At 42.2% G+C, this 67,929-nt stretch overlaps 8 non-coding genes and 1 pseudogene across 8 annotated transcripts; 5 read left to right on the top strand and 4 right to left on the bottom strand.

Annotated features, from left to right (window-relative positions):
- The first annotated feature begins 11,824 nt into the window (after positions 1-11,824).
- On the top strand, positions 11,825-11,938 carry LOC140280741 (U5 spliceosomal RNA). The gene has a single exon (XR_011909671.1). It is a non-coding gene; the product is annotated as a U5 spliceosomal RNA (small nuclear RNA).
- A 242-nt stretch (positions 11,939-12,180) lies between these two features.
- On the top strand, positions 12,181-12,364 carry LOC140280524 (U2 spliceosomal RNA). The gene has a single exon (XR_011909483.1). It is a non-coding gene; the product is annotated as a U2 spliceosomal RNA (small nuclear RNA).
- Positions 12,365-13,328: 964 nt separating this feature from the next.
- LOC140280601 (U5 spliceosomal RNA) lies at positions 13,329-13,442 on the bottom strand. The gene has a single exon (XR_011909541.1). It is a non-coding gene; the product is annotated as a U5 spliceosomal RNA (small nuclear RNA).
- A 26,345-nt stretch (positions 13,443-39,787) lies between these two features.
- On the top strand, positions 39,788-39,901 carry LOC140280612 (U5 spliceosomal RNA). The gene has a single exon (XR_011909552.1). It is a non-coding gene; the product is annotated as a U5 spliceosomal RNA (small nuclear RNA).
- Positions 39,902-40,209: 308 nt separating this feature from the next.
- Positions 40,210-40,393, top strand: LOC140280505 (U2 spliceosomal RNA). The gene has a single exon (XR_011909466.1). It is a non-coding gene; the product is annotated as a U2 spliceosomal RNA (small nuclear RNA).
- Positions 40,394-43,641: 3,248 nt separating this feature from the next.
- Positions 43,642-43,755, bottom strand: LOC140280632 (U5 spliceosomal RNA). Its single transcript, XR_011909571.1, has one exon. It is a non-coding gene; the product is annotated as a U5 spliceosomal RNA (small nuclear RNA).
- A 16,947-nt stretch (positions 43,756-60,702) lies between these two features.
- LOC140280707 (U5 spliceosomal RNA) lies at positions 60,703-60,816 on the top strand. The gene has a single exon (XR_011909639.1). It is a non-coding gene; the product is annotated as a U5 spliceosomal RNA (small nuclear RNA).
- Positions 60,817-61,837: 1,021 nt separating this feature from the next.
- On the bottom strand, positions 61,838-62,021 carry LOC140280520 (U2 spliceosomal RNA). The gene has a single exon (XR_011909480.1). It is a non-coding gene; the product is annotated as a U2 spliceosomal RNA (small nuclear RNA).
- A 308-nt stretch (positions 62,022-62,329) lies between these two features.
- Positions 62,330-62,454, bottom strand: LOC140280778 (U5 spliceosomal RNA; annotated as a pseudogene).
- Between the last annotated feature and the right edge of the window lie 5,475 nt (positions 62,455-67,929).

Here is a 67,929-nt window from a genome sequence, read left to right as displayed (position 1 = left end):
ATTCTCGGATTCCTGATCCTTCAGGTTTGCTCTTTCTTCTACTGCAAAATACAATGTTGTTCTTTGTTGAAGTCGATCTAGACATTGATAAATATCTTGGTTAACTTGGTTTGAGTGAATGAATTCATTTTATACATAAAATCCGAAATCGTGCAGAACTCATGAAAATAAGCTTATTCTCGGATTCCTAAAACTTTTGATTGGCTCTTTCTTTTACTACAAAGTACAACGTTGTTTTTTTGTTTAAATCTATCGAGACATTGATAAATATGAAGGTAAAAGCCGTTTTAACATAGTTTGAGTGAAGGAATTGATTTTATAGATAAAATCCCAAATCATGCAGAACTCCTCAAAAGGGGCGTATGGCTTAATCACAAGTGTGGCTCTTTCTCATTCAGGGTAGTATGAGGAAGTTTATGCTTGAAATATATGTAGAAATGGGTACATATGAAGGACAAAGCAGTGTTAACTTAGTTTGAGTGAAGGAATTCATTTTATACATAAAATCCGAAATCGTGCAGAACGTATGAAAAGAAGCTTATTCTCGGATTCCTGATCCTTCAGTTTTGCTCTTTCTTCTACTGCAAAATACAATGTTGTTCTTTGTTGAAGTCGATCTAGACATTGATAAATATGAAGGAAAAAGCAGTTTTAACTTGGTTTGAGTGAATGAATTCATTTTATACATAAAATCCGAAATCGTGCAGAACTCATGAAAATAAGCTTATTCTCGGATTCCTAAAACTTTTGATTTGCTCTTTCTTTTATTGCAAAGTACAACGTTGTTTTTTGTTTAAATCTATCGAGACATTGATAAATATGAAGGTAAAAGCCGTTTTAACATAGTTTGAGTGAAGGAATTAATTTTATAGATAAAATCCCAAACCATGCAGAACTCCTCAAAAGGGGCGTATGGCTTAATCACAAGTGTGGCTCTTTCTCATTCAGGGTAGTATGAGGAAGTTTATGCTTGAAATATATGTAGAAATGGGTACATATGAAGGACAAAGCAGTGTTAACTTAGTTTGCGTGAAGGAATTCATTTTATACATAAAATCCGAAATCGTGCAGAACTCATGAAAATAAGCTTATTCTCGGATTCCTAAAACTTTTGATTTGCACTTTCTTTTACTGCAAAGTACAACGTTGTTTTTTGTTGAAATCTATCTAGACATTGATAAATACCAGCCGAAACTCTGCTGCCGCTTTTGATAATTTATGGTTGGGCATTCTTACCTTTTCTTACCCGCTTTTTACAAATTATGATCTTACATTCACATCTACTTGCAGTCGAACACCTTCTCATCCACTTATGATCATGTGCGGTTGGGCTTTCGCACCTTTTCTTACCCATTTTTCAGTAATTATGGGTGGACATTCAGACCTTCTTGCAGCCGAAAACCTCCGCTCCTCTTTTGATCATACATTGTCGGGCATTCACAACTTGTCATACCCGCTTTTTACAAACTCTAGTCGGACATTCAAACCGTCTTGCAGCTGAACCACCTCCGCTCCCTGTTTTGATCATATATGGTCTGGCAATAGTACCTTTTCTTACCCGTTTGTGAGTAATTATGGCTGGACATTCACACCTACTTGCAGCCGAACACAACCTCTCCCGCTTTTGATGATATATGGTCCGGCATTCTTACCTTTTCTAACACATTTTTCAGCAATTATGGTCGGACATTCACACCTACTCACAGACGAACACCTCCGCCCACACATTTGATAGTGTATAGTCGGGCATTCTCACCCTTTCTCAACAGCTTTTTGCAAATTATGATCTGATATTCACACCTACTTGCAGTCGAACAGCTCTGCTCCCGCTTTTGATTATGTTTGGTTGGATATTCGAACATTTTCTTAACTGCTTTTTACAAATTTTGGTCGGACGTTCACACCGTCTTGCAGCCGAACACCTCCGCTTCCGCTTTTGATGGTATATAGTCGGGCATTCGAGCCTTTTCTTACCCGCCTATTACTTACTATGGTTGGACATTCAAACCTTCTTGTAGCTGAACACATCCGCTCCTGCTTTTGATGATGTATGATTTGGCATTCGCACCTTTTCTTGCACATTTTTCAGTAATTTTTGGTTTGACATTCAGACCTTCTTGCACCTGAACACCTCTGCTCCCGCTTTTGATGGTGTATAGTCGGACTTTCGAGCCTTTTCTTCCCCGATTTTTATAAATTGTGGTTGGACATTCAGACCTTGCAGCCGAAAACCTCCGCTCCCTCTTTTGATCATACATTGTCGGGCATTCGCCCCTTGTCTTACACGGTTTTTACAAACTTTAGTCAGACATTCACACCTTGCAGCTGAACCACCTCCATTCCCTGTTTTGATCATGTGTGGTCTGGAAATACTACCTTTTCTTCCCCCGTTTGTGAGTAATTATGGCTGGACATTCACACCTACTTGCAGCCGAAAAACCACCTCTCCCGCTTTTGATGATGTATGGTCCGGCATTCTAGTCTTTTCTATCACATTTTTCAGCAATTATGATCTGACATTCACACCTACTTGCAGTCGAACAGCTCTGCTCCCGCTTTTGATTATGTTCGGTTGGATATTCAAACCTTTTCTTAACTGCTTTTTACAAACTTTGGTCGGACGTTCACACCTTGCAGCCGAACACCTCCGCTTCCGCTTTTGATGGTATATATTCGGGTATTCGAACCTTCTCTTACCCGCTTTTTACAAACCATGGTTGGACTTTCATACCTTCTTGTAGCTGAACAACTCCACTCCTGCTTTTGATGATTTATGGTTGGACATTCGCATCTTTTCCTACCCATTTTTCAGTAATTATGGGTGGATATTCACACCTTCTTGCAGCTGAACACCTCCTCTCCCGCTAATGATCATGTAAGGTTTGATATTCGAAAATTTTCTTTCATGTTTTAAAGCAATTATTAATGGACATTCACACCTACTTGCAGTCGAACAGCTCTGCTCCCGCTTTTGATTATGTTTGGTTAGATATTCGAACCTTTTCTTAACTGCTTTTTCACAAACTTTGGTCGGACGTTCACACCTTCTTGCAGCCGAACACCTACGCTTCCGGTTTTGATAGTGTATATTCGGGCATACGAACCTTTTCTTACCCGCTTTTTACAAACCATGGTCGGACTTTCACACCTTCTCTTAGCTGAACAACTCCGCTCCCTCTTTTGATTGTGTACAGTCGGGTATTTTAACCTTTTCTTACCCGCTTTTTACCAACTATGATCGGACATTCACACCGTCTTACAGCGGAACACCTACGCTACCTCTTTTGATGGTGTATGTTCGGGCATTCGAACCTTTTCTTACCCGCTTTTTAAAACCAGGGTCGGACTTTCACACCTTTTAGTAGCCGAACAACTCCGCTCCCGCTATTGATTGTGTACAGTCGGGTATTTTAACCTTTTCTTACCCGCTTTTTACCAACTATGGTCGGACATTCACACCTTCTTACAGCGGAACACCTCCGCTCCCTCTTTTGATGGTGTATGTTTGGGCATTCGAACCTTTTCTTACCCGCTTTTTACAAACTATGGTCGGACATTCAAACCTTCTTGTAGCCGAACACATCCATTCGTGCATTTGATGATGTATGGTTGGGAATTCGCACCTTTTCTTACCCATTTTTCAGTAATTATGGGTGGACATTCACACCTTCTTGCAGCTGAACACCTCCTCTCCCGCTTATTATCATGTGCGGTTTGATATTCGAAAATTCTCTTTCATGTTTTCTAGCAATTATTGATGGACATTCAGACCTTCTTGCAGCTGAACACCTCCGCTCCAGCTTTTGATGGTGTATAGTCGGGCTTTCGAGCCTTTTCTTCCCCGGTTTTTACAAATTATGGTTGGACATTCAGACCTTCTTTCAGCCGAAAACCTCCGCTCCCTCTTTTGATCATACATTGTCGGGCATTCGCACCTTTTCTTACCCGCTTTTTACAAACTTTAGTCGGACATTAACACCTTCTTGCAGCTTAACCACCTCCGCTCCCTGTTTTGATCATGTATGGTCTGGCAATACTACCTTTTCTTACCCATTTGTGAGTAATTATGGCTGGACATTCATACCTACTTGCAGCCGAACACCACCTCTCCCGCTTTTGATGATGTATGGACCGGCATTCTTACCTTTTCTAACACATTTTTCAGCAATTATGGGTGGAGATTCACACCTACTCACAGCCGAACACCTCCGCTCCCGCATTTGATGGTGTATATTCGGGCATACGAACCTGTTCTTACCCGCTTTTTACAAACCATGGTCGGACTTTCACACCTACTCACAGCCGAACACCTCCGCTCCCGCATTTGATGGTGTATATTCGGGCATACGAACCTGTTCTTACCCGCTTTTTACAAACCATGGTCGGACTTTCACATCTTCTTGTAGCCGAACACATCCGCTCCCGCTATTGATTGTGTACAGTCGGGTATTTTAACCTTTTCTTACCCGCTTTTTACCAAGTATGGTCGGACATTCACACCTTCGTACAGCAGAACACCTCCGCTCCCTCTTTTGATGGTGTATGTTTGGGCATTCAAACCTTTTCTTACCCGCTTTTTCCAAACTATGGTCGGCTATTCACAGCTTCCTCTCCACCATAGTTGTATGGTGGGATATTCACACCCACTTGCATCCGAAGACCTCCGCCCCAAATTTTGTTGATATTTAGTCGGACATTCGCACCTTACCCGCTTTTGGCAAACTATGGCCTTCTTGCAGCCAAACACCTCTGATCTCGCTTTTGATGATGTAAGGTTGGGCATTTAGACCTTGCTTCACCTGCTTTTCACCAAATATAGTCGGACATTCACACCTTCTTGCAGCCGAACACTTCCGCTCCACCTTTTAGTGTTCTATCACACCTTTTTTTCACCGCATTTTATAGATTATGGTCGGAAATTTTCAACCACTCTCATCCGAAGACCTCTCCTCCCGCTTTTGTTAATATATTTGAACTTTAGTCGGACATTCAAACCTTCTTGCAGCTGAACCACCTCCGCTCCCTGTTTTGATCATATATGGTCTGGCAATACTACCTTTTCTTACCCGTTTGTGAGTAATTATGGCTGGACATTCACACCTACTTGCAGCCGAACACAACCTCTCTCGCTTTTGATGATGTATGGACCGGCATTCTTACCTTTTCTAACACATTTTTCAGCAATTATGGTTGGAGAATCACACCTACTCACAGCAGAACAACTCCGCTACCGCATTTGATGGTGTGTAGTCGGGATTTCTCACCCTTTCTCATCAGCTTTTTGCAAATTATTCTCTGACATTCACACCTACTTGCAGTCGAACAGCTCTGCTCCCGCTTTTGATTATGTTTGGTTAGATATTCGAACCTTTTCTTAACTGCTTTTTCACAAACTTTGGTCGGACGTTCACACCTTCTTGCAGCCGAACACCTACGCTTCCGGTTTTGATAGTGTATATTCGGGCATACGAACCTTTTCTTACCCGCTTTTTACAAACCATGGTGTGACTTTCACACCTTCTCTTAGCTGAACAACTCCACTCCCTCTTTTGATTGTGTACAGTCGGGTATTTTAACCTTTTCTTACCCGCTTTTTACTAACTATGATCGGACATTCACACCGTCTTACAGCGGAACACCTCCGCTACCTCTTTTGATAGTGTATATTCGGGCATACGAACCTTTTCTTACCCGCTTTTTACAAACCATGGTGTGACTTTCACACCTTCTCTTAGCTGAACAACTCCGCTCCCGCTATTGATTGTGTACAGTCGGGTATTTTAACCTTTTCTTACTCGCTTTTTACCAACTATGGTCGGACATTCACACCTTCTTGTAGCCGAACACATCCACTCGTTAATTTGATGATGTATGGTTGGGAATTCGCACCTTTTCTTACCCATTTTTCAGTAATTATGGGTGGACATTCACACCTTGCAGCTGAACACCTCCTCTCCCGCTTATTATCATGTGCGGTTTGATATTCGAAAATTCTCTTTCATGTTTTCTAGCAATTATTGATGGACATTCAGACCTTCTTGCAGCTGAACACCTCCGCTCCAGCTTTTGATGGTGTATAGTCGGGCTTTCGAGCCTTTTCTTCCCCGGTTTTTACAAATTATGGTTGGACATTCAGACCTTCTTTCAGCCGAAAACCTCCGCTCCCTCTTTTGATCATACATTGTCGGGCATTCGCACCTTTTCTTACCCGCTTTTTACAAACTTTAGTCGGACATTAACACCTTCTTGCAGCTTAACCACCTCCGCTCCCTGTTTTGATCATGTATGGTCTGGCAATACTACCTATTCTTACCCATTTGTGAGTAATTATGGCTGGACATTCACACCTACTTGCAGCCGAACACCACCTCTCCCGCTTTTGATGATGTATGGACCGGCATTCTTACCTTTTCTAACACATTTTTCAGCAATTATGGTTGGAGATTCACACCTACTCACAGCCGAACACCTCCGCTCCCGCATTTGATGGTGTATATTCGGGCATACGAACCTGTTCTTACCCGCTTTTTACAAACCATGGTCGGACTTTCACACCTTCTTGTAGCTGAACAACTCCGCTCCCTCTTTTGATTGTGTACAGTCGGGCATACAAACCTGTTCTTACCCGCTTTTTACAAACTATGGTCGGACATTCAAACCTTCTTGTAGCCGAACACATCCACTCCTGCTTTTGATGATGTATGGTTGGGCATTCGCACCTTTTCTTACCCATTTTTCAGTAATTATGGGTGGATATTCACACCTTCTTGCAGCGGAACACCTCCTCTCCCGCTTATGATTATGTGCGGTTTGATATTCGAAAATTTTCTTTCATGTTTTATAGCAATTATTGATGGACATTCATACCTTCTTGAAGCCGAACACATCCACTCCTGCTTTTGATGATGTATGGTTGGGCATTCGAACCTACTTGTTGCCCGTTTTTCATTAATTATGGGTGGACATTCACACCTTGTCGCAGCCAAACACCTCCGCTCCCTGTTTTGATCATGTATGTTTTGACATTCGCACCTTTTCTCACCTGCTTTTTACTATTGTCGGCCAATCACAGCTTCCTCTCCACCATACTTGTATGGTAGGAAATTCTCACCCACTCTCATCCGAAGACCTCTCCTCCCGCTTTTGTTAATATTTAGTCGGGCATTCGAACCTTTTCTTACCCACTTTTTACAAATTATGGTCGAACATTCACACCTACTTGCAGCTGAATACTTCCGCTCCACCTTTTGTTGATATTTAGTCGGACATTCGCACCTTACCCGCTTTTGGCAAACTATGGCCTTCTTGCAGCCAAACACCTCTGATCTCGCTTTTGATGATGTAAGGTTGGGCATTTAGACCTTGCTTCACCTGCTTTTCACCAAATATAGTCGGACATTCACACCTTCTTGCAGCCGAACACTTCCGCTCCACCTTTTAGTGTTCTATCACACCTTTTTTTCACCGCATTTTATAGATTATGGTCGGAAATTTTCAACCACTCTCATCCGAAGACCTCTCCTCCCGCTTTTGTTAATATATTTGAACTTTAGTCGGACATTCAAACCTTCTTGCAGCTGAACCACCTCCGCTCCCTGTTTTGATCATATATGGTCTGGCAATACTACCTTTTCTTACCCGTTTGTGAGTAATTATGGCTGGACATTCACACCTACTTGCAGCCGAACACAACCTCTCTCGCTTTTGATGATGTATGGACCGGCATTCTTACCTTTTCTAACACATTTTTCAGCAATTATGGTTGGAGAATCACACCTACTCACAGCAGAACAACTCCGCTACCGCATTTGATGGTGTGTAGTCGGGATTTCTCACCCTTTCTCATCAGCTTTTTGCAAATTATTCTCTGACATTCACACCTACTTGCAGTCGAACAGCTCTGCTCCCGCTTTTGATTATGTTTGGTTAGATATTCGAACCTTTTCTTAACTGCTTTTTCACAAACTTTGGTCGGACGTTCACACCTTCTTGCAGCCGAACACCTACGCTTCCGGTTTTGATAGTGTATATTCGGGCATACGAACCTTTTCTTACCCGCTTTTTACAAACCATGGTGTGACTTTCACACCTTCTCTTAGCTGAACAACTCCACTCCCTCTTTTGATTGTGTACAGTCGGGTATTTTAACCTTTTCTTACCCGCTTTTTACTAACTATGATCGGACATTCACACCGTCTTACAGCGGAACACCTCCGCTACCTCTTTTGATAGTGTATATTCGGGCATACGAACCTTTTCTTACCCGCTTTTTACAAACCATGGTGTGACTTTCACACCTTCTCTTAGCTGAACAACTCCGCTCCCGCTATTGATTGTGTACAGTCGGGTATTTTAACCTTTTCTTACTCGCTTTTTACCAACTATGGTCGGACATTCACACCTTCTTGTAGCCGAACACATCCACTCGTTAATTTGATGATGTATGGTTGGGAATTCGCACCTTTTCTTACCCATTTTTCAGTAATTATGGGTGGACATTCACACCTTGCAGCTGAACACCTCCTCTCCCGCTTATTATCATGTGCGGTTTGATATTCGAAAATTCTCTTTCATGTTTTCTAGCAATTATTGATGGACATTCAGACCTTCTTGCAGCTGAACACCTCCGCTCCAGCTTTTGATGGTGTATAGTCGGGCTTTCGAGCCTTTTCTTCCCCGGTTTTTACAAATTATGGTTGGACATTCAGACCTTCTTTCAGCCGAAAACCTCCGCTCCCTCTTTTGATCATACATTGTCGGGCATTCGCACCTTTTCTTACCCGCTTTTTACAAACTTTAGTCGGACATTAACACCTTCTTGCAGCTTAACCACCTCCGCTCCCTGTTTTGATCATGTATGGTCTGGCAATACTACCTATTCTTACCCATTTGTGAGTAATTATGGCTGGACATTCACACCTACTTGCAGCCGAACACCACCTCTCCCGCTTTTGATGATGTATGGACCGGCATTCTTACCTTTTCTAACACATTTTTCAGCAATTATGGTTGGAGATTCACACCTACTCACAGCCGAACACCTCCGCTCCCGCATTTGATGGTGTATATTCGGGCATACGAACCTGTTCTTACCCGCTTTTTACAAACCATGGTCGGACTTTCACACCTTCTTGTAGCTGAACAACTCCGCTCCCTCTTTTGATTGTGTACAGTCGGGCATACAAACCTGTTCTTACCCGCTTTTTACAAACTATGGTCGGACATTCAAACCTTCTTGTAGCCGAACACATCCACTCCTGCTTTTGATGATGTATGGTTGGGCATTCGCACCTTTTCTTACCCATTTTTCAGTAATTATGGGTGGATATTCACACCTTCTTGCAGCGGAACACCTCCTCTCCCGCTTATGATTATGTGCGGTTTGATATTCGAAAATTTTCTTTCATGTTTTATAGCAATTATTGATGGACATTCATACCTTCTTGAAGCCGAACACATCCACTCCTGCTTTTGATGATGTATGGTTGGGCATTCGAACCTACTTGTTGCCCGTTTTTCATTAATTATGGGTGGACATTCACACCTTGTCGCAGCCAAACACCTCCGCTCCCTGTTTTGATCATGTATGTTTTGACATTCGCACCTTTTCTCACCTGCTTTTTACTATTGTCGGCCAATCACAGCTTCCTCTCCACCATACTTGTATGGTAGGAAATTCTCACCCACTCTCATCCGAAGACCTCTCCTCCCGCTTTTGTTAATATTTAGTCGGGCATTCGAACCTTTTCTTACCCACTTTTTACAAATTATGGTCGAACATTCACACCTACTTGCAGCTGAATACTTCCGCTCCACCTTTTAGTGATGTATGGTTGGCATTTGCACCTTTTGTTACCCTCTTTTTATACTGATTGCTGAAGATTAAGTTGTTCTTTCTCAAACTACAATTTTTTTTTAATTGTTGAAACTTGATTTGAAGTGGATAAATAAGGAGGACAAACAGTTTTAAGTCACGCTGATAGAAGAAATTAATTTTATAGCAAAATCTGTATTTCGTCATATGTCGAGAGATGCTTATTGCTGAAGAAGTTCTTTCTCATTCTACAAAGTACAACGTTGTTTATCGTTGAAACTTGATTAGACATGAATAAATATGAAGGACAAAGCAGTCTTAACTTGGTTTGAGTTAATTAATTCGTTTTATAGGAGAATCCGAATTCGTGCTTATTTTCGGATTCCTGAAGAATGAGTCTGGTTCTTTCTCATAATACAAAGTTTGTTGTTTATTGTTGAAACTTCATCAGAAGTGAAGAAATAAATGAATGACTATCAACAAATGTGGGATCTAAACTCTACTGCTTCCTCTAAAATAATTTCTTTTCTCAATTCAGAAATGTGTGTGTGTAAGTCACAACACCCGTGACACCAAAACGGCTTTCTTTTCTCTCTTTTCTCTACACTCTGCACTATGAGCACACACACAAAATCAGAAAGGCTTTTTTCTCTCTTTTCTACATTATGGACTGTGGGGACACAAAACCGCTCTCTCTTTTTTTTTTTGATTGTGTGCCAGGGCGTTGTCTCACGTATTAGATTATGCTTAAGATACGAATGGGTTTATCAGTCACATCAGAATCCATACATACTGATCCTCCCGTAATAAAATGGTCGGATCTTATCAAACACACTTTGTTTCTTGTGACAATCAAGTCAGCGAAACAGCGTATACACGTCAAGACACTGAATCAAGTTTGCCACAAGAACTCATAAGTTTGGCAGTATTGCTCTGCCGTCAGCAATCATACACCCATTTTATTTTCGTGAGACGTGCAGGCACCTGTTCATCTACTGTTCTATCACTATGAATTAGTTTATCTATTATCAATAAGGATACTTCTACAACTACTATCAAAGTATGTCCAGACTTCTTATGTTGTCAGTTGCTATATATGAATAAGTGGGTAGCTACTGACAAGCATTAAGCATGTCACACAGCCCAAACATATAACATTTCAGGACACACCACACAGTTAACAACCACAGTGAAGTGTCAAAGCCCAAACATTCAACAGGACACTTACACAACACATTCAAATCAAACAGTCAGACAACATACAAGAACATATACCCCAGCCGGCATTGCTCCCTGCCTATTTTCCTACAGCTCACTATGTGTGCGCACACCTTTATTCACAAACTCTTCAACTTATACTCTTTTACCGAAGCTGCTGAATTTGTGAATTTGACATCTGCCTTACATGTAACAGATTAGCGGTTTAGCAGTTTTAATTTAGTTTGAGTAAAGGAATTCATTTTATAGCAAAATCCAAAATCGTGAAGCACTCATGAAAGTAAGCTTATTCTCGGATTCCTGAAACTTTAGATTTGCTCTTTCTTTTACTGCAAAGTACAACGTTGTTTTTTTTGTTTAAATCTTTCTAGACATGGTAAATATGAACGACAAAGCAGTTTTAACATAGTTTGAGTGAAGGAATTCATTTTATAGATAAAATCCCAAGAGTCTGCAGAGAAAAGAGAGTGAATGCGAAGTAGACTTTAACACGGCTATGGGAGCGAGCCGAGTGTCGGCTAACCGGGAGAATTGCTTGAAAGAAACGCGACACCGAATGAGCGATCAGAACAAAGCCTCAATACGGGATTCTCATGGTGTTTTTGTTGCTGCCTTGTCTTTTGCATAGAGTAAAAGACAAGGCAGCCATCGAATAGGGCCCGAATGTTCCTACTTGGTCAGCCGAGGAGCAAGGGGGGGGGGGAGCAAGCGTCTCAACCAAGCAAAGCTCACCATGGGGAAGGTGGCTATACCAACTAGCCTGATGCCCTGCTCCCGCAGTGACGGATAATCGTACTCTGGTTTCTCTTCATAACATACAAGTCTTTCGCCTTTTACTAAAGTCTTCCGTGGAGAGCAGCACTAATGAGTTGTTTCTATTATTGGCAGGCTTTACCTTTGCGGGTGAAGCCCTTTCTGTCTGTGCAAAAGAAATCTTGCTACTTTGCAGAGTGACTTCTCTGAGTAGAGTCGCCTTACTTGTTGCGACTGTGCCGATGTTCGAAGCTGGAGTGCAAAGTTGTTGCTTGAATGGTGCTTGCTGGAGCGTGCGGGAGTGACACTCTGGCCACCTATGGCCATAAAAAGAACACTGCTACAAGTGCGCATTGTGCCAGCAAGGGCCCTCGGACCTGAAACAGTGGACAGTTATCGCTTCTCGGCCTTTTGGCTAAGATCAAGTGTAGTATCTGTTCTTATCAGTTTAATATGTCCTCTATACGAGGACTACATATTAAATGGATTTTTAAGAATAGGAGTTGATAAAGAAGCTTGCTCCGTTCACTCCAAGCCTCGACCCGGTACTGCAGTGCCGCTGGGAACGGTGCGCTCTCCTCTGCTCTTGTGAAAAAGCAAACAGCGGTGCAGGATGGAAGTTTCAGGGAGCCCAAGATGAAACTTTCTTTTAATCTGCTGAGAAAAGAGAGTGAATGCGAAGTGGACTTTAACACGGCTCTGGGAGCGAGCCGAGTGCGGGTTAACCGGGAGAATTGCTTGAAAGAAACGCGACACCGAATGAGTGGTCAGAACAAAGCCTCAATACGGTGTTCCCGTGGTGTTTGTGGCTGACTTGTCTTTTGCACAGAGTAAAAGACAAGGCAGCCATCGAAGCGTCTCAACCAAGCAAAGCTCACCAAGTAGGAACAATCGGGCCCTTTTCGATGGCTGCAACACCTGAAAGAGATATTGATGCGAGACCCGATCAAATGCTTTTTCAAAGTCTAAATTTAAGATGACAAGCCGGGTGTTTCTGTCTCTAGCGTAATCAATGATGTCTCGAATCAGTACGAGGCTGTCGGTGAGTTGTCTCCCTGAGTTGTCTCCTTCTCTTTGTTGGCTTGACTGTGGCTTTACCGTCTTTAATTTGTTGGCAAAAGATTTAGGGCAATCTCTGAAGAGGTGATTTAATTCTCCACAGAGATTACATTTCCTGCCATTTGGACACTCTCGAAAAGTTTGCCCAATTTCTCTGCTCTTCCCACATAACACCTTGGTACAAGCCTCAACCAGGTGCCCATGCTCACCACACTTGCGGCAGAACTTGGGCTGCCCCTGGTAGTGGATGTAACCTCGGTTTTCAAGGTGGCCAGAGTGTCGCCCACCCGCTGCACTGAGCACTCTTCAGCCCTTTTAAATGGTATAACTTTGCACTCCCGCACGCTCCAGCAAGCACCATTCAAGCAACAACTTTGCACTCCAGCTTCGAACATCGGCACAGTCGCAACAAGTAAGGCGACTCTACTCAGAGAAGTCACTCTGCACAGTAAGAAGATTTCTTTTGCACAGACAGAAAGGGCTTCACCTGCAAAGGTAAAGCCTGCCAAAAATAGAAACAACTCATTAGTGCTGCTCTCCACAGAAATCTTTAGTAAAAGGCGAAAGACTTGTACGTTATGAAGAGAAACCAGAGTACGATTATCCGTCACTGCGGGAGCAGGGCATCAGGCCAGTTGGCATAGCCACCTTCCCCATGGTGAGCTTTGCTTGGTTGAGACGCTTGCTCCCCCCCCCCCTTGCTCCTCGGCTGACCAACTAGGAACAATCGGGCCCTATTCGATGGCTGCCTTGTCTTTTACTCTGTGCAAAAGACAAGGCAGCAACAAAAACACCACGAGAATCCCGTATTGAGGCTTTGTTCTGATCGCTCATTCGGTGTCGCGTTTCTTTCAAGCAATTCTCCCGGTTAGCCCACACTCGGCTCGCTCCCATAGCCGTGTTAAAGTCTACTTCGCATTCACTCTCTTTTCTCAGCAGACTCTTGGGATTTTATCTATAAAATGAATTCCTTCACTCAAACTATGTTAAAACTGCTTTGTCCTTAATATTGACCATGTCTAGAAAGATTTAAACAAAAAAAACAACGTTGTACTTTGCAGTAAAAGAAAGAGCAAATCTAAAGTTTCAGGAATCCGAGAATAAGCTTACTTTCATGAGTTCTTCATGATTTCGGATTTTGCTATAAAATGAATTCCTTCACTCATACTAAATTAAAACTGCTAAACCGCTAATCTGTTATATGTAAGGCAGATGTCAAATTCACCGAAATAGGATCAAAGGGTATTCGGCCAATCGAGCTGTAGTAGCTTCGGTAAAAGAGTATAAGTTGAAGAGTTTGTGAATAAAGGTGTGCGCACACATAGTGTGCTGTACGAAAATAGGCAGGGAGCAATGCCGGCTGGGGTATATGTTCTTGTATGTTGTCTGACTGTTTGATTTGAATGTGTTGTGTAAGTGTCCTGTTGAATGTTACATGGGCTTTGACACGCTTCACTGTGGTTGTTAACTGTGTGGTGTGTCCTGAAATGTTATATGTTTGGGCTGTGTGACATGCTTAATGCTTGTCAGTAGCTACCCACTTATTCATATATAGCAACTGACAACATAAGAAGTACGGACATACTTTGATAGTAGTTGTAGAAGTATCCTTATTGATAATAGATCACTAATTCATAGTGATAGAACAGTAGATGAACAGGTGCTTGCACATGTCTCACGAAAATAAAATGGGTGTATGATTGCTGACGGCAGAGCAATACTGCCAAACTTATGAGTTCTTGTGGCAAACTTGATTCAGTGTCTTGACGTGTATACGCTGTTTCGCTGACTTGATTGTCACAAGAAACAAAGTGTGTTTGATAAGATCCGACCATTTTATTACGGGAGGATCAGTATGTATGGATTCTGATGTGACTGATAAACCCATTCGTATCTTAAGCATAATCTAATACGTGAGACAACGCCCTGGCACACGATAAAAAAAAAAAAAAGAGAGAGAGCGGTTTTGTGTCCCCACAGTCCATAATGTAGAAAAGAGAGAAAAAAGCCTTTCTGATTTGGTGTGTGTGCTCATAGTGCAGAGTGTAGAGAAAAGAAAGCCGTTTTGGTGTCACGGGTGTTGTGACTTACACACACACATTTCTGAATTGAGAAAAGAAATTATTTTAGAGGAAGCAGTAGAGTTTAGATCCCACATTTGTTGATAGGCATTCATTTATTTCTTCACTTCTGATGAAGTTTCAACAATAAACAACAAACTTTGTATTATGAGAAAGAACCAGACTCATTCTTCAGGAATCCGAAAATAAGCTCTATTTTATGAGTTATGCACGAATTCGGATTCTCCTATAAAACGAATTCATTAACTCAAACCAAGTTAAGACTGCTTTGTCCTTCATATTTATTCATGTCTAATCAAGTTTCAACGATAAACAACGTTGTACTTTGTAGAATGAGAAAGAACTTCTTCAGCAATAAGCATCTCTCGACATATGACGAAATACAGATTTTGCTATAAAATTAATTCCTTCTATCAGCCTGACTTAAAACTGTTTGTCCTCCTTATTTATCCACTTCAAATCAAGTTTCAACAATTAAAAAAAATTTGTAGTTTGAGAAAGAACAACTTAATCTTCAGCAATAAGTATAAAAAGAGGTGCAAATGCCAACCATACATACCTAAAAGGTGGAGCGGAAGTATTCAGCTGCAAGTAGGTGTGAATGTTCGACCATAATTTGTAAAAAGCGGGTAAGAAAAGGTTCGAATGCCCGACTATATATTAACAAAAGCGGGAGGAGAGGTCTTCGGATGAGAGTGGGTGAGAATTTCCAACCATAATCTATAAAATACGGTGAAAAAAAATATGTGAATGCCTCATAGAACACTAAAAGCGGAAGTGTTCGGCTGCAAGAAGGTGTGAATGTCCGACTATATTTGGTGAAAAGCAGGTGAAGCAAGGTCTGAATGCCCAACCTTACATCATCAAAAGCGAGATCAGAGGTGTTTGGCTGCAAGAAGGCCATAGTTTGCCAAAAGCGGGTAAGGTGCGAATGTCCGACTAAATATCAACAAAAGTGGGGGCGGAGGTCTTCGGATGCAAGTGGGTGTGAATATCCCACCATACAAGTATGGTGGAGAGGAAGCTGTGAATGGCCGACCATAGTAAAAGGCGGGTGAGAGAAGGTGCGAATGTCAAACCATACATAATCAAAACAGGGAGCGGAGGTGTTCTGCTGTAAGAAGGTGTGAATGTCCAACCATAGTTGGTAAAAAGCGGGTAAGAAAAGGTTAAAATACCCGACTGTACACAATCAATAGCGGGAGCGGAGTTGTTCGGCTACTAAAAGGTGTGAAAGTCCGACCATGGTTTGTAAAAAGCGGGTAAGAAAAGGTGCGAAAGCCCGACTATACACCATCAAAAGTGGGAGCGGAGGTGTTCAGCTGCAAGACGGTCTGAATGTCCATCAATAATTGCTAGAAAACATGAAAGAAAATTTTCGAATATCAAACTGCACATGATCATAAGCGGGAGAGGAGGTGTTCAGCTGCAAGAAGGTGTGAATGTCTACCCATAATTACTGAAAAATGGGTAAGAAAAGGTGCGAATGCCGAACCATACATCATCAAAAGAGGGAGCGGAGGTGTTCCGCTGTAAGACGGTGTGAATGTCCGACCATAGATGGTAAAAAGCGGGTAAGAAAAGGTTAAATTACCCGACTGTACACAATCAAAAGAGGGAGCGGAGTTGTTCAGCTAAGAGAAGGTGTGAAAGTCCGACCTTGGTTTGTAAAAAGCGGGTAAGAAAAGGTTCGTATGCCCGAATATAAACCATCAAAAGCGGAAGCGGAGGTGTTCGGCTGCAAGATATTGTGAACGTCCGACCAAAGTTTGTAAAAAGCAGTTAAGAAAAGGTTTGAATATCTAACCAAACATAAGAATGAGTCTTTTCCGCTGTAGAATGCCCGACTATAGACCATCAAATGCGGGAGCGGAGGTGTTCGGCTCTGAGTAGGTGTGAATGTCCGACCATAATTGCTGAAGAATGTGTTAGAAAAGGTAAGAATGCTGGACCATACATCATCAAAAGCGGTAGAGGTGGTGTTCGGCTGCAAAAAGGTGTGACTGTTCGACTAAAGTTTGTAAAAAGTGGGTAAGACAAGGTGCGAATGCCTGACAATGTATGATCAAAAGCGGGAGCGGAGGTGATCAGCTGCAAGAAGGTCTACATGTCCATCAATAATTGCTAGAAAACATGAAAGAAACTTTTCGAAAATCAAACCGCACATGATCATAAGTGGGAGAGGAGGTGTTCAGCTGCAAGGTGTGAATGTCCACCCATAATTCCTGAAAAATGGGCAAAAAAAAGGTGTGAATGCCCAACCATACATCATCAAAAGCAGGAGTGGAAGTGTTCGGCTACAAGAAGGTGTGAACGTCCAACCAAAATATGTAAAAAGAAGTTAAGAAAAGGTTCGAATATCCAACCAAACATAATCAAAAGCGGGAGCAGAGCTGTTCGACTGCAAGTAGGTGTGAATGTCAGATCATAATTTGCAAAAAGCTGATGAGAAAGGGTGAGAATGCCCGACTATACATCATCAAATGCGGGAGCGGAGTTGTTCGGCTGTGAGTAGGTGTGAATCTCCGACCATAATTGCTGAAAAATGTGTTAGAAAAGGTAAAAATGCCGGTCCATACATTATCAAAAGCGAGACAGGTTGTGTTCGGCTGCAAGTAGGTGTGAATGTCCAGCCATAATTACTCACAAACGGGTAAGAAAAGGTAGTATTGCCAGACCATATATGATCAAAACAGGGAGCGGAGGTGGTTCAGCTGCAAGAAGGTTTGAATGTCAAACTAAAGTTCAAATATATTAACAAAAGCGGGAGGAGAGGTCTTCGGATGAAAGTGGTTGAAAATTTCCAACCATAATGTATAAAATGCGGTGAAAAAAAAGGTGTGATAGAACACTAAAAGGTGGAGCGGAAGTGTTCGGCTGCAAGAAGGTGTGAATGTCCGACTATATTTGGTGAAAAGCAGGTGAAGCAAGGTCTGAATGCCCAACCTTACATCATCAAAAGCAAGATCAGAGTTGTTAGGCTGCAAGAAGGCCATAGTTTGCCAAAAGCGGGTAAGGTGCGAATGTCCGACTAAATATCAACAAAATTTGGGGCGGAGGTTTTCGGATGCAAGTGGGTGTGAATATCCCACCATACAAGTATGGTGGAGAGGAAGCTGTGAATAGCCGACCATAGTTTGGAAAAAGCGGGTAAGAAAAGGTTTGAATGCCCGAACATACACCATCAAAAGAGGGAGCGGAGGTGTTCCGCTGTACGAAGGTGTGAATGTCCGACCATACTTGGTAAAAAGCGGGTAAGAAAAGGTTAAAATACCCGACTGTACACAATCAATAGCGGGAGCGGATGTGTTCGGCTACAAGAAGGTGTGACAGTCCGACCATGGTTTGTAAAAAGCGGGTAAGAAAAGGTGCGAATGTCCGACAATGTATGATCAAAAGAGAGAGAGGAGGTTTTCGGATACACGAAGGTTTGAATGTCCTACCATAGTTTGTAAAAAGCGGGTAAGAAAAGGTTCGAATGCCCGACTATACACCATAAAAAGCGGGAGCGGAGGTGTTCCGCTGTAAGACGGTGTGAATGTCCGACAATAGTTGGTAAAAAGCGGGTAAGAAAAGGTTAAAATACCCGACTGTACACAATCAATAGCGGGAGCGGAGGTGTTCAGCTGCAAGAAGGTGTGAATGTCCGACCATAGTTTGTAAAAAATGGGTAAGAAAAGGTGCGAATGCTCAACCATACATCATCAAAAGCAGGAGTGGATGTGTTCGGCTAAAAGAAGGTTTGAATGTCCGACCGTAGTTCGTAAAATGCGGGAAAGAAAAGGTTCGAATGCCCGAACATACACCATCAAAAGAGGTAGCGGAGGTGTTCCGCTGTAAGACGGTGTGAATGTCCAACAATAGTTGGTATAAAGCGGGTAAGAAAAGGTTAAAATACCCGACTGTACACAATCAATAGCGGGAGCGGAGTTGTTCGGCTACAAGAAGGTGTGAAAGTCCGACCATGGTTTGTAAATAGTGGGTAAGAAAAGGTTCGAATGCCCGAATATATACCATCAAAAGCGGAAGCGGAGGTGTTCGGCTGCAAGAAGGTGTGAATGTCCGACCAAAGTTTGTAAAAAGCAGTGAAGAAAAGTTTCGAATATCCAACCAAACATAATCAAAAGCGGGAGCGGAAGTGTTCGGCTGTGAGTAGGTGTGAATGTCAAACCATAATTGCTGAAAAATGTGTTAGAAAAGACTAGAATGCCGGACCATACATCATCAAAAGCGGGAAAAGTGGTGTTCGGCTGCAAGTAGGTGTGAATGTCCAGCCATAATTACTCACAAACCGGTAAGAAAAGGTAGTATTGCCAGACCATACATTATCAAAACAGGGAGCGGAGGTGGTTCAGCTGCAAGGTGTGAATGTCTGACTAAAGTTTATAAAAAGCGGGTAAGACAAGGTGCGAATGCCTGACAATGTATGATCAAATGAGGGAGCGGAGGTTTTCGGCTGCAAGGTCTGAATATACAACCATAATTTGTAAAAACCGGGGAAGAAAAGGCTCGAAAGCCCGACTATACACCATCAAAAGCGGGAGCGGAGGTGTTCGGCTGCAAGTAGGTGTGAATGTTCGACCGTAATTTGTAAAAAGCGGGTAAGAAAAGGTTCTAATGCCCGACTATATATTAACAAAAGCAGGAGAGGTCTTCGGATAAGAGTGGGTGAGAATTTCCAACCATAATCAATAAAATGCAGTGAAAAAAAAGGTGTGAATACCCCATAGAACACTAAAAGGTGGAGCAGAAGTGTTCGGCTGCAAGAAGGTGTGACTGTTCGACTATATTTGGTGAAAAGCAGGTGAAGCAAGGTCTGAATGCCCAACCTTACATCATCAAAAACGAGATCAGAGGTGTTTGGCTGCAAGAAGGCCATAGTTTGCCAAAAGCGGGTAAGCTGCGAATGACCGACTAAATATCAACAAAAGTGGGGGCGGAGGTCTTCGGATGCAAGTGGGTGTGAATATCCCACCATACAAGTATGGTGGAGAGGAAGCTGTGAATGGCCGACCATAGTAAAAAGCGGGTGAGAAAAGGTGCGAATGTCCAATCATACATGATCAAAACAGGGAGCGGAGGTGTTTGGCTGCGACAAGGTGTGTATGTCCACCCATAATTAATGAAAAGCGGGCAACAAGTAGGTTTGAATACCCATCATCAAAAGCAGGAGTGGATGTGTTCGGCTACAAGAAGGTTTGAATGTCTGACCATAGTTTGTAAAAAGCGGGTAAGAAAAGGTTCGAGTGCCCGAACATACACCATCAAAAGAGGGAGCGGAGGTGTTCCGCTGTAAGACGGTGTGAATGTCCAACAATAGTTGGTAAAAAGCGGGTAAGAAAAGGTTAAAATACCCGACTGTACACAATCAATAGCGGGAGCGGAGTTGTTCGGCTACAAGAAGGTGTGAAAGTCCGACCATGGTTTGTAAAAAGCGGGTAAGAAAAGGTGCGAATGCCCGACAATGTATGATCAAAAGAGGGAGTGGAGGTTTTCGGCTGCAAGAAGGTCTGAATGTCTAACCATAATTTGTAAAAACCGGGGAAGAAAAGGCTCGAAAGCCCGACTATACACCATCAAAAGCGGGAGCGGAGGTGTTCAGCTTCAAGACGGTGTTCAGCTTCAAGACGGTCTGAATGTCCATCAATAATTGCTAGAAAACATGAAAGAAAATTTTCGAATATCAAACTGCACATGATCATAAGCAGGAGAGGAGGTGTTCAGCTGCAAGAAGGTGTGAATGTCTACCCATAATTACTGAAAAATGGGTAAGAAAAGGTGCGAATGCCTAACCATACATCATCAAAAGAGGGAGCGGAGGTGTTCCACTGTAAGACGGTGTGAATGTCCGACCATAGATGGTAAAAAGCGGGTAAGAAAAGGTTAAATTACCCGACTGTACACAATCAAAAGAGGGAGCGGAGTTGTTCAGCTAAGAGAAGGTGTGAAAGTCCGACCTTGGTTTGTAAAAAGCGGGTAAGAAAAGGTTCGTATGCCCGAATATACACCATCAAAAGCGGAAGCGGAGGTGTTCGGCTGCAAGATATTGTGAACGTCCGACCAAAGTTTGTAAAAAGCAGTTAAGAAAAGGTTTGAATATCTAACCAAACATAAGAATGAGTCTTTTCCACTGTAGAATGCCCGACTATAGACCATCAAATGCGGGAGCGGAGGTGTTCGGCTGTGAGTAGGTGTGAATGTCCGACCATAATTGCTGAAGAATGTGTTAGAAAAGGTAAGAATGCTGGACCATACATCATCAAAAGCGGTAGAGGTGGTGTTCGGCTGCAAAAAGGTGTGACTGTTCGACTAAAGTTTGTAAAAAGTGGGTAAGACAAGGTGCGAATGCCTGACAATGTATGATCAAAAGCGGGAGCGGAGGTGTTCAGCTGCAAGAAGGTCTACATGTCCATCAATAATTGCTAGAAAACATGAAAGAAACTTTTCGAAAATCAAACCGCACATGATCATAAGTGGGATAGGAGGTGTTCAGCTGCAAGGTGTGAATGTCCACCCATAATTCCTGAAAAATGGGCAAAAAAAAGGTGTAAATGCCCAACCATACATCATCAAAAGCAGGAGTGGAAGTGTTCGGCTACAAGAAGGTGTGAACGTCCAACCAAAATATGTAAAAAGAAGTTAAGAAAAGGTTCGAATATCCAACCAAACATAATCAAATGCGGGAGCAGAGCTGTTCGACTGCAAGTAGGTGTGAATGTCAGATCATAATTTGCAAAAAGCTGATGAGAAAGGGTGAGAATGCCCGACTATACACCATCAAATGCGGGAGCGGAGTTGTTCGGCTGTGAGTAGGTGTGAATCTCCGACCATAATTGTTGAAAAATGTGTTAGAAAAGGTAAAAATGCCGGTCCATACATCATCAAAAGCGAGAGAGGTTGTGTTCGGCTGCAAGTAGGTGTGAATGTCCAGCCATAATTACTCACAAACGGGTAAGAAAAGGTAGTATTGCCAGACCATATATGATCAAAACAGGGAGCGGAGGTGGTTCAGCTGCAAGAAGGTTTGAATGTCAAACTAAAGTTCAAATATATTAACAAAAGCGGGAGGAGAGGTCTTCGGATGAAAGTGGTTGAAAATTTCCAACCATAATGTATAAAATGCGGTGAAACAAAAGGTGTGATAGAACACTAAAAGGTGGAGCGGAAGTGTTCGGCTGCAAGAAGGTGTGAATGTCCGACTATATTTGGTGAAAAGCAGGTGAAGCAAGGTCTGAATGCCCAACCTTACATCATCAAAAGCAAGATCAGAGTTGTTAGGCTGCAAGAAGGCCATAGTTTGCCAAAAGCGGGTAAGGTGCGAATGTCCGACTAAATATCAACAAAATTTGGGGCGGATGTTTTCGGATGCAAGTGGGTGTGAATATCCCACCATACAAGTATGGTGGAGAGGAAGCTGTGAATAGCCGACCATAGTTTGGAAAAAGCGGGTAAGAAAAGGTTTGAATGCCCGAACATACACCATCAAAAGAGGGAGCGGAGGTGTTCGGCTGCAAGGTTTGAATGTCCTACCAAAGTTTGTAAAAAGCGGGTAAGAAAAGGTTCGAATGCCCGACTATACACCATAAAAAGCGGGAGCGGAGGTGTTCCGCTGTAAGACGGTGTGAATGTCCGACCATAGTTGGTAAAAAGCGGGTAAGAAAAGGTTAAAATACCCGACTGTACACAATCAATAGCGGGAGCGGAGTTGTTCGGCTACAAGAAGGTGTGAAAGTCCGACCATGGTTTGTAAAAAGCAGTTAAGAAAAGGTTCGAATATCCAACCAAACATAATCAAAAGCGGGAGCAGAGCTGTTCGACTGCAAGTAGGTGTGAATGTCCAGCCATAATTACTGAAAAATGGGTAAGAAAAGGTGCGAATGCCTAACCATACATCATCAAAAGAGGGAGCGGAGGTGTTCCGCTGTAAGACGGTGTGAATGTCCGACCATAGATGGTAAAAAGCGGGTAAGAAAAGGTTAAATTACCCGACTGTACACAATCAAAAGAGGGAGCGGAGTTGTTCAGCTAAGAGAAGGTGTGAAAGTCCGACCTTGGTTTGTAAAAAGCGGGTAAGAAAAGGTTCGTATGCCCGAATATACACCATCAAAAGCGGAAGCGGAGGTGTTCGGCTGCAAGATATTGTGAACGTCCGACCAAAGTTTGTAAAAAGCAGTTAAGAAAAGGTTTGAATATCTAACCAAACATAAGAATGAGTCTTTTCCGCTGTAGAATGCCCGACTATAGACCATCAAATGCGGGAGCGGAGGTGTTCGGCTGTGAGTAGGTGTGAATGTCCGACCATAATTGCTGAAGAATGTGTTAGAAAAGGTAAGAATGCTGGACCATACATCATCAAAAGCGGTAGAGGTGGTGTTCGGCTGCAAAAAGGTGTGACTGTTCGACTAAAGTTTGTAAAAAGTGGGTAAGACAAGGTGCGAATGCCTGACAATGTATGATCAAAAGCGGGAGCGGAGGTGTTCAGCTGCAAGAAGGTCTACATGTCCATCAATAATTGCTAGAAAACATGAAAGAAACTTTTCGAAAATCAAACCGCACATGATCATAAGTGGGATAGGAGGTGTTCAGCTGCAAGGTGTGAATGTCCACCCATAATTCCTGAAAAATGGGCAAAAAAAAGGTGTAAATGCCCAACCATACATCATCAAAAGCAGGAGTGGAAGTGTTCGGCTACAAGAAGGTGTGAACGTCCAACCAAAATATGTAAAAAGAAGTTAAGAAAAGGTTCGAATATCCAACCAAACATAATCAAATGCGGGAGCAGAGCTGTTCGACTGCAAGTAGGTGTGAATGTCAGATCATAATTTGCAAAAAGCTGATGAGAAAGGGTGAGAATGCCCGACTATACACCATCAAATGCGGGAGCGGAGTTGTTCGGCTGTGAGTAGGTGTGAATCTCCGACCATAATTGTTGAAAAATGTGTTAGAAAAGGTAAAAATGCCGGTCCATACATCATCAAAAGCGAGAGAGGTTGTGTTCGGCTGCAAGTAGGTGTGAATGTCCAGCCATAATTACTCACAAACGGGTAAGAAAAGGTAGTATTGCCAGACCATATATGATCAAAACAGGGAGCGGAGGTGGTTCAGCTGCAAGAAGGTTTGAATGTCAAACTAAAGTTCAAATATATTAACAAAAGCGGGAGGAGAGGTCTTCGGATGAAAGTGGTTGAAAATTTCCAACCATAATGTATAAAATGCGGTGAAACAAAAGGTGTGATAGAACACTAAAAGGTGGAGCGGAAGTGTTCGGCTGCAAGAAGGTGTGAATGTCCGACTATATTTGGTGAAAAGCAGGTGAAGCAAGGTCTGAATGCCCAACCTTACATCATCAAAAGCAAGATCAGAGTTGTTAGGCTGCAAGAAGGCCATAGTTTGCCAAAAGCGGGTAAGGTGCGAATGTCCGACTAAATATCAACAAAATTTGGGGCGGAGGTTTTCGGATGCAAGTGGGTGTGAATATCCCACCATACAAGTATGGTGGAGAGGAAGCTGTGAATAGCCGACCATAGTTTGGAAAAAGCGGGTAAGAAAAGGTTTGAATGCCCGAACATACACCATCAAAAGAGGGAGCGGAGGTGTTCGGCTGCAAGGTTTGAATGTCCTACCAAAGTTTGTAAAAAGCGGGTAAGAAAAGGTTCGAATGCCCGACTATACACCATAAAAAGCGGGAGCGGAGGTGTTCCGCTGTAAGACGGTGTGAATGTCCGACCATAGTTGGTAAAAAGCGGGTAAGAAAAGGTTAAAATACCCGACTGTACACAATCAATAGCGGGAGCGGAGTTGTTCGGCTACAAGAAGGTGTGAAAGTCCGACCATGGTTTGTAAAAAGCAGTTAAGAAAAGGTTCGAATATCCAACCAAACATAATCAAAAGCGGGAGCAGAGCTGTTCGACTGCAAGTAGGTGTGAATGTCCAGCCATAATTACTCACAAACGGGGGAAGAAAAGGTAGTATTGCCAGACCATACATGATCAAAACAGGGAGCGGAGGTTCAGCTGCAAGGTGTTAATGTCTGACTATAGTTTGTAAAAAGCGGGTAAGACAAGGTGCGAATGCCCAACAATGTATGATCAAAAGAGAGAGCGGAGGTGTTCGGCTGCAAGGTCTGAATGTCCAACCATAATTTGTAAAAACCGGGTAAGAAAAGGCTCGAAAGCCCGACTATACATCATCAAAAGCGGGAGCGGAGGTGTTCAGCTGCAAGAAGGTGTGAATGTTCGACTAAAGTTTGTAAAAAGCTGGTAAGACAAGGAGCGATGTCCCGACATTGTATGATCAAAAGCGGGAGCGGAGGTGTCCAGCTGTGAGTAGGTGTGAATGTCCGACCATAATTGCTGAAAAATGTGTTAGAAAAGGTAAGAATACTGGACCATACATCATCAAAAGCGGGAGAGGTGGTGTTCGGCCACAAGAAGGTGTGAAAGTCCGACAATGGTTTGTAAAAAGCTGGTAAAAAAAAGGTTCAAATGCCCGAATATACATCATCAAAAGCGGAAGCGGAGGTGTTCGGATGCAAGAAGGTGTGAACGTCCGACCAAAGTTTGTAAAAAGCAGTGAAAAGCGAGAAAAAGCATTTCGTGAGTTCTGCATTATTTGGGATTTTGCTTATAAAATGCATTACTTCACTCAAACTATGTTAAAACTGATTTGTCCTTCATATTTACCATGTCTAGAAATATTTAAACAAAAAAACAACGTTGTACTTTGCAGTAAAAGAAAGAGCAAATCTAAAGTTTCAGGAATCCGAGTATAAGCCTGCTTTCATGAGTTCTGCACGATTTCGGATTTTGCTATAAAATGAATTGCTTTGCTCAAACCAAGTTAAAACTGCTTTGTCCTTCCATATTCATCAATGTCTAGATCGACTTCAACAAAGAAAAACATTGGATTTTGCAGTAGAAGACGTTGAAATCCATCTACACATTGATAAATATGAAGGACAAAGCAGTTCCCACTTGCCCATAAGAAAATAAGCTTATTCTCGGATTCCTGATCCTTCAGTGTTGCTCTTTCTTCTACTGCAAAATACAATGTTGTTCTTTGTTGAAGTCGATCTAGACATTGATAAATATGAAGGAAAAAGCAGTTTTAACTTGGTTTGAGTGAATGAATTCATTTTATACATAAAATCCGAAATCGTGCAGAACTCATGAAAATAAGCTTATTCTCGGATTCCTAAAACTTTTGATTGGCTCTTTCTTTTACTGCAAAGTACAACGTTGTTTTTTTTTTGTTTAAATATATCGAGACATTGATAAATATGAAGGTAAAAGCCGTTTTAACATAGTTTGAGTGAAGGAATTGATTTTATAGATAAAATCCCAAATCATGCAGAACTCCTCAAAAGGGGCGTATGGCTTAATCACAAGTGTGGTTCTTTCTCATTCAGGGTGGTATGAGGAAGTTTATGCTTGAAATATATGTAGAAATGGGTACATATGAAGGACAAAGCAGTGTTAACTTAGTTTGAGTGAAGGAATTCATTTTATACATATAATCCCAAATCATGCAGAACGTATGAAAAGAAGCTTATTCTTGGATTCCTGATCCTTCAGTTTTGCTCTTTCTTCTACTGCAAAATACAATGTTGTTCTTTGTTGAAGTCGATCTAGACATTGATAAATATGAAGGAAAAAGCAGTTTTAACTTGGTTTGAGTGAATGAATTCATTTTATACATAAAATCCGAAATCGTGCAGAACTCATGAAAATAAGCTTATTCTCGGATTCCTTTTGATTTGCTCTTTCTTTTATTGCAAAGTACGTTGTTTTTTTTGTTTAAATCTATCGAGACATTGATATATATGAAGGTAAAAGCCGTTTTAACATAGTTTGAGTGAAGGAATTAATTTTATAGATAAAATCCCAAATCATGCAGAACTCCTCAAAAGGGAGGTATGGCTTAATCACAAGTGTGGCTCTTTCTCATTCAGGGTAATATGAGGAAGTTTATGCTTGAAATATATGTAGAAATGGGTACATATGAAGGACAAAGCAGTGTTAACTTAGTTTGCGTGAAGAAATTCATTTTATACATAAAATCCGAAATCGTGCAGAAGTCATGAAAATAAGTTTATTCTCGGATTCCTAAAACTTTTGATTTGCACTTTCTTTTACTGCAAAGTACAACGTTGTTTTTTGTTGAAATCTATCTAGACATTGATTACATTCACACCTACTTGCAGTCGAACACCTTCTCATCCACTTATGATCATGTGCGGTTGGGCTTTCGCACCTTTTCTTACCCATTTTTCAGTAATTATGGGTGGACATTCAGACCTTCTTGCAGCCGAAAACCTCCGCTCCTCTTTTGATCATACATTGTCGGGCATTCACACCTTGTCTTACCCGCTTTTTACAAACTTTAGTCGGACATTCAAACCTTCTTGCAGCTGAACCACCTCCGCTCCCTGTTTTGATCATATATGGTCTGGCAATAGTACCTTTTCTTACCCGTTTGTGAGTAATTATGGCTGGACATTCACACCTTCTTGCAGCCGAACACAACCTCTCCCGCTTTTGATGATATATGGTCCGGCCTTCTTACCTTTTCTAACACATTTTTCAGCAATTATGGTTGGACATTCACACCTACTCACAGACGAACACCTCCGCTCCCACATTTGATAGTGTATAGTCGGGCATTCTCACCCTTTCTCATCAGCTTTTTGCAAATTATGATCTGATATTCACACCTACTTGAAGTCGAACAGCTCTGCTCCCGCTTTTGATTATGTTTGGTTGGATATTCGAACATTTTCTTAATGCTTTTTACAAACTTTGGTTGGACATTCAAACCTTCTTGTAGCCGAACACATCCGCTCCTGCTTTTGATGATGTATGATTTGGCATTCGCACCTTTTCTTACCCATTTTTCAGTAATTATTGGTCGGACATTCAGACCTTCTTGCACCTGAACACCTCTGCTCCCGCTTTTGATGGTGTAAAGTCGGGCTTTCGAGCCTTTTCTTCCCCGATTTTTACAAATTATGGTTGGACATTCAGACCTTGCAGCCGAAAACCTCCGCTCCCTCTTTTGATCATAGATTGTCGGGCATTCGCCCCTTGTCTTACACGATTTTTACAAACTTTAGTCAGACATTCACACCTTGCAGCTGAACCACCTCCATTCCCTGTTTTGATCATGTGTGGTCTGGAAATACTACCTTTTCTTCCCCCGTTTGTGAGTAATTATGGCTGGACATTCACACCTACTTGCAGCCGAAAAACCACCTCTCCCGCTTTTGATGATGTATTGTCTGGCATTCTAGTCTTTTCTATCACATTTTTCAGCAATTATGATCTGACATTCACACCTACTTGCAGTCGAACAGCTCTGCTCCCGCTTTTGATTATGTTCGGTTGGATATTCAAACCTTTTCTTAACTGCTTTTTTACAAACTTTGGTCGGACGTTCACACCTTCTTGCAGCCGAACACCTACACTTCCGGTTTTGATAGTGTATATTCGGGCATACGAACCTTTTCTTACCCGCTTTTTACAAACCATGGTCGGACTTTCACACCTTTTAGTAGCCGAACAACTCCGCTCCCGCTATTGATTGTGTACAGTCGGGTATTTTAACCTTTTCTTACCCGCTTTTTACCAACTATGGTCGGACATTCACACCGTCTTACAGCGGAACACCTCCTCTCCCGCTTATGATCATGTACGGTTTGATATTCGAAAATTTACTTTCTTGTTTTAAAGCAATTATTGATGGACATTCAAACCTTCTTTTTGATGGTGTATAGTCGGGCTTTCGAGCCTTTTCTTCCCGGTTTTTACAAACCATGGTCGGACTTTCACACCTTCTTGTAGCCGAACAACTCCGCTCCTGCTATTGATTGTGTACAGTCGGGTATTTTAACCTTTTCTTACCCGCTTTTTACCAACTATGGTCGGACATTCACACCGTCTTACAGCGGAAAACCTCTGCTCCCGCTTTTGATGGTGTATAGTCGGGCATTCGAACCTTTTCTTACCCGCTTTTTACAAACTATGGTGGGACATTCAAACCTTCTTGTATCCGAAAACCTCCGCTCTCTCTTTTGATCATACATTGTCGGACATTCGCACCTTTTCTTACCCGCTTTTTACAAACCATGGTCGGACTTTCACACCTTTTAGTAGCCGAACAACTCCGCTCCCGCTATTGATTGTGTACAGTCGGGTATTTTAACCTTTTCTTACCCGCTTTTTACCAACTATGGTCGGACATTCACACCTTCATACAGCGGAACACCTCCGCTCCCTCTTTTGATGGTGTATGTTCGGGTATTCAAACCTTTTCTTACCCGCTTTTTCCAAACTATGGTCGGCTATTCACAGCTTCCTCTCCACCATACTTGTATGGTTGGATATTCACACCCACTTGCATCCGAAGACCTCTGCCCCAAATTTTTTTGATATTTAGTCGGACATTCGCACCTTACCCGCTTTTGGCAAACTATGGCCTTCTTGCAGCCAAACACCTCTGATCTCGCATTTGATGATGTAAGGTTTGGCATTCAGACCTTGCTTCACCTGCTTTTCACCAAATATAGTCGGACATTCACACCTTCTTGCAGCCGAACACTTCCGCTCCACCTTTTAGTGTTCTATCACACCTTTTTTTCACCGCATTTTATACATTATGGTCGGAAATTTTCAACCACTCTCATCCGAAGACCTCTCCTCCCGCTTTCTTTAATATATTTGAACTTTAGTCGGACATTCAAACCTTCTTGCAGCTGAACCACCTCCGCTCCCTGTTTTGATCATATATGGTCTGGCAATACTACCTTTTCTTACCCGTTTGTGAGTAATTATGGCTGGACATTCACACCTACTTGCAGCCGAACACAACCCCTCTCGCTTTTGATGATGTATGGACCGGCATTTTTACCTTTTCTAACACATTTTTCAGCAATTATGGTCGGAGATTCACACCTACTCACAGCCGAACAACTCCGCTCCCGCATTTGATGATGTATAGTCGGGCATTCTCACCCTTTCTCATCAGCTTTTTGCAAATTATGATCTGACATTCACACCTACTTGCAGTCGAAAAGCTCTGCTCCCGCTTTTGATTATGTTTGGTTGGATATTCGAACCTTTTCTTAACTGCTTTTTACATATTTTGGTTGGACGTTCACACCTTCTTGTAGCCGAACACATGCAATCCTGCTTTTGATGATGTATGGTTGGGCATTCACACCTTTTTTTTGCCCATTTTTCAGGAATTATGGGTGGACATTCACACCTTGCAGCTGAACACCTCCTATCCCACTTATGATCATGTGCGGTTTGATTTTCGAAAAGTTTCTTTCATGTTTTCTAGCAATTATTGATGGACATGTAGACCTTCTTGCAGCTGAACACCTGCGCTCCCGCTTTTGATCATACATTGTCAGGCATTCGCACCTTGTCTTACCCACTTTTTACAAACTTTAGTCGAACAGTCACACCTACTTGCAGCCGAACACAACCTCTCTCGCTTTTGATGATGTATGGACCGGCATTTTTACCTTTTCTAACACATTTTTCAGCAATTATGGTTGGAGATTCACACCTACTCACAGCCGAACAACTAGGCTACCGCATTTGATGGTGTATAGTCGGGATTTCTCACCCTTTCTCATCAGCTTTTTGCAAATTATGATCTGACATTCACACCTACTTGCAGTCGAACAGCTCTGCTCCCGCTTTTGATTATGTTTGGTTAGATATTCGAACCTTTTCTTAACTGCTTTTTTACAAACTTTGGTCGGACGTTCACACCTTCTTGCAGCCGAACACCTACACTCCCGGTTTTGATAGTGTATATTCGGGCATACGAACCTTTTCTTACCCGCTTTTTACAAACCATGGTCGGACTTTCACACCTTCTCTTAGCTGAACAACTCCGCTCCCTCTTTTGATTGTGTACAGTCGGGTAATTTAACCTTTTCTTACCCGCTTTTTACCATCTATGGTCGGACATTCACACCGTCTTACAGCGGAACACCTCCGCTCCCTCTTTTGATGATGTATGGTTAGGCATTCGCACCTTTTCTTACCCATTTTTCAGTAATTATGGGTAGACATTCACACCTTCTTGCAGCTGAACACCTCCTCTCCCGCTTATGATCATGTGCAGTTTGATATTCGAAAATTTTCTTTCATGTTTTCTAGCAATTATTGATGGACATTTAGACCGTCTTGCAGCTGAACACCTCCGCTCCCACTTTTGATGGTGTATAGTCGGGCTTTCGAGCCTTTTCTTCCCCGGTTTTTACAAATTATGGTTGGACATTCAGACCTTCTTGCAGCCGAAAACCTCCACTCCCTCTTTTGATCATACATTGTCGGGCATTTGCACCTTTTCTTACCCGCTTTTTACAAACCATGGTCGGACTTTCACACCTTTTAGTAGCCGAACAACTCCGCTCCCGCTATTGATTGTGTACAGTCGGGTATTTTAACCTTTTCTTACCCGCTTTTTACCAACTATGGTTGGACATTCACACCTTCTTACAGCAGAACACCTCCGCTCCCTGTTTTGATTATGTATGGTTTGACATTCGCACCTTCTCTCACCCGCCTTTTACTATGGTCGGCCATTCACAGCTTCCTCTCCACCATACTTGTATGGTGGGATATTCACACCCACCTGCATCCGAAGACCTCCGCCCCCACTTTTGTTGATATTTAGTCGGTTATTCGCACCTTACCCGCTTTTGGCAAACTATGGCCTTCTTGCAGCCAAACACCTCTGATCTCGCTTTTGATGATGTAAGGTTGGGCATTCAGACCTTGCTTCACCTGCTTTTCACCAAATATAGTCGGACATTCACACCCACTTGCATCCGAAGACCTCCGCCCCAAATTTTGTTGATATTTAGTCGGACATTCGCACCTTACCCGCTTTTGGCAAACTATGGCCTTCTTGCAGCCAAACACCTCTGATCTCGCTTTTGATGATGTAAGGTTGGGCATTCAGACCTTCCTTCACCTGCTTTTCACCAAATATAGTCGGACATTCACACCTTCTTGCAGCCGAACACTTCCGCTCTACCTTTTAGTGTTCTATCACACCTTTTTTTCAATGCATTTTATACATTATGGTTGGAAATTTTCAACCACTCTCATCCAAAGACCTCTCCTCCCGCTTTTGTTAATATATTTGAACTTTAGTCGGACATTCAAACCTTCTTGCAGCTGAACCACCTCCGCTCCCTGTTTTGATCATATATGGTCTGGCAATACTACCTTTTCTTACCCGTTTGTGAGTAATTATGGCTGGACATTCACACCTACTTGCAGCCGAACACAACCTCTCTCGCTTTTGATGATGTATGGACCGGCATTCTTACCTTTTCTAACACATTTTTCAGCAATTATGGTCGGAGATTCACACCTACTCACAGCCGAACAACTCCGCTCCCGCATTTGATGGTGTATAGTCGGGCATTCTCACCCTTTCTCATCAGCTTTTTGCAAATTATGATCTGACATTCACACCTACTTGCAGTCGAACAGCTCTGCTCCCGCTTTTGATTATGTATGGTTGGATATTCGAACCTTTTCTTAACTGCTTTTTACAAACTTTGGTTGGACGTCCACACCTTCTTGTAGCCGAACACATGCACTCCTGCTTTTGATGATGTATGGTTGGGCATTCGCACCTTTTTTTTACCCATTTTTCAGGTATTATGGGTGGACATTCACACCTTCTTGCAGCTGAACACCTCCTCTCCCACTTATGATCATGTTTGGTTTGATTTTCGAAAATTTTCTTTCATGTTTTCTAGCAATTATTGATGGACATTTAGACCTTCTTGCAGCTGAACACCACCTCTCCCGATTTTGATTATGTATGGACCGGCATTTTTACCTTTTCTAACACATTTTTCAGTAGCCGAACACATGCACTCTTGCTTTTGATGATGTATGGTTGGGCATTCGCAAATTTTTTTTTACCCATTTTTCAGGTATTATGGGTGGACATTCACACCTTCTTGCAGCTGAACACCTCCTCTCCCACTTATGATCATGTGTGGTTTGATTTTCGAAAATTTTCTTTCATGTTTTCTAGCAATTATTGATGGACATTTAGACCTTCTTGCAGCTGAACACCACCTCTCCCGATTTTGATTATGTATGGACCGGCATTTTTACCTTTTCTAACACATTTTTCAGCAATTATGGTTGGAGATTCACACCTACTCACAGCCGAACAACTCCGCTACCGCATTTGATGGTGTATAGTCGGGCATTCTCACCCTTTCTCATCAGCTTTTTGCAAATTATGATCTGACATTCACACCTACTTGCAGTCGAACAGCTCTGCTCCCGCTTTTGATTATGTATGGTTGGATATTCGAACCTTTTCTTAACTGCTTTTTACAAACTTTGGTTGGACGTTCACACCTTCTTGTAGCCGAACACATGCACTCCTGCTTTTGATGATGTATGGTTGGGCATTCGCACCTTTTTTTTACCCATTTTTCAGGTATTATGGGTGGACATTCACACCTTCTTGCAGCTGAACACCTCCTCTCCCACTTATGATCATGTGTGGTTTGATTTTCTAAAATTTTCTTTCATGTTTTCTAGCAATTATTGATGGACATTTAGACCTTCTTGCAGCTGAACACCACCTCTCCCGATTTTGATTATGTATGGACCGGCATTTTTACCTTTTCTAACACATTTTTCAGCAATTATGGTTGGAGATTCACACCTACTCACAGCCGAACAACTCCGCTACCGCATTTGATGGTGTATAGTCGGGCATTCTCACCCTTTCTCATCAGCTTTTTGCAAATTATGATCTGACATTCACACCTACTTGCAGTCGAACATTTCTGCTCCCGCTTTTGATTATGTATGGTTGGATATTCGAACCTTTTCTTAACTGCTTTTTACAAACTTTGGTTGGACGTTCACATCTTCTTGTAGCCAAACACATGCACTCCTGCTTTTGATGATGTATGGTTGGGCATTTGCACCTTTTTTTTACCCATTTTTCAGGTATTATGGGTGGACATTCACACCTTCTTGCAGCTGAACACCTCCTCTCCCACTTATGATCATGTGTGGTTTGATTTTCTAAAATTTTCTTTCATGTTTTCTAGCAATTATTGATGGACATTTAGACCTTCTTGCAGCTGAACACCACCTCTCCCGATTTTGATTATGTATGGACCGGCATTTTTACCTTTTCTAACACATTTTTCAGCAATTATGGTTGGAGATTCACACCTACTCACAGCCGAACAACTCCGCTACCGCATTTGATGGTGTATAGTCGGGCATTCTCACCCTTTCTCATCAGCTTTTTGCAAATTATGATCTGACATTCACACCTACTTGCAGTCGAACATTTCTGCTCCCGCTTTTGATTATGTATGGTTGGATATTCGAACCTTTTCTTAACTGCTTTTTACAAACTTTGGTTGGACGTTCACATCTTCTTGTAGCCAAACACATGCACTCTTGCTTTTGATGATGTATGGTTGGGCATTCGCAAATTTTTTTTTCCCATTTTTCAGGTATTATGGGTGGACATTCACACCTTCTTGCAGCTGAACACCTCCTCTCCCACTTATGATCATGTGTGGTTTGATTTTCGAAAATTTTCTTTCATGTTTTCTAGCAATTATTGATGGACATTTAGACCTTCTTGCAGCTGAACACCACCTCTCCCGATTTTGATTATGTATGGACCGGCATTTTTACCTTTTCTAACACATTTTTCAGCAATTATGGTTGGAGATTCACACCTACTCACAGCCGAACAACTCCGCTACCGCATTTGATGGTGTATAGTCGGGCATTCTCACCCTTTCTCATCAGCTTTTTGCAAATTATGATCTGACATTCACACCTACTTGCAGTCGAACAGCTCTGCTCCCGCTTTTGATTATGTATGGTTGGATATTCGAACCTTTTCTTAACTGCTTTTTACAAACTTTGGTTGGACGTTCACACCTTCTTGTAGCCGAACACATGCACTCCTGCTTTTGATGATGTATGGTTGGGCATTCGCACCTTTTTTTTACCCATTTTTCAGGTATTATGGGTGGACATTCACACCTTCTTGCAGCTGAACACCTCCTCTCCCACTTATGATCATGTGTGGTTTGATTTTCTAAAATTTTCTTTCATGTTTTCTAGCAATTATTGATGGACATTTAGACCTTCTTGCAGCTGAACACCACCTCTCCCGATTTTGATTATGTATGGACCGGCATTTTTACCTTTTCTAACACATTTTTCAGCAATTATGGTTGGAGATTCACACCTACTCACAGCCGAACAACTCCGCTACCGCATTTGATGGTGTATAGTCGGGCATTCTCACCCTTTCTCATCAGCTTTTTGCAAATTATGATCTGACATTCACACCTACTTGCAGTCGAACATTTCTGCTCCCGCTTTTGATTATGTATGGTTGGATATTCGAACCTTTTCTTAACTGCTTTTTACAAACTTTGGTTGGACGTTCACATCTTCTTGTAGCCAAACACATGCACTCCTGCTTTTGATGATGTATGGTTGGGCATTTGCACCTTTTTTTTACCCATTTTTCAGGTATTATGGGTGGACATTCACACCTTCTTGCAGCTGAACACCTCCTCTCCCACTTATGATCATGTGTGGTTTGATTTTCTAAAATTTTCTTTCATGTTTTCTAGCAATTATTGATGGACATTTAGACCTTCTTGCAGCTGAACACCACCTCTCCCGATTTTGATTATGTATGGACCGGCATTTTTACCTTTTCTAACACATTTTTCAGCAATTATGGTTGGAGATTCACACCTACTCACAGCCGAACAACTCCGCTACCGCATTTGATGGTGTATAGTCGGGCATTCTCACCCTTTCTCATCAGCTTTTTGCAAATTATGATCTGACATTCACACCTACTTGCAGTCGAACATTTCTGCTCCCGCTTTTGATTATGTATGGTTGGATATTCGAACCTTTTCTTAACTGCTTTTTACAAACTTTGGTTGGACGTTCACATCTTCTTGTAGCCAAACACATGCACTCCTGCTTTTGATGATGTATGGTTGGGCATTCGCACCTTTTTTTTACCCATTTTTCAGGTATTATGGGTGGACATTCACACCTTCTTGCAGCTGAACACCTCCTCTCCCACTTATGATCATGTGTGGTTTGATTTTCTAAAATTTTCTTTCATGTTTTCTAGCAATTATTGATGGACATTTAGACCTTCTTGCAGCTGAACACCACCTCTCCCGATTTTGATTATGTATGGACTGGCATTTTTACCTTTTCTAACACATTTTTCAGCAATTATGGTTGGAGATTCACACCTACTCACAGCCCGAACAACTCCGCTACCGCATTTGATGGTGTATAGTCGGGCATTCTCACCCTTTCTCATCAGCTTTTTGCAAATTATGATCTGACATTCACACCTACTTCCAGTCGAACAGCTCTGCTCCCGCTTTTGATTATGTTTGGTTAGATATTCTAACCTTTTCTTAACTGCTTTTTACAAACTTTGGTCGGACGTTCACAATATCTTGCAGCCGAACACCTCCGCTTCCGCTTTTGATGGTGTATATTCGGGCATACGAACCTTTTCTTACCCGCTTTTTACAAACCAAGGTCGGACTTTCACACCTTCTCTTAGCTGAACAACTCCGCTCCCTCTTTTGATTGTGTACAGTCGGGTAATTTAACCTTTTCTTACCCGCTTTTTACCATCTATGGTCGGACATTCACACCGTCTTACAGCGGAACACCTGCGCTCCCTCTTTTGATGATGTATGGTTAGGCATTCGCACCTTTTCTTACCCATTTTTCAGTAATTATGGGTAGACATTCACACCTTCTTGCAGCTGAACACCTCCTCTCCCGCTTATGATCATGTGCAGTTTGATATTCGAAAATTTTCTTTCATGTTTTCTAGCAATTATTGATGGACATTCAGACCGTCTTGCAGCTGAACACCTCCGCTCCTACTTTTGATGGTGTATAGTCGGGCTTTCGAGCCTTTTCTTCCCCGGTTTTTACAAATTATGGTTGGACATTCAGACCTTCTTGCAGCCGAAAACCTCCACTCCCTCTTTTGATCATACATTGTCGGGCATTCGCACCTTTTCTTACCCGCTTTTTACAAACCATGGTCGGACTTTCACACCTTTTAGTAGCCGAACAACTCCGCTCCCGCTATTGATTGTGTACAGTCGGGTATTTTAACCTTTTCTTACCCGCTTTTTACCAACTATGGTTGGACATTCACACCTTCTTACAGCAGAACACCTCCGCTCCCTGTTTTGATTATGTATGGTTTGACATTCGCACCTTCTCTCACCCGCCTTTTACTATGGTCGGCCATTCACAGCTTCCTCTCCACCATACTTGTATGGTGGGATATTCACACCCACTTGCATCCGAAGACCTCCGCCCCCACTTTTGTTGATATTTAGTCGGTCATTCGCAACTTACCCGCTTTTGGCAAACTATGGCCTTCTTGCAGCCAAACACCTCTGATCTCGCTTTTGATGATGTAAGGTTGGGCATTCAGACCTTGCTTCACCTGCTTTTCACCAAATATAGTCGGACATTCACACCTTCTTGCAGCCGAACACTTCCGCTTTTAGTGTTCTATGAGGCATTCACATATTTTTTTTCACCGTATTTTATAGATTATGGTTGGAAATTCTCACCCACTCTCATCCGAAGACCTCTCCTCCCGCTTTTGTTAATATATAGTCGGGCATTCGAACCTTTTCTTACCCGCTTTTTACAAATTATGGTCGAACATTCACACCTACTTGCAGCTGAATACTTCCGCTCCACCTTTTAGGTATGTATGGTTGGCATTTGCACCTCTTTTTATACTGATTGCTGAAGATTAAGTTGTTCTTTCTCAAACTACAATTTTTTTTTTAATTGTTGAAACTTGATTTGAAGTGGATAAATAAGGAGGACAAACAGTTTTAAGTCAGGCTGATAGAAGGAATTAATTTTATAGCAAAATCTGTATTTCGTCATATGTCGAGAGATGCTTATTGCTGAAGAAGTTCTTTCTCATTCTACAAAGTACAACGTTGTTTATCGTTGAAACTTGATTAGACATGAATAAATATGAAGGACAAAGCAGTCTTAACTTGGTTTGAGTTAATGAATTCGTTTTATAGGAGAATCCGAATTCGTGCATAACTCATAAAATAGAGCTTATTTTCGGATTCCTGAAGAATGAGTCTGGTTCTTTCTCATAATACAAAGTTTGTTGTTTATTGTTGAAACTTCATCAGAAGTGAAGAAATAAATGAATGCCTATCAACAAATGTGGGATCTAAACTCTAGTGCTTCCTCTAAAATAATTTCCTTTCTCAATTTAGAAATGTGTGTGTGTAAGTCACAACACCCGTGACACCAAAACGGCTTTCTTTTCTCTACACTCTGCACTATGAGCACACACACCAAATCAGAAAGGCTTTTTTCTCTCTTTTCTACATTATGGACTGTGGGGACACAAAACCGCTCTCTCTTTTTTTTTTTGATTGTGTGCCAGGGCGTTGTCTCACATATTAGATTATGCTTAAGATACGAATGGGTTTATCAGTCACATCAGAATCCATACATACTGATCCTCCCGTAATAAAATGGTCGGATCTTATCAAACACACTTTGTTTCTTGTGACAATCAAGTCAGCGAAACAGCGTATACACGTCAAGACACTGAATCAAGTTTGCCACAAGAACTCATAAGTTTGGCAGTATTGCTCTGCCGTCAGCAATCATACACCCATTTTATTTTCGTGAGACGTGCAGGCACCTGTTCATCTACTGTTCTATCACTATGTATTAGTTTATCTATTATCAATAAGGATACTTCTACAACTACTATCAAAGTATGTCCAGACTTCTTATGTTGTCAGTTGCTATATATGAATAAGTGGGTAGCTACTGACAAACATTAAGCATGTCACACAGCCCAAACATATAACATTTCAGGACACACCACACAGTTAACAACCACAATGAAGTGTCAAAGCCCAAACATTCAACAGGACACTTACACAACACATTCAAATCAAACAGTCAGACAACATACAAGAACATATACCCCAGCCGGCATTGCTCCCTGCCTATTTTCCTACAGCTCACTATGTGTGCGCACACCTTTATTCACAAACTCTTCAACTTATACTCTTTTACCGAAGCTGCTACAGCTCGATTGGCCGAATACCCTTAGATCCTATTTCGGTGAATTTGACATCTGCCTTACATGTAACAGATTAGCGGTTTAGCAGTTTTAATTTAGTTTGAGTGAAGGAATTAATTTTATAGCAAAATCCGAAATCGTGAAGCACTCATGAAAGTAAGCTTATTCTCGGATTCCTGAAACTTTAGATTTGCTCTTTCTTTTACTGCAAAGTACAACGTTGTTTTTTTTGTTTAAATCTTTCTAGACATGGTAAATATGAACGACAAAGCAGTTTTAACATAGTTTGAGTGAAGGAATTCATTTTATAGATAAAATCCCAAGAGTCTGCAGAGAAAAGAGAGTGAATGCGAAGTAGACTTTAACATGGCTATGGGAGCGAGCCGAGTGTCGGCTAACCGGGAGAATTGCTTGAAAGAAACGCGACACCGAATGAGCGGTCAGAACAAAGCCTCAATACGGGATTCTCGTGGTGTTTTTGTTGCTGCCTTGTCTTTTGCATAGAGTAAAAGACAAGGCAGCCATCGAATAGGGCCCGATTGTTCCTACTTGGTCAGCCGAGGAGCAAGGGGGGGGGGGGCAAGCGTCTCAACCAAGCAAAGCTCACCATGGGGAAGGTGGCTATACCAACTAGCCTGATGCCCTGCTCCCGCAGTGACGGATAATCGTACTCTGGTTTCTCTTCATAACATACAAGTCTTTCGCCTTTTACTAAAGACTTCCGTGGAGAGCAGCACTAATGAGTTGTTTCTATTATTGGCAGGCTTTACCTTTGCGGGTGAAGCCCTTTCTGTCTGTGCAAAAGAAATCTTGCTACTTTGCAGAGTGACTTCTCTGAGTAGAGTCGCCTTACTTGTTGCGACTGTGCCGATGTTCGAAGCTGGAGTGCAAAGTTGTTGCTTGAATGGTGCTTGCTGGAGCATGCGGGAGTGCAAAGTTATACCATTTAAAAGGGCTGAAGAGTGCTCAGTGCAGCGGGTGGGCGGAGGTGCAACGTGACACTCTGGCCACCTATGGCCATAAAAAGAACACTGCTACAAGTGCGCATTGTGCCAGCAAGGGCCCTCGGACCTGAAACAGTGGACAGTTATCGCTTCTCGGCCTTTTGGCTAAGATCAAGTGTAGTATCTGTTCTTATCAGTTTAATATGTCCTCTATACGAGGACAACATATTAAATGGATTTTTAAGAATAGGAGTTGAAAAAGAAGCTTGCTCCGTTCACTCCAAGCCTCGACCCGGTACTGCAGTGCCGCTGGGAACGGTGCGCTCTCCTCTGCTCTTGTGAAAAAGCAAACAGCGGTGCAGGATGGAAGTTTCAGGGAGCCCAAGATGAAACTTTCTTTTAATCTGCTGAGAAAAGAGAGTGAATGCGAAGTGGACTTTAACACGGCTCTGGGAGCGAGCCGAGTGCGGGCTAACCGGGAGAATTGCTTGAAAGAAACGCGACACCGAATGAGTGGTCAGAACAAAGCCTCAATACGGTGTTCCCGTGGTGTTTGTGGCTGCCTTGTCTTTTGCACAGAGTAAAAGACAAGGCAGCCATCGAATAGATTGTTTCTACTTGGTCAGCCGAGGAGCGGGGGGGGGGGGGGGGGGGGGGGGGGGGCAAGCGTCTAAACCAAGCAAAGCTCACCAAGTAGGAACAATCGGGCCCTTTTCGATGGCTGCAACACCTGAAAGAGATATTGATGCGAGACCCGATCAAATGCTTTTTCAAAGTCTAAATTTAAGATGTTTCTGTCTCTAGCGTAATCAATGATGTCTCGAATCAGTACGAGGCTGTCGGTGAGTTGTCTCCCTGAGATGGCACAAGCTTGGTCTGGGTGAATTACCTCCTCTAAAACAGAGGACATCCGTGTCGCTAAAACCTTGCTAAAAAGTTTACAGTCAAAGTTTAAAAGTGTGATGGGCCTCCAATTCTTTAGGTCAGTCTTATCATTTTTTTTATAAAGTAGAGTCACTATTCCCACTCTAAAACTGTCAGGCAGTCGGTCGAGTTTTTCAAAATCTTTAAAAACATCTAAAATGTCTGATGATAAAAGGTCCCAATAGGTCAGATAGAATTCTGCAGGAAGCCCGTCTAAACCCGGAGCTCGACTTCTCTTAAAACCTGTTAGGCATTTTTTTAACTCTAAAGCAGTAAAATTCTGTGTCAAGTGTGCATTCTCTTTTACGGTTTTGTCAACGAATTTTAAGATTTCTGCCGATGTTTCCAAGTGCACTGGTTTCTCTTTGTACATGTTACTATAAAAGGTATGTACAGTTTCAATCATCTCTTGTGTGGATTTTGTTAAAAACCCATCTTCTCTTTTTAGATTTTGAATACACTCCTTTTTATTTATAACTTTCTTTCTTTTTCACCTTCCTCAATTTCCTGCTCCCTGCTTCTTACAAAAATTCCTTTACTCTTTATTTCTGCTAAAACTGACATTTCCTTTTTGACATCTTTGATTTCTTCTTCAAAGTCTATGCCACACTGATTTAGTTTAAAGTAGCGCTGTAAGCGTTTATGTAGTCCCATCATACATCTATTCTCTTTCCTTTTTTTACGTTTACCTTGCTGTTTAAAAAAAGTCTGGGTCGTTTCCTTCACCATTTCCCACCATTGTGCATGTGTTTCGTAGAGGTCTTGAAGGGTCTGCCACTCTTTATAACATTCCCTGAACTGACTGACTATGATTTCATCCTCCAACAGGGAACAGTTGAGTTTCCACAGACCACTTCCTACCGTCACACCAGAAGGGGGTGAAAGGGTGCAGGAGAGCATAAGGTGGTCTGAAAAGAAAACAGGGGTTAATCTAACATCAGTGGGTGGGCAATCTCTAGTAAAGAAATAATCAATGCGAGAGGCTCTGGTGCCATCATGACTAAACCAGGTGAAGCCCTCCTCTCTGGGATGCATGGTTTTAAAACAGTCAGTAAGCTTAAAATCCCTGCATATGCCCTGAAGTAAAATCGAAGTCTTATCCACTTTAAAATCTACCCCTGCTCTTTTTCTATCTTTCCTGCTCAAGATACAGTTAAAATCCCCTCCTACAACTAAAGGTACTTGCCCTAGCATGTAAAGCTGTATATCTTCTAAAAGGTCATACCTTTCATTTTTTCCATTGAAACCATAAATATTTAAGAGGTTAAAGTCTTGCCCCATAAAATTCAAGTGTGCTAAAAGTGCCCGTCCGTCTCTCACCACTGTGCTACCTTTCACCAGAACATGCGGATTTTTAATTAGAATGGCCACACCATCATTTTTATTTTGATTTGAGCCACTCCATATCGATAAATGGGGCCACATTTCCTCCCATTGTCTATGGTTTTTTAAAAAAGGTAGTCCACATTCTTGTATTAAAAACACATCTGATTTTATGGAATCTAAGAAGGATAAAATACTCTGGGCTCTTGTCTTTGATTTCACACTTCTCACATTTAGTGTTGAGAAGGTGAGAACCATTAAAAGCATAAAGGAAAGTAGGTATGTCATTTTCGTTTTTCTAAGTTATCAAAACAAATTACACACAGGTTATTTCTTGGGAAACTAGCTCTTCCTTCATTTCTTTAGGTGAAAAGTGAGTAGGGTGATCTATATTTCCTTTTCGGACTCTCTGTGTTGGCCTCTGACGCAATGTTGCATTTAACTTTGAGTCCCTGGGGGTTGATTGCAGAGCTGAAGTTAAAAAGGAGACCTCATTTGGTGAGTCGGAGGGGAAGACTCTAGGTTCTTCCACTGAAGAACTGTCTGAAAGGGACCTAACCCTTCCCCTCTTCTCTGATACCACTGGGGAATCAGAGGCTCAGATGCCGTCCTCTTCGGCTGTTGACCTTCTGGGCGGTGAGTATCTTCACTAGACTCACCTGTCTGCTCTTCCTCCTCATTTAGCGTAGCTCCACCCTCTGCCTGTGAATTCTCACAGACTTCAACACTGAGTGGTGAGGCCTCTACAGGCCCCTCCCCTTTTTGCTCCTCACTTCCAATCCAAGCTTTTGGCGGGAAGTTTGAATTTATTGGGTCAACCTCTTCACTTTGTTCACCAACTGCCACCTTTGGTCCTTCTCTTTGTTGGCTTGACTGTGGCTTTACCGTCTTTAATTTGTTGGCAAAAGATTTAGGGCAATCTCTGAAGAGGTGATTTAATTCTCCACAGAGATTACATTTCCTGCCATTTGGACACTCTCCAAAAGTTTGCCCAATTTCTCTGCTCTTCCCACATAACACCTTGGTACAAGCCTCAACCAGGTGCCCATGCTCACCACACTTGCGGCAGAACTTGGGCTGCCCCTGGTAGTGGATGTAACCTCGGTTTTCAAGGTGGCCAGAGTGTCGCCCACCCGCTGCACTGAGCACTCTTCAGCCCTTTTAAATGGTATAACTTTGCACTCCCGCACGCTCCAGCAAGCACCATTCAAGCAACAACTTTGCACTCCAGCTTCGAACATCGGCACAGTCGCAACAAGTAAGGCGACTCTACTCAGAGAAGTCACTCTGCACAGTAAGAAGATTTCTTTTGCACAGACAGAAAGGGCTTCACCCGCAAAGGTAAAGCCTGCCAAAAATAGAAACAACTCATTAGTGCTGCTCTCCACAGAAATCTTTAGTAAAAGGCGAAAGACTTGTACGTTATGAAGAGAAACCAGAGTACGATTATCCGTCACTGCGGGAGCAGGGCATCAGGCTAGTTGGCATAGCCACCTTCCCCATGGTGAGCTTTGCTTGGTTGAGACGCTTGCTCCCCCCCCCCCCTTGCTCCTCGGCTGACCAACTAGGAACAATCGGGCCCTATTCGATGGCTGCCTTGTCTTTTACTCTGTGCAAAAGACAAGGCAGCAACAAAAACACCACGAGAATCCCGTATTGAGGCTTTGTTCTGATCGCTCATTCGGTGTCGCGTTTCTTTCAAGCAATTCTCCCGGTTAGCCCACACTCGGCTCGCTCCCATAGCCGTGTTAAAGTCTACTTCGCATTCACTCTCTTTTCTCAGCAGAGTCTTGGGATTTTATCTATAAAATGAATTCCTTCACTCAAACTATGTGAAAACTGCTTTGTCCTTAATATTTACCATGTCTAGAAAGATTTAAACAAAAAAAACAACGTTGTACTTTGCAGTAAAAGAAAGAGCAAATCTAAAGTTTCAGGAATCCGAGAATAAGCTTACTTTCATGAGTTCTTCACGATTTCGGATTTTGCTATAAAATGAATTCCTTCACTCAAACTAAATTAAAACTGCTAAACCGCTAATCCGTTATATGTAAGGCAGATGTCAAATTCACCGAAATAGGATCAAAGGGTATTCGGCCAATCGAGCTGTAGCAGCTTCGGTAAAAGAGTATAAGTTGAAGAGTTTGTGAATAAAGGTGTGCGCACACATAGTGTGCTGTACGAAAATAGGCAGGGAGCAATGCCGGCTGGGGTATATGTTCTTGTATGTTGTCTGACTGTTTGATTTGAATGTGTTGTGTAAGTGTCCTGTTGAATGTTACATGTTTGGGCTTTGACACGCTTCACTGTGGTTGTTAACTGTGTGGTGTGTCCTGAAGTGTTATATGTTTGGGCTGTGTGACATGCTTAATGCTTGTCAGTAGCTACCCACTTATTCATATATAGCAACTGACAACATAAGAAGTCCGGAGATACTTTGATAGTAGTTGTAGAAGTATCCTTATTGATAATAGATCACTAATTCATAGTGATAGAACAGTAGATGAACAGGTGCTTGCACATGTCTCACGAAAATAAAATGGGTGTATGATTGCTGACGGCAGAGCAATACTGCCAAACTTATGAGTTCTTGTGGCAAACTTGATTCAGTGTCTTGACGTGTATACGCTGTTTCGCTGACTTGATTGTCACAAGAAACAAAGTGTGTTTGATAAGATCCGACCATTTTATTACGGGAGGATCAGTATGTATGGATTCTGATGTGACTGATAAACCCATTCGTATCTTAAGCATAATCTAATACGTGAGACAACGCCCTGGCACACGATAAAAAAAAAAAAGAGAGAGAGCGGTTTTGTGTCCCCACAGTCCATAATGTAGAAAAGAGAGAAAAAAGCCTTTCTGATTTGGTGTGTGTACTCATAGTGCAGAGTGTAGAGAAAAGAAAGCCGTTTTGGTGTCACGGGTGTTGTGACTTACACACACACATTTCTAAATTGAGAAAGGAAATTATTTTAGAGGAAGCACTAGAGTTTAGATCCCACATTTGTTGATAGGCATTCATTTATTTCTTCACTTCTGATGAAGTTTCAACAATAAACAACAAACTTTGTATTATGAGAAAGAACCAGACTCATTCTTCAGGAATCCGAAAATAAGCTCTATTTTATGAGTTATGCACGAATTCGGATTCTCCTATAAAACGAATTCATTAACTCAAACCAAGTTAAGACTGCTTTGTCCTTCATATTTATTCATGTCTAATCAAGTTTCAACGATAAACAACGTTGTACTTTGTAGAATGAGAAAGAACTTCTTCAGCAATAAGCATCTCTCGACATATGACGAAATACAGATTTTGCTATAAAATTAATTCCTTCTATCAGCCTGACTTAAAACTGTTTGTCCTCCTTATTTATCCACTTCAAATCAAGTTTCAACAATTAAAAAAAAATTGTAGTTTGAGAAAGAACAACTTAATCTTCAGCAATCAGTATAAAAAGAGGTGCAAATGCCAACCATACATACCTAAAAGGTGGAGCGGAAGTATTCAGCTGCAAGTAGGTGTGAATGTTCGACCATAATTTGTAAAAAGCGGGTAAGAAAAGGTTCGAATGCCCGACTATATATTAACAAAAGCGGGAGGAGAGGTCTTCGGATGAGAGTGGGTGAGAATTTCCAACCATAATCTATAAAATGCGGTGAAAAAAAATATGTGAATGCCTCATAGAACACTAAAAGCGGAAGTGTTCGGCTGCAAGAAGGTGTGAATGTCCGACTATATTTGGTGAAAAGCAGGTGAAGCAAGGTCTGAATGCCCAACCTTACATCATCAAAAGCGAGATCAGAGGTGTTTGGCTGCAAGAAGGCCATAGTTTGCCAAAAGTGGGTAAGGTGCGAATGACCGACTAAATATCAACAAAAGTGGGGGCGGAGGTCTTCGGATGCAAGTGGGTGTGAATATCCCACCATACAAGTATGGTGGAGAGGAAGCTGTGAATGGCCGACCATAGTAAAAGGCAGGTGAGAGAAGGTGCGAATGTCAAACCATACATAATCAAAACAGGGAGCGGAGGTGTTCTGCTCTAAGAAGGTGTGAATGTCCAACCATAGTTGGTAAAAAGCGGGTAAGAAAAGGTTAAAATACCCGACTGTACACAATCAATAGCGGGAGCGGAGTTGTTCGGCTACTAAAAGGTGTGAAAGTCCGACCATGGTTTGTAAAAAGCGGGTAAGAAAAGGTGCGAATGCCCGACAATGTATGATCAAAAGAGGGAGTGGAGGTTTTCGGCTGCAAGAAGGTCTGAATGTCCAACCATAATTTGTAAAAACCGGGGAAGAAAAGGCTCGAAAGCCCGACTATACACCATCAAAAGTGGGAGCGGAGGTGTTCAGTTGCAAGACGGTCTGAATGTCCATCAATAATTGCTAGAAAACATGAAAGAAAATTTTCGAATATCAAACTGCACATGATCATAAGCGGGAGAGGAGGTGTTCAGCTGCAAGAAGGTGTGAATGTCTACCCATAATTACTGAAAAATGGGTAAGAAAAGGTGCGAATGCCTAACCATACATCATCAAAAGAGGGAGCGGAGGTGTTCCGCTGTAAGACGGTGTGAATGTCCGACCATAGATGGTAAAAAGCGGGTAAGAAAAGGTTAAATTACCCGACTGTACACAATCAAAAGAGGGAGCGGAGTTGTTCAGCTAAGAGAAGGTGTGAAAGTCCGACCTTGGTTTGTAAAAAGCGGTTAAGAAAAGGTTCGTATGCCCGAATATACACCATCAAAAGCGGAAGCGGAGGTGTTCGGCTGCAAGATATTGTGAACGTCCGACCAAAGTTTGTAAAAAGCAGTTAAGAAAAGGTTCGAATATCTAACCAAACATAATCAAAAGCGGGAGCAGAGCTGTTCGACTGGAAGTAGGTGTGAATGTCAGATCATAATTTTCAAAAAGCTGATGAGAAAGGGTGAGAATGCCCGACTATACACCATCAAATGCGGTAGCGGAGTTGTTCGGCTGTGAGTAGGTGTGAATCTCCAACCATAATTGCTGAAAAATGTGTTAGAAAAGGTAAAAATGCCGGTCCATACATCATCAAAATCGGGAGAGGTGGTGTTCAGCTGCAAGAAGGTCTAAATGTCAATCAATAATTGCTAGATAACATGAAAGAAAATTTTCGATAATCAAACCACACATGATCATAAGTGGGAGAGGAGGTGTTCAGCTGCAAGAAGGTGTGAATGTCCACCCATAATACCTGAAAAATGGGTAAAAAAAAGGTGCGAATGCCCAACCATACATCATCAAAAGCAGGAGTGCATGTGTTCGGCTACAAGAAGGTGTGAACGTCCAACCAAAGTTTGTAAAAAGCAGTTAAGAAAAGGTTCGAATATCCAACCATACATAATCAAAAGTGGGAGCAGAGCTGTTCGACTGCAAGTAGGTGTGAATGTCAGAGAATAATTTGCAAAAAGCTGATGAGAAAGGGTGAGAAATCCCGACTATACACCATCAAATGCGGTAGCGGAGTTGTTCGGCTGTGAGTAGGTGTGATTCTCCAACCATAATTGCTGAAAAATGTGTTAGAAAAGGTAAAAATGCCGGTCCATACATCATCAAAAGCGGGAGAGGTGGTGTTCGGCTGCAAGTAGGTGTGAATGTCCATTAATAATTGCTTTAAAACATGAAAGAAAATTTTCGAATATCAAACCTTACATGATCATTAGCGGGAGAGGAGGTGTTCAGCTGCAAGAAGATGTGAATATCCACCCATAATTACTGAAAAATGGGTAGGAAAAGATGCGAATGTCCAACCATAAATCATCAAAAGCAGGAGTGGAGTTGTTCAGCTACAAGAAGGTATGAAAGTCCAACCATGGTTTGTAAAAAGCGGGTAAGAGAAGGTTCGAATACCCGAATATATACCATCAAAAGCGGAAGCGGGGGTGTTCGGCTGCAAGAAGGTGTGAACGTCCGACCAAAGTTTGTAAAAAGCAGTTAAGAAAAGGTTTGAATCTCCAACCGAACATAATCAAAAGCGGGAGCAGAGCTGTTCGACTGCAAGTAGGTGTGAATGTCAGATCATAATTGCTGAAAAATGTGATAGAAAAGACTAGAATGCCGGACAATACATCATCAAAAGCGGGAGAGGTGGTTTTTCGGCTGCAAGTAGGTGTGAATGTCCAGCCATAATTACTCACAAACGGGGGAAGAAAAGGTAGTATTTCCAGACCACACATGATCAAAACAGGGAATGGAGGTGGTTCAGCTGCAAGGTGTGAATGTCTGACTAAAGTTTGTAAAAACCGTGTAAGACAAGGGGCGAATGCCCGACAATGTATGATCAAAAGAGGGAGCGGAGGTTTTCGGCTGCAAGGTCTGAATGTCCAACCATAATTTGTAAAAATCGGGGAAGAAAAGGCTCGAAAGCCCGACTATACTCCATCAAAAGCGGGAGCAGAGGTGTTCAGGTGCAAGAAGGTCTGAATGTCCGACCAATAATTACTGAAAAATGGGTAAGAGAAGGTGCGAATGCCAAGTCATACATCATCAAAAGCAGGAGCGGATGTGTTCGGCTACAAGAAGGTTTGAATGTCCAACCATAGTAAGTAATAGGTGGGTAAGAAAAGGCTCGAATGCCCGACTATACACCATCAAAAGCGGAAGCGGAGGTGTTCGGCTGCAAGACGGTTTGAACGTCCGACCAAAGTTTGTAAAAAGCATTAAGAAAATGTTCGAATATCCAACCAAACATAATCAAAAGCGGGAGCAGAGCTGTTCGACTGCAAGTAGGTGTGAATATCAGATCATAATTTGCAAAAAGCTGATGAGAAAGGGTGAGAATGCCCGACTATACACCATCAAATGTGGGAGCGGAGTTGTTCGTCTGTGAGTAGGTGTGAATGTCCGACCATAATTGCTGAAAAATGTGTTAGAAAAGGTAAGAATGCCGGACCATATATCATCAAAAGCGGGAGAGGTTGTGTTCGGCTGCAAGAAGGTGTGAATGTCCAGCCATAATTACTCACAAACGGGTAAGAAAAGGTACTATTGCCAGACCATATATGATCAAAACAGGGAGCGAAGGTGGTTCAGCTGCAAGAAGGTTTGAATGTCCGACTAAAGTTTGTAAAAAGCGGGTAAGACAAGGTGTGAATGCCCGACAATGTATGATCAAAAGAGGAGCGGAGGTTTTCGGCTGCAAGAAGGTCTGAATGTCCACCCATAATTACTGAAACATGGGTAAGAAAAGGTGCGAAAGCCCAACCGCACATGATCATAAGTGGATGAGAAGGTGTTCGACTGCAAGTAGGTGTGAATGTAAGATCATAATTTGTAAAAAGTGGGTAAGAAAAGGTAAGAATGCCCAACCATAAATTATCAAAAGCGGCAGCAGAGTTTCGGCTGGTATTTATCAATGTCTAGATAGATTTCAACAAAAAACAACGTTGTACTTTGCAGTAAAAGAAAGTGCAAATCAAAAGTTTTAGGAATCCGAGAATAAGCTTATTTTCATGAGTTCTGCACGATTTCGGATTTTATATATAAAATGAATTTCTTCACGCAAACTAAGTTAACACTGCTTTGTCCTTCATATGTACCCATTTCTACATATATTTCAAGCATAAACTTCCTCATATTACCCTGAATGAGAAAGAGCCACACTTGTGATTAAGCCATACCTCCCTTTTGAGGAGTTCTGCATGATTTGGGATTTTATCTATAAAATTAATTCCTTCACTCAAACTATGTTAAAACGGCTTTTACCTTCATATTTATCAATGTCTCGATAGATTTAAACAAAAAAACAACGTTGTACTTTGCAATAAAAGAAAGAGCAAATCAAAAGTTTTAGGAATCCGAGAATAAGCTTATTTTCATGAGTTCTGCCCGATTTCGGATTTTATGTATAAAATGAATTCATTCACTCAAACCAAGTTAAAACTGCTTTTTCCTTCATATTTATCAATGTCTAGATCGACTTCAACAAAGAACAACATTGTATTTTGCAGTAGAAGAAAGAGCAACACTGAAGGATCAGGAATCCGAGAATAAGCTTATTTTCTTATGGGCAAGTGGGAACTGCTTTGTCCTTCATATTTATCAATGGATGGATTTCAACTTCTTCTACTGCAAAGTCCAATGTTTTTCTTTGTTGAAGTCGATCTAGACATTGATGAATATGGAAGGACAAAGCAGTTTTAACTTGGTTTGAGCAAAGCAATTCATTTTATAGCAAAATCCGAAATCGTGCAGAACTCATGAAAGCAGGCTTATACTCGGATTCCTGAAACTTTAGATTTGCTCTTTCTTTTACTGCAAAGTACAACGTTGTTTTTTTGTTTAAATATTTCTAGACATGGTAAATATGAAGGACAAATCAGTTTTAACATAGTTTGAGTGAAGTAATGCATTTTATAAGCAAAATCCCAAATCATGCAGAACTCACGAAATGCTTTTTCTGGCTTTTCACTGCTTTTTAAAAACTTTGGTCGGACGTTCACACCTTCTTGCATCCGAACACCTCCGCTTCCGCTTTTGATGATGTATATTCGGGCATTCGAACCTTTTTTTACCCGCTTTTTACAAACCATTGTCGGACTTTCACACCTTCTTGCAGCCAAACACCACCTCTCCCGCTTTTGATGATGTATGGTCCAGTATTCTTACCTTTTCTAACACATTTTTCAGCAATTATGGTCGGACATTCACACCTACTCACAGCTGGACACCTCCACTCCCGCTTTTGATCATACAATGTCGGGACATCGCTCCTTGTCTTACCAGCTTTTTACAAACTTTAGTCGAACATTCACACCTTCTTGCAGCTGAAAACCTCCGCTCCCGCTTTTGATGATGTATAGTCGGGCTTTCGAGCCTTTTCTTACCCGGTTTTTACAAATTATGGTTGGACATTCAGACCTTGCAGCCGAACACCTCCGCTCTCTCTTTTGATCATACATTGTTGGGCATTCGCACCTTGTCTTACCCGCTTTTTACAAACTATAGTCAGACATTCACACCTTGCAGCTGAACCTCCGCTCCCTGTTTTGATCATGTATGGTCTGGCAATACTACCTTTTCTTCCCCCGTTTGTGAGTAATTATGGCTGGACATTCACACCTACTTGCAGTCAAACAGCTCTGCTCCCGCTTTTGATTATGTTTGGTTGGATATTCGAACCTTTTCTTAACTGCTTTTTACAAACCATGGTCGGACTTTCACACCTTCTTGTAGCCGAACAACTCCGCTCCCGCTATTGATTGTGTACAGTCGGGTATTTTAACCTTTTCTTACCCGCTTTTTACCAACTATGGTCGGACATTCACACCGTCTTACAGCGGAACACCTCCGCTCCCGCTTTTTATGGTGTATAGTCGGGCATTTGAACCTTTTCTTACACGCTATTTACAAACTATGGTAGGACATTCAAACCTTCGTGTATCCGAAAACCTCCGCTCTCTCTTTTGATCATACATTGTCGGACATTCGCACCTTTTCTTACCCGCTTTTTACAAACCATGGTCGGACTGTCACACCTTCTTGTAGCCGAACACATCCGCTCCCGCAATTGATTGTGTACAGTCGGGTATTTTAACCTTTTCTTACCCGCTTTTTACCAAGTATGGTCGGACATTCACACCTTCGTACAGCGGAACACCTCCGCTCCCTCTTTTGATGGTGTATGTTCGGGCATTCAAACCTTTTCTTACCCGCTTTTTCCAAACTATGGTCGGCTATTCACAGCTTCCTCTCCACCATACTTGTATGGTGGGATATTCACACCCACTTGCATCCGAAAACCTCCGCCCCAAATTTTGTTGATATTTAGTCGGACATTCGCACCTTACCCGCTTTTGGCAAACTATGGCCTTCTTGCAGCCAAACACCTCTGATCTCGCTTTTGATGATGTAAGGTTGGGCATTCAGACCTTGCTTCACCTGCTTTTCACCAAATATAGTCGGACATTCACACCTTCTTGCAGCCGAACACTTCCGCTCCACCTTTTAGTGTTCTATCACACCTTTTTTTCACCGCATTTTATACATTATGGTTGGAAATTTTCAACCACTCTCATCCGAAGACCTCTCCTCCCACTTTCTTTAATATATTTGAACTTTAGTCGGACATTCAAACCTTCTTGCAGCTGAACCACCTCCGCTCCCTGTTTGATCATATATGGTCTGGCAATACTACCTTTTCTTACCCGTTTGTGAGTAATTATGGCTGGACATTCACACCTACTTGCAGCCGAACACAACCTCTCTCGCTTTTGATGATGTATGGACCGGCATTTTTACCTTTTCTAACACATTTTTCAGCAATTATGGTCGGAGATTCACACCTACTCACAGCCGAACAACTCCGCTCCCGCATTTGATGATGTATAGTCGGGCATTCTCACCCTTTCTCATCAGCTTTTTGCAAATTATGATCTGACATTCACACCTACTTGCAGTCGAAAAGCTCTGCTCCCGCTTTTGATTATGTTTGGTTGGATATTCAAACCTTTTCTTAACTGCTTTTTACATATTTTGGTTGGACGTTCACACCTTCTTGTAGCCGAACACTTCCACTCCTGCTTTTGATGATGTATGGTTGGGCATTCACACCTTTTTTTTGCCCATTTTTCAGGAATTATGGGTGGACATTCACACCTTGCAGCTGAACACCTCCTATCCCACTTATGATCATGTGTGGTTTGATTTTCGAAAAGTTTCTTTCATGTTTTCTAGCAATTATTGATGGACATGTAGACCTTCTTGCAGCTGAACACCTCCGCTCCCGCTTTTGATCATAAATTGTCAGGCATTCGCACCTTTTCTTACCCACTTTTTACAAACTTTAGTCGAACAGTCACACCTACTTGCAGCCGAACACAACCTCTCTCGCTTTTGATGATGTATGGACCGGCATTCTTACCTTTTCTAACACATTTTTCAGCAATTATGGTCGGAGATTCACACCTACTCACAGCCGAACAACTCCGCTCCCGCGTTTGATGGTGTATAGTCGGGCATTCACACCCTTTCTCATCAGCTTTTTGCAAATTATGATCTGATATTCACACCTACTTGCAGTCGAACAGCTCTGCTCCCGCTTTTGATTATGTATGGTTGAATATTCGAACCTTTTCTTAACTGTTTTTTACAAACTTTGGTTGGACGTTCACACCTTCTTGTAGCCGAACACATGCACTCCTGCTTTTGATGATGTATGGTTGGGCATTCGCACCTTTTTTTTACCCATTTTTCAGGTATTATGGGTGGACATTCACACCTTCTTGCAGCTAAACACCTCCTCTCCCACTTATGATCATGTGTGGTTTGATTTTCGAAAATTTTCTTTCATGTTTTCTAGCAATTATTGATGGACATTTAGACCTTCTTGCAGCTGAACACCACCTCTCCCGATTTTGATTATGTATGGACCGGCATTTTTACCTTTTCTAACACATTTTTCAGCAATTATGGTTGGAGATTCACACCTACTCACAGCCGAACAACTCCGCTACCGCATTTGATGGTGTATAGTCGGGCATTCTCACCCTTTCTCATCAGCTTTTTGCAAATTATGATCTGACATTCACACCTACTTGCAGTCGAACAGCTCTGCTCCCGCTTTTGATTATGTATGGTTGGATATTCAAACCTTTTCTTAACTGCTTTTTACAAACTTTGGTTGGACGTTCACACCTTCTTGTAGCCGAACACATGCACTCCTGCTTTTGATGATGTATGGTTGGGCATTCGCACCTTTTTTTTACCCATTTTTCAGGTATTATGGGTGGACATTCACACCTTCTTGCAGCTGAACACCTCCTCTCCCACTTATGATCATGTGTGGTTTGATTTTCGAAAATTTTCTTTCATGTTTTCTAGCAATTATTGATGGACATTTAGACCTTCTTGCAGCTGAACACCACCTCTCTCGCTTTTGATGATGTATGGACCGGCATTCTTACCTTTTCTAACACATTTTTCAGCAATTATGGTTGGAGATTCACACCTACTCACAGCCGAACAACTCCGCTCCCGCATTTGATGGTGTATAGTCGGGCATTCTCACCCTTTCTCATCAGCTTTTTGCAAATTATGATCTGACATTCACACCTACTTCCAGTCGAACAGCTCTGCTCCCGCTTTTGATTATGTTTGGTTAGATATTCGAACCTTTTCTTAACTGCTTTTTACAAACTTTGGTCGGACGTTCACAATATCTTGCAGCCGAACACCTCCGCTTCCGCTTTTGATGGTGTATATTCGGGCATACGAACCTTTTCTTACCCGCTTTTTACAAACCAAGGTCGGACTTTCACACCTTCTCTTAGCTGAACAACTCCGCTCCCTCTTTTGATTGTGTACAGTCGGGTAATTTAACCTTTTCTTACCCGCTTTTTACCATCTATGGTCGGACATTCACACCGTCTTACAGCGGAACACCTCCGCTCCCTCTTTTGATGATGTATGGTTAGGCATTCGCACCTTTTCTTACCCATTTTTCAGTAATTATGGGTAGACATTCACACCTTCTTGCAGCTGAACACCTCCTCTCCCGCTTATGATCATGTGCAGTTTGATATTCGAAAATTTTCTTTAATGTTTTCTAGCAATTATTGATGGACATTCAGACCGTCTTGCAGCTGAACACCTCCGCTCCAACTTTTGATGGTGTATAGTCGGGCTTTCGAGCCTTTTCTTCCCCGGTTTTTACAAATTATGGTTGGACATTCAGACCTTCTTGCAGCCGAAAACCTCCACTCCCTCTTTTGATCATACATTGTCGGGCATTCGCACCTTTTCTTACCCGCTTTTTACAAACCATGGTCGGACTTTCACACCTTTTAGTAGCCGAACAACTCCGCTCCCGCTATTGATTGTGTACAGTCGGGTATTTTAACCTTTTCTTACCCGCTTTTTACCAACTATGGTTGGACATTCACACCTTCTTACAGCAGAACACCTCCGCTCCCTGTTTTGATTATGTATGGTTTGACATTCGCACCTTCTCTCACCTGCCTTTTACTATGGTCGGCCATTCACAGCTTCCTCTCCACCATACTTGTATGGTGGGATATTCACACCCACTTGCATCCGAAGACCTCCGCCCCCACTTTTGTTGATATTTAGTCGGTCATTCGCACCTTACCCGCTTTTGGCAAACTATGGCCTTCTTGCAGCCAAACACCTCTGATCTCGCTTTTGATGATGTAAGGTTGGGCATTCAGACCTTGCTTCACCTGCTTTTCACCAAATATAGTCGGACATTCACACCCACTTGCATCCGAAGACCTCCGCCCCAAATTTTGTTGATATTTAGTCGGACATTCGCACCTTACCCGCTTTTGGCAAACCATGGCCTTCTTGCAGCCAAACACCTCTGATCTCGCTTTTGATGATGTAAGGTTGGGCATTCAGACCTTGCTTCACCTGCTTTTCACCAAATATAGTCGGACATTCACACCTTCTTGCAGCCGAACACTTCCGCTCCACCTTTTAGTGTTCTATCACACCTTTTTTTCACCGCATTTTATACATTATGGTTAGAAATTTTCAACCACTCTCATCCGAAGACCTCTCCTCCCGCTTTTGTTAATATATTTGAACTTTAGTCGGACATTCAAACCTTCTTGCAGCTGAACCACCTCCGCTCCCTGTTTTGATCATATATGGTCTGGCAATACTACCTTTTCTTACCCGTTTGTGAGTAATTATGGCTGGACATTCACACCTACTTGCAGCCGAACACAACCTCTCTCGCTTTTGATGATGTATGGACCGGCATTCTTACCTTTTCTAACACATTTTTCAGCAATTATGGTCGGAGATTCACACCTACTCACAGCCGAACAACTCCGCTCCCGCATTTGATGGTGTATAGTCGGGCAATTCTCACCCTTTCTCATCAGCTTTTTGCAAATTATGATCTGACATTCACACTTCTTGCAGTCGAACAGCTCTGCTCCCGCTTTTGATTATGTATGGTTGGATATTCAAACCTTTTCTTAACTGCTTTTTACAAACTTTGGTTGGACGTTCACACCTTCTTGTAGCCGAACACATGCACTCCTGCTTTTGATGATGTATGGTTGGGCATTCGCACCTTTTTTTTACCCATTTTTCAGGTATTATGGGTGGACATTCACACCTTCTTACAGCTGAACACCTCCTCTCCCACTTATGATCATGTGTGGTTTGATTTTCGAAAATTTTCTTTCATGTTTTCTAGCAATTATTGATGGACATTTAGACCTTCTTCCAGCTGAACACCACCTCTCCCGATTTTAATCATGTATGGACAGGCATTTTTACCTTTTCTAACACATTTTTCAGCAATTATGGTTGGAGATTCACACCTACTCACAGTCGAACAACTCCGCTACCGCATTTGATGGTGTATAGTCGGGCAATTCTCACCCTTTCTCATCAGCTTTTTGCAAATTATGATCTGACATTCACACCTACTTGCAGTCGAACAGCTCTGCTCCCGCTTTTGATTATGTATGGTTGGATATTCGAACCTTTTCTTAACTGCTTTTTACAAACTTTGGTTGGACGTTCACACCTTCTTGTAGCCGAACACATGCACTCCTGCTTTTGATGATGTATGGTTGGGCATTCGCACCTTTTTTTTACCCATTTTTCAGGTATTATGGGTGGACATTCACACCTTCTTGCAGCTGAACACCTCCTCTCCCACTTATGATCATGTGTGGTTTGATTTTCGAAAATTTTCTTTCATGTTTTTTAGCAATTATTGATGGACATTTAGACCTTCTTGCAGCTGAACACCACCTCTCCCGATTGTGATTATGTATGGACCGGCATTTTTACCTTTTCTAACACATTTTTCAGCAATTATGGTTGGAGATTCACACCTACTCACAGCCGAACAACTCCGCTACCGCATTTGATGGTGTATAGTCGGGCATTCTCACCCTTTCTCATCAGCTTTTTGCAAATTATGATCTGACATTCACACCTACTTCCAGTCGAACAGCTCTGCTCCCGCTTTTGATTATGTTTGGTTAGATATTCGAACCTTTTCTTAACTGCTTTTTACAAACTTTGGTCGGACGTTCACAATATCTTGCAGCCGAACACCTCCGCTTCCGCTTTTGATGGTGTATATTCGGGCATACGAACCTTTTCTTACCCGCTTTTTACAAACCAAGGTCGGACTTTCACACCTTCTCTTAGCTGAACAACTCCGCTCCCTCTTTTGATTGTGTACAGTCGGGTAATTTAACCTTTTCTTACCCGCTTTTTACCATCTATGGTCGGACATTCACACCGTCTTACAGCGGAACACCTCCGCTCCCTCTTTTGATGATGTATGGTTAGGCATTCGCACCTTTTCTTACCCATTTTTCAGTAATTATGGGTAGACATTCACACCTTCTTGCAGCTGAACACCTCCTCTCCCGCTTATGATCATGTGCAGTTTGATATTCGAAAATTTTCTTTCATGTTTTCTAGCAATTATTGATGGACATTCAGATCGTCTTGCAGCTGAACACCTCCGCTCCCACTTTTGATGGTGTATAGTCGGGCTTTCGAGCCTTTTCTTCCCCGGTTTTTACAAATTATGGTTGGACATTCAGACCTTCTTGCAGCCGAAAACCTCCACTCCCTCTTTTGATCATACATTGTCGGGCATTCGCACCTTTTCTTACCCGCTTTTTACAAACCATGGTCGGACTTTCACACCTTTTAGTAGCCGAACAACTCCGCTCCCGCTATTGATTGTGTACAGTCGGGTATTTTAACCTTTTCTTACCCGCTTTTTACCAACTATGGTTGGACATTCACACCTTCTTACAGCAGAACACCTCCGCTCCCTGTTTTGATTATGTATGGTTTGACATTCGCACCTTCTCTCACCCGCCTTTTACTATGGTCGGCCATTCACAGCTTCCTCTCCACCATACTTGTATGGTGGGATATTCACACCCACCTGCATCCGAAGACCTCCGCCCCCACTTTTGTTGATATTTAGTCGGTCATTCGCACCTTACCCGCTTTTGGCAAACTATGGCCTTCTTGCAGCCAAACACCTCTGATCTCGCTTTTGATGATGTAAGGTTGGGCATTCAGACCTTGCTTCACCTGCTTTTCACCAAATATAGTCGGACATTCACACCTTCTTGCAGCCGAACACTTCCGCTTTTAGTGTTCTATGAGGCATTCAGATATTTTTTTTCACCGTATTTTATAGATTATGGTTGGAAATTCTCACCCACTCTCATCCGAAGACCTCTCCTCCCGCTTTTGTTAATATATAGTCGGGCATTCGAACCTTTTCTTACCCGCTTTTTACAAATTATGGTCGAACATTCACACCTACTTGCAGCTGAATACTTCCGCTCCACCTTTTAGGTATGTATGGTTGGCATTTGCACCTCTTTTTATACTGATTGCTGAAGATTAAGTTGTTCTTTCTCAAACTACAATTTTTTTTTAATTGTTGAAACTTGATTTGAAGTGGATAAATAAGGAGGACAAACAGTTTTAAGTCAGGCTGATAGAAGGAATTAATTTTATAGCAAAATCTGTATTTCGTCATATGTCGAGAGATGCTTATTGCTGAAGAAGTTCTTTCTCATTCTACAAAGTACAACGTTGTTTATCGTTGAAACTTGATTAGACATGAATAAATATGAAGGACAAAGCAGTCTTAACTTGGTTTGAGTTAATGAATTCGTTTTATAGGAGAATCCGAATTCGTGCATAACTCATGAAATAGAGCTTATTTTCGGATTCCTGAAGAATGAGTCTGGTTCTTTCTCATAATACAAAGTTTGTTGTTTATTGTTGAAACTTCATCAGAAGTGAAGAAATAAATGAATGCCTATCAACAAATGTGGGATCTAAACTCTAGTGCTTCCTCTAAAATAATTTCCTTTCTCAATTTAGAAATGTGTGTGTGTAAGTCACAACACCCGTGACACCAAAACGGCTTTCTTTTCTCTACACTCTGCACTATGAGCACACACACCAAATCAGAAAGGCTTTTTTCTCTCTTTTCTACATTATGGACTGTGGGGACACAAAACCGCTCTCTCTCTTTTTTTTTTTTTATCGTGTGCCAGGGCGTTGTCTCACGTATTAGATTATGCTTAAGATACGAATGGGTTTATCAGTCACATCAGAATCCATACATACTGATCCTCCCGTAATAAAATGGTCGGATCTTATCAAACACACTTTGTTTCTTGTGACAATCAAGTCAGCGAAACAGCGTATACACGTCAAGACACTGAATCAAGTTTGCCACAAGAACTCATAAGTTTGGCAGTATTGCTCTGCCGTCAGCAATCATACACCCATTTTATTTTCGTGAGACATGTGCAAGCACCTGTTCATCTACTGTTCTATCACTATGAATTAGTGATCTATTATCAATAAGGATACTTCTACAACTACTATCAAAGTATGTCCGGACTTCTTATGTTGTCAGTTGCTATATATGAATAAGTGGGTAGCTACTGACAAGCATTAAGCATGTCACACAGCCCAAACATATAACATTTCAGGACACACCACACAGTTAACAACCACAGTGAAGCGTGTCAAAGCCCAAACATGTAACATTCAACAGGACACTTACACAACACATTCAAATCAAACAGTCAGACAACATACAAGAACATATACCCCAGCCGGCATTGCTCCCTGCCTATTTTCGTACAGCACACTATGTGTGCGCACACCTTTATTCACAAACTCTTCAACTTATACTCTTTTACCGAAGCTGCTACAGCTCGATTGGCCGAATACCCTTTGATCCTATTTCGGTGAATTTGACATCTGCCTTACATATAACAGATTAGCGGTTTAGCAGTTTTAATTTAGTATGAGTGAAGGAATTAATTTTATAGCAAAATCCGAAATCGTGAAGAACTCATGAAAGTAAGCTTATTCTCGGATTCCTGAAACTTTAGATTTGCTCTTTCTTTTACTGCAAAGTACAACGTTGTTTTTTTGTTTAAATCTTTCTAGACATGGTAAATATTAAGGACAAAGCAGTTTTAACATAGTTTGAGTGAAGGAATTCATTTTATAGATAAAATCCCAAGAGTCTGCTGAGAAAAGAGAGTGAATGCGAAGTAGACTTTAACACAGCTATGGGAGCGAGCCGAGTGTGGGCTAACCGGGAGAATTGCTTGAAAGAAACGCGACACCGAATGAGCGATCAGAACAAAGCCTCAATACGGGATTCTCGTGGTGTTTTTGTTGCTGCCTTGTCTTTTGCACAGAGTAAAAGACAAGGCAGCCATCGAATAGGGCCCGATTGTTCCTAGTTGGTCAGCCGAGGAGCAAGGGGGGGGGGGGGGAGCAAGCGTCTCAACCAAGCAAAGCTCACCATGGGGAAGGTGGCTATGCCAACTAGCCTGATGCCCTGCTCCCGCAGTGACGGATAATCGTACTCTGGTTTTTCTTCATAACGTACAAGTCTTTCGCCTTTTACTAAAGATTTCTGTGGAGAGCAGCACTAATGAGTTGTTTCTATTTTTGGCAGGCTTTACCTTTGCAGGTGAAGCCCTTTCTGTCTGTGCAAAAGAAATCTTCTTACTGTGCAGAGTGACTTCTCTGAGTAGAGTCGCCTTACTTGTTGCGACTGTGCCGATGTTCGAAGCTGGAGTGCAAAGTTGTTGCTTGAATGGTGCTTGCTGGAGCGTGCGGGAGTGCAAAGTTATACCATTTAAAAGGGCTGAAGAGTGCTCAGTGCAGCGGGTGGGCGACACTCTGGCCACCTTGAAAACCGAGGTTACATCCACTACCAGGGGCAGCCCAAGTTCTGCCGCAAGTGTGGTGAGCATGGGCACCTGGTTGAGGCTTGTACCAAGGTGTTATGTGGGAAGAGCAGAGAAATTGGGCAAACTTTTGGAGAGTGTCCAAATGGCAGGAAATGTAATCTCTGTGGAGAATTAAATCACCTCTTCAGAGATTGCCCTAAATCTTTTGCCAACAAATTAAAGACGGTAAAGCCACAGTCAAGCCAACAAAGAGAAGGAGACAACTCAGGGAGACAACTCACCGACAGCCTCGTACTGATTCGAGACATCATTGATTACGCTAGAGACAGAAACACCCGGATTGTCATCTTAAATTTAGACTTTGAAAAAGCATTTGATCGGGTCTCGCATCAATATCTCTTTCAGGTGTTGCAGCCATCGAAAAGGGCCCGATTGTTCCTACTTGGTGAGCTTTGCTTGGTTGAGACGCTTGCCCCCCCCCCCCCCCCCCCCCCCCGCTCCTCGGCTGACCAAGTAGAAACAATCTCTTCGATGGCTGCCTTGTCTTTTACTCTGTGCAAAAGACAAGTCAGCCACAAACACCACGGGAACACCGTATTGAGGCTTTGTTCTGACCACTCATTCGGTGTCGCGTTTCTTTCAAGCAATTCTCCCGGTTAACCCGCATCGGCTCGCTCCCAGAGCCGTGTTAAAGTCCACTTCGCATTCACTCTCTTTTCTCAGCAGATTAAAAGAAAGTTTCATCTTGGGCTCCCTGAAACTTCCATCCTGCACCGCTGTTTGCTTTTTCACAAGAGCAGAGGAGAGCGCACCGTTCCCAGCGGCACTGCAGTACCGGGTCGAGGCTTGGAGTGAACGGAGCAAGCTTCTTTTTCAACTCCTATTCTTAAAAATCCATTTAATATGTAGTCCTCGTATAGAGGACATATTAAACTGATAAGAACAGATACTACACTTGATCTTAGCCAAAAGGCCGAGAAGCGATAACTGTCCACTGTTTCAGGTCCGAGGGCCCTTGCTGGCACAATGCGCACTTGTAGCAGTGTTCTTTTTATGGCCATAGGTGGCCAGAGTGTCACGTTGCACCTCCGCCCACCCGCTGCACTGAGCACTCTTCAGCCCTTTTAAATGGTATAACTTTGCACTCCCGCATGCTCCAGCAAGCACCATTCAAGCAACAACTTTGCACTCCAGCTTCGAACATCGGCACAGTCGCAACAAGTAAGGCGACTCTACTCAGAGAAGTCACTCTGCAAAGTAGCAAGATTTCTTTTGCACAGACAGAAAGGGCTTCACCCGCAAAGGTAAAGCCTGCCAATAATAGAAACAACTCATTAGTGCTGCTCTCCACGGAAGTCTTTAGTAAAAGGCGAAAGACTTGTGCAAAAGACAAGGCAGCAACAAAAACACCACGAGAATCCCGTATTGAGGCTTTGTTCTGATCGCTCATTCGGTGTCGCGTTTCTTTCAAGCAATTCTCCCGGTTAGCCGACACTCGGCTCGCTCCCATAGCCGTGTTAAAGTCTACTTCGCATTCACTCTCTTTTCTCTGCAGACTCTTGGGATTTTATCTATAAAATGAATTCCTTCACTCAAACTATGTTAAAACTGCTTTGTCGTTCATATTTACCATGTCTAGAAAGATTTAAACAAAAAAAACAACGTTGTACTTTGCAGTAAAAGAAATAGCAAATCTAAAGTTTCAGGAATCCGAGAATAAGCTTACTTTCATGAGTTCTTCACGATTTCGGATTTTGCTATAAAATGAATTCCTTCACTCAAACTAAATTAAAACTGCTAAACCGCTAATCTGTTATTTGTAAGGCAGATGTCAAATTCACCGAAATAGGATCAAAGGGTATTCGGCCAATCGAGCTGTAGCAGCTTCGGTAAAAGAGTATAAGTTGAAGAGTTTGTGAATAAAGGTGTGCGCACACATAGTGTGCTGTACGAAAATAGGCAGAGAGCAATGCCGGCTGGGGTATATGTTCTTGTATGTTGTCTGACTGTTTGATTTGAATGTGTTGTGTAAGTGTCCTGTTGAATGTTACATGTTTGGGCTTTGACACTTCACTGTGGTTGTTAACTGTGTGGTGTGTCCTGAAAAGCCTTTCTGATTTGGTGTGTGTGCTCATAGTGCAGAGTGTAGAGAAAAGAAAGCCGTTTTGGTGTCACGGGTGTTGTGACTTACACACACACATTTCTAAATTGAGAAAGGAAATTATTTTAGAGGAAGCACTAGAGTTTAGATCCCACATTTGTTGATAGGCATTCATTTATTTCTTCACTTCTGATGAAGTTTCAACAATAAACAACAAACTTTGTATTATGAGAAAGAACCAGACTCATTCTTCAGGAATCCGAAAATAAGCTCTATTTTATGAGTTATGCACGAATTCGGATTCTCCTATAAAACGAATTCATTAACTCAAACCAAGTTAAGACTGCTTTGTCCTTCATATTTATTCATGTCTAATCAAGTTTCAACGATAAACAACGTTGTACTTTGTAGAATGAGAAAGAACTTCTTCAGCAATAAGCATCTCTCGACATATGACGAAATACAGATTTTGCTATAAAATTAATTCCTTCTATCAGCCTGACTTAAAACTGTTTGTCCTCCTTATTTATCCACTTCAAATCAAGTTTCAACAATTAAAAAAAAATTGTAGTTTGAGAAAGAACAACTTAATCTTCAGCAATCAGTATAAAAAGAGGTGCAAATGCCAACCATACATACCTAAAAGGTGGAGCGGAAGTATTCAGCTGCAAGTAGGTGTGAATGTTCGACCATAATTTGTAAAAAGCGGGTAAGAAAAGGTTCGAATGCCCGACTATATATTAACAAAAGCGGGAGGAGAGGTCTTCGGATGAGAGTGGGTGAGAATTTCCAACCATAATCTATAAAATACGGTGATAAAAAATATGTGAATGCCTCATAGAACACTAAAAGCGGAAGTGTTCGGCTGCAAGAAGGTGTGAATGTCCGACTATATTTGGTGAAAAGCAGGTGAAGCAAGGTGTGAATGCCCAACCTTACATCATCAAAAGCGAGATCAGAGGTGTTTGGCTGCAAGAAGGCCATAGTTTGCCAAAAGCGGGTAAGGTGCGAATGACCGACTAAATATCAACAAAAGTGGGGGCGGAGGTCTTCGGATGCAAGTGGGTGTGAATATCCCACCATACAAGTATGGTGGAGAGGAAGCTGTGAATGGCCGACCATAGTAAAAGGCGGGTGAGAGAAGGTGCGAATGTCAAACCATACATAATCAAAACAGGGAGCGGAGGTGTTCTGCTGTAAGAAGGTGTGAATGTCCAACCATAGTTGGTAAAAAGCGGGTAAGAAAAGGTTAAAATACCCGACTGTACACAATCAATAGCGGGAGCGGAGTTGTTCGGCTACTAAAAGGTGTGAAAGTCCGACCATGGTTTGTAAAAAGCGGGTAAGAAAAGGTGCGAATGCCCGACAATGTATGATCAAAAGAGGGAGTGGAGGTTTTCGGCTGCAAGAAGGTCTGAATGTCCAACCATAATTTGTAAAAACCGGGGAAGAAAAGGCTCAAAAGCCCGACTATACACCATCAAAAGTGGGAGCGGAGGTGTTCAGCTGCAAGACGGTCTGAATGTCCATCAATAATTGCTAGAAAACATGAAAGAAAATTTTCGAATATCAAACTGCACATGATCATAAGCGGGAGAGGAGGTGTTCAGCTGCAAGAAGGTGTGAATGTCTACCCATAATTACTGAAAAATGGGTAAGAAAAGGTGCGAATGCCTAACCATACATCATCAAAAGAGGGAGCGGAGGTGTTCCGCTGTAAGACGGTGTGAATGTCCGACCATAGATGGTAAAAAGCGGGTAAGAAAAGGTTAAATTACCCGACTGTACACAATCAAAAGAGGGAGCGGAGTTGTTCAGCTAAGAGAAGGTGTGAAAGTCCGACCTTGGTTTGTAAAAAGCGGGTAAGCAAAGGTTCGTATGCCCGAATATACACCATCAAAAGCGGAAGCGGAGGTGTTCGGCTGCAAGATATTGTGAACGTCCGACCAAAGTTTGTAAAAAGCAGTTAAGAAAAGGTTCGAATATCTAACCAAACATAATCAAAAGCGGGAGCAGAGCTGTTCGACTGGAAGTAGGTGTGAATGTCAGATCATAATTTGCAAAAAGCTGATGAGAAAGGGTGAGAATGCCCGACTATACACCATCAAATGCGGTAGCGGAGTTGTTCGGCTGGGAGTAGGTGTGAATCTCCAACCATAATTGCTGAAAAATGTGTTAGAAAAGGTAAAAATGCCGGTCCATACATCATCGAAATCGGGAGAGGTGGTGTTCAGCTGCAAGAAGGTCTAAATGTCCATCAATAATTGCTAGAAAACATGACAGAAAATTTTCGAAAATCAAACCACACATGATCATAAGTGGGAGAGGAGGTGTTCAGCTGCAAGAAGGTGTGAATGTCCACGCATGATACCTGAAAAATGGTTAAAAAAAAGGTGCGAATGCCCAACCATACATCATCAAAAGCAGGAGTGCATGTGTTCGGCTACAAGAAGGTGTGAACGTCCAACCAAAATATGTAAAAAGCAGTTAAGAAAAGGTTCGAATATCCAACCATACATAATCAAAAGCGGGAGCAGAGCTGTTCGACTGCAAGTAGGTGTGAATGTCAGATCATAATTTGCAAAAAGCTGATGAGAAAGGGTGAGAATGCCCGACTATACACCATCAAATGCGGGAGCGGAGTTGTTCGGCTGTGAGTAGGTGTGAATCTCCGACCATAATTGCTGAAAAATGTGTTAGAAAAGGTAAGAATGCCGGTCCATACATCATCAAAAGCGAGAGAGGTTGTGTTCGGCTGCAAGTAGGTGTGAATGTCCAGCCATATTTACTCACAAACGGGTAAGAAAAGGTAGTATTGCCAGACCATATATGATCAAAACAGGGAGCGGAGGTGGTTCAGCTGCAAGAAGGTTTGAATGTCTGACTAAAGTTCAAATATATTAACAAAAGCGGGAGGAGAGGTCTTCGGATGAGAGTGGTTGAAAATTTCCAACCATAATGTATAAAATGCGGTGAAAAAAAGGTGTGATAGAACACTAAAAGGTGGAGCGGAAGTGTTCGGCTGCAAGAAGGTGTGAATGTCCGACTATATTTGGTGAAAAGCAGGTGAAGCAAGGTCTGAATGCCCAACCTTACATCATCAAAAGCGAGATCAGAGGTGTTTGGCTGCAAGAAGGCCATAGTTTGCCAAAAGCGGGTAAGGTGCGAATGACCGACTAAATATCAACAAAAGTGGGGGCGGAGGTCTTCGGATGCAAGTGGGTGTGAATATCCCACCATACAAGTATGGTGGAGAGGAAGCTGTGAATGGCCGACCATAGTAAAAGGCGGGTGAGAGAAGGTGTGAATGTCAAACCATACATAATCAAAACAGGGAGCGGAGGTGTTCTGCTGTAAGAAGGTGTGAATGTCCAACCATAGTTGGTAAAAAGCGGGTAAGAAAAGGTTAAAATACCCGACTGTACACAATCAATAGCGGGAGCGGAGTTGTTCGGCTACTAAAAGGTGTGAAAGTCCGACCATGGTTTGTAAAAAGCGGGTAAGAAAAGGTGCGAATGCCCGACAATGTATGATCAAAAGAGGGAGTGGAGGTTTTCGGCTGCAAGAAGGTCTGAATGTCCAACCATAATTTGTAAAAACCGGGGAAGAAAAGGCTCGAAAGCCCGACTATACACCATCAAAAGTGGGAGCGGAGGTGTTCAGCTGCAAGACGGTCTGAATGTCCATCAATAATTGCTAGAAAACATGAAAGAAAATTTTCGAATATCAAACTGCACATGATCATAAGCGGGAGAGGAGGTGTTCAGCTGCAAGAAGGTGTGAATGTCTACCCATAATTACTGAAAAATGGGTAAGAAAAGGTTCGAATGCCTAACCATACATCATCAAAAGAGGGAGCGGAGGTGTTCCACTGTAAGACGGTGTGAATGTCCGACCATAGATGGTAAAAAGCGGGTAAGAAAAGGTTAAATTACCCGACTGTACACAATCAAAAGAGGGAGCGGAGTTGTTCAGCTAAGAGAAGGTGTGAAAGTCCGACCTTGGTTTGTAAAAAGCGGGTAAGAAAAGGTTCGTATGCCCGAATATACACCATCAAAAGCGGAAGCGAAGGTGTTCGGCTGCAAGATATTGTGAACGTCCCACCAAAGTTTGTAAAAACCAGTTAAGAAAAGGTTCGAATATCTAACCAAACATAATCAAAAGCGGGAGCAGAGCTGTTCGACTGGAACTAGGTGTGAATGTCGGATCATAATTTGCAAAAAGCTGATGAGAAAGGGTGAGAATGCCCGACTATACACCATCAAATGCGGTAGCGGAGTTATTCGGCTGTGAGTAGGTGTGAATCTCCAACCATAATTGCTGAAAAATGTGTTAGAAAAGGTAAAAATGCCGGTCCATACATAATCAAAATCGGGAGAGGTGTTGTTCAGCTGCAAGAAGGTCTAAATGTCCATCAATAATTGCTAGAAAACATGAAAGAAAATTTTCGAAAATCAAACCACACATGATCATAAGTGGGAGAGGAGGTGTTCAGCTGCAAGAAGGTGTGAATGTCCACCCATAATACCTGAAAAATGGGTAAAAAAAAGGTGCGAATGCCCAACCAATGTTCGAATACCCGAATATATACCATCAAAAGCGGAAGCGGGGGTGTTCGGCTGCAAGAACGTGTGAACGTCCGACCATAGTTTGTAAAAAGCAGTTAAGAAAAGGTTTGAATATCCAACCGAACATAAGCAAAAGCGGGAGCAGAGTTGTTCGACTGCAAGTAGGTGTGAATGTCAGATCATAATTGCTGAAAAATGTGATAGAAAAGACCAGAATGCCGGAC

Source organism: Leuresthes tenuis, unplaced genomic scaffold (assembly GCF_036924035.1).
Source record: "Leuresthes tenuis unplaced genomic scaffold, fLeuTen1.0.hap1 SCAF_21, whole genome shotgun sequence".
NCBI lineage: Eukaryota > Metazoa > Chordata > Actinopteri > Atheriniformes > Atherinopsidae > Leuresthes > Leuresthes tenuis.
Note: the sequence above shows the minus strand (reverse complement) of the source record. Positions and strands in the feature narration are given on the sequence as shown.